Raw genomic sequence first — 72089 nt, forward strand, 5'->3', positions numbered from 1 at the left:
ATAGTTGAGATTCAATTGAATAGAAATGTAGTGCACATACAAATAATATACATTGCACATATAAATACCTTATCAACTTCATTCAAAAACTATTTAATATACATAGGCAAAATGAATGAAACTGCAAAACAGTGACAAACAAAAGTGTTGACAAAATATAAATGAATATAACAAGAAACACAATGGGGCTCATTTGATCATCGCTAGTGTGTACTAAAAAACAAGAAAGACATGAACAAACTATAATATCTTAGGGCCAAATGTGATAGCAAGAAAACTAAAACAAAAACATAATATAAACCCCAAATGTATTTCCTCACTCTATAATTGTGTTTCTGAATAAAATGTAAATCAAGTTAGCTGGATAATTTGCTAAAACCCATGGATGCAATCATTCTTATGTTTTTCTAACCGAGAAAGAAAGTAGGAAATGTTAGAGAGAAAGACAATGTGCAATTATGTATGAATGCTAACACCCTAAGGGACAAATTACCCACAATGACAGCAAAATGCAGCAGATTTCTCTTTTTTGCTGCTGCATAATTGACTTACAATTCTTCTATAAGGAAATATGGAAAAGCTTAGCATAGAACAGAATTTGAAAAATTCTCGGGGAATAGGGTTGCCAAGTCCAATTCAAGAAATATCTGGGGACTTTGGGGGTGGAGACAGGAGCAAGGTTGTGAGAAGCATAACTGAACTCCAAAGGGATTTTTGGCCATCACATTTAAAGGGACAGCACACCTTTTAAATGCCTTCCCTCCACTGGAAATAATGAAGGATCAGGGCACCTTCTTTGGGTGTTCATAGAATTGGACCTCCTGGCCCAATCTTTTTGAAACTTGGAGGGTATTTTGAGGAGAGGCACTGAATGCTATGCTGAAATTCTTGTGCCCCTACCTCAAAACAACAGCTCCCACAGAGTCCCAGATACCCACAGATCAATTTAATTAATCAATGCACCTAAGATGCGTGTCTCTCCCCCCCCCCCTCTCCGGCATGACTCACACAGCAGTAGCTCCTTGCCTCCTTCCTCTGTTGAGCCTTCACAGCTCTGCTTCCCTTTGGGCTCACCAGCCTCTCTCCAAGCTGGCCATCTCTGGAGCCTTCTGCTCCACTCCCCCTTCCTCCTTCAAGGCAGGAAGGGAGTCCAAGGAGGAAGAGTCCCAAGAGGAGCCCCTGAGAAGCAGGTTTCTCCGTAGCCCTTTAAAAACTTGATTGGCACTCAGTGGCTTTCAGTGCTGTGTCATCTTCCCCCCATCCAACTCTTTTCCCATGCTGGCCAGCTGGAGAAGGCAACACTAGACTGGCATGCTGGAGAAGGCAGCACAGGCAGGACTTGGCATGGCACAGCACATTATGGCTAAATTTAGACTTTAAAATATTTTTTTCCTTTAGCTGCATCTCTCCTGCCTTGGGTGGGTGGGGTCAGGAGTGGGGTTGGGGTGTGGCAGATTCAAGTCACTCCTCCTGCCCCATCTAGATATGGGCCTGCTGATCCCTATCCTGATTGACAACTTAAATGTATTTAATATTAGTATAGCACAAAACCCTTGCTAATATTATGGATAACAGCAAGGGGGAGTTAATATTTCCCCATTACCTATTAAAATAGTATAAGGATGCCGGCCTTCCCCCATTACATGCATGAAGTCATGAACCATTCTCATATCATAGCTCCAAATATTCATGTCGCACTAACATTGCCATGTACTTGTTGGCTTTCCACAAATGCCTTTATTGAGAGCATGACAACAATTCAATGAAACCTTTTCTAGCAATCACCTCTTTAGGAATTGCTGGAAACTCTATAGTAAAACATGGATGTTATGCTAGTCCTCTCTACAAATTGCCCCAAACTCTTAGACAGGACTGATGTCACTTCTATGTGTCACACTATTGTTGATGACTGCCCCTTTGTCCCTCTGCTCCTCTTCTCCAGTCTCCTGCTATGTGCTAGGTTGGACCTGGCAACCCTATGTCACACTGTTTGGAGGCTGACCCCAAACCCAGAATTTTCTAGATACTAAATCTCAATTTTGAAGCAGTGCTCATGGATTCATACTTTACTTCTGCCTTGGTATAAAAAGAGATTTTACAAGAAAACTACCAGGTGCTTCACTTTTACCTATTAGTTCCAATGAATTCTGCCAGGTCATGTACAGTCAGCCAATAACAGGGATATTGGACCTGAAGTGGCTACCCATTTGTCTGTTTGGCAGCGATGCCTTCATGTTAGAGCAGCTTCCAGTGTTAGAGGAAACTGTGACTTGCCACCCATTTTGTGCGGTTCCATTGTAACATTAAAAGAGTGAATTCATATCTTTCTTCCATATTAAGATCTTCCTCCAGACATTATGGCCAAGCTGCAAAGAACAGACTTCTGCATCTGCACCACCCTGCTTTATGTAATGTATAAGGCTTTTTTTAGCTTCCATTTAGACACTTTCCTCCTTGTTGCAGACTCATATTTATTTCCTTCAATTATAGCCTGCCTTTCTTGCTGAGTCTCAAGGCAGATCACAATATGCAATCAGACAGCAAAAACAATGCAGTAAGGCAGCATAAAATTTCCAGTGTACAATGCAATGGGACTAAGTTTACAAAATTAGAATGCAGACAAAAATAGTTTAAGACCATAAACAATGCAGAAAATGGATTGCAAAAGCAGTTAAGGCAGCAAAACAGTGCAATCTTATATCCTGGACCATTCCATTATGCTGCAGCCTCATTTCCTTCATCCAAATGGCCTCCTGAACAATGTTCCCTCTAAGCTGTGGAGTCTTGTGAGCAAAAACTCTACTTTGTGAGCTCCTGACATTAAAAGTTGTGAGCTTCTGCATTACATAGTTTGTTCTGGGGCCATTTTTCCTGAGCTAAGACTAAAATGTGTGAGCCAGAGGCTAAAAAACTGTGAGCTGGCTCACACAAACTCAACTTAGAGGGAACACTGTTCCTGTTTTGCACATTCTGTAGAATAATAGAACTCTTCCTCACTGCCTCAGCAAGGCCATTCCCCCAAGAGGGGACTGCAACATGGGGTGCCAATCATATGGAATGTGAATATGACTAAAACCCATTCTTGAAGGCAACAGTTGCTGTGGAAGTATCAGGAAACAGATAAAGGAAAAGCAGTGCAGGGTGCAAGATACCATAACCTCTCTGTTTTTGTTTTGCTCTTATCCTGTTTATCTTTTATTTGTCTTACCTTTGAATATATCCATTATTTCCTCATTCTGAGCAGAGTTGAAAAGAAATCCCTATTATTTACAAGTGAATGAGAATTTTCTTCAGAAAACAATTCTACATTACTAGAGAATAATGAATGTATATTTCCTTCTTTCCTTCAAGAAAACATAACAGAAGGTTAAAAGTAACAGTGTTCCTGGTCCTCATTCAATAATCATTTATGCTCTTAGAAATCATTTGCTTACTTATCTGATTTTAGCCAGTGCAGTTTCTTCCCCAGTTTCTTCTTCAGTGAGATACAGAATCTGATCTGATAGTAGCTCCATGACATGACATTTTAGCAGATTAACACTGGTGAACAAGCAATACTGGTAACTGATTGAGATCACAGATGTCTTTCTTATAGCTCTGTGCCTTATCAGATCCAATGGCCTTCTCAGTAATTCTTATGCTAAGCTACCTCCCTTGTTTTAATCTTTTTTAGTACATATATGTGAGGGGGTGGGGATTCCAGCAATATGTGCATTCCATGAACAGTGCGATATTAAATATCAGCATATATTGTACAAAAGATATGCATAACACTTGGCCTCTGGGATTTCTCACCTGAGTCTCTGAAAACATTGTACAACTATATAATAGGGACTTTGCCAGTACATTTATCACCATAAAAAAGATATGACAGTCATAATCTACCAACCCAAGAAATGTCATACTGATCAGTTTAATTTAATTTGTTGTAGACTGTAGCAGGAAACAGTAACTTTTCCATCTCTGTCGGAAAAGAAGCTTGACAGAGACAGGAAGATGTGGCAACTTATTTTGAAAGGCTGATGTGGAGAAAAGTATTTACAGAAATGCTAAACTTAATAACATTATGGTCAGATTTCCCAACTGGTGCTACCATGTCACATCTGTCACCAGGTCTTGAACATTACTTAGGACCAAGTCCAAGATTGCCTCCTACCCAGTAGGTTCTGTGACCATTTGCTCCATAGCACAGTCATTGACAGTATATAGAAACCCAATCTCTTTCTCCTGACTTGAACACATATTGAACCAATCAGTGTGTAGATTACCTTGGTTACCTTGGAGGTCCTGGAGGATGGGCCAAATCACACCCAGCTAGCAAGTGAATAGACCAACAGCTAGAGGAGACAGGACTAAGGATGCTGTGGAACCCCCTACCACCTCTTTTCTGAGGATCTTTTGGGCATACTGACAAAAAGAGGACAGTAGAGGACATGCCTATCCAAGACTCCAACTGGCAGAAGGTGGAGTCTGTTTTCTCTGCAGCCTTCCTTTGCTTGGACAAGTTCCAGTGACCTTTTCGTCTGCATTTGGCAGATGTCATTTGGCCTGGGACGCCCTTTGGGACGTGCTGCTGCTTTTCTTTCTTAAAAAAAAAAAAGGATACACCATAGTACATTGGCATTGAGGTTTCAGGAGAGGGTGTGGAATGTGCTTTTGAACCACCAGTCTATTTGTGTTATTTGTGTAGATTGTTAATACATGACAGAAAGCAAAAGAGAGCCAGTATAAAATCAAACAAAGCTAGCCTTCTAGTTTTATACCTATACTGCTATTAAAGCAACAACAAAAAAGCCACATTAAAATGTTTTTTAAATTGTTTAAAGTTAATGCAGTATTTAAGTGTGTAAAATTTGTTTTTGTTTAGTTTTGCTTTGTAGTATTTTTTGCATTATACATGACATTGTATGTATAAATGCAATGTAAATTCTTTATACCAAATATCTTTACTTAGTTAGCTCACATACCTTCCTGTAGTTGGGCTGTACAATGTGGCAAATAGTGTCCCATTTTGAAAGGCTGAATAATCTCCACAAGGATTTTAGAAGGGAAATCCTCCTATTTATTAGATTACTGTTAATAAAGCATTGCCAATTTTAGAAGATTTGCCTCAAATGGAATAAAATTCAACAATAAAGCTTGCATGAGTATTCCAATGTCATTTATTAAGATCATCTTATCACGAGAAATCTGGCTTATATGCTAATGTGCACACGGAAACATCTCAGTAGAAGAATTAGACAGTATTAGTGTCTTTTACCCCTAGATAACTCTCAGTGCAGTCCTGTGCAGAGTTAATCAACTCCAAGGATTTTAGTGGAGTGACCCCTAGCACAGGGGTTCAAACATGCTGCCCAGGGGGCAAAATCAGGCCCCCGGAGGGCTCCTATCAGGCCCCTGAGCAACTGGCTGTCATCTGCTTTCTTCTCCCTTTCTCTTGTTTCCTTCCGCATAACAGCTTGCTTTGCAAGATTTGCTCAATCGCACAGGAACTACAGAGCAAAACCTCTATTTTCTCAATTGGCTGAGGTCCCTCCCTTGGGAAGGAAGGGGAGGAGGGATAGCTTGCTTTGCCAGGCTCTCTTAATTGCACAGCAGAGCTACTGAGCCAAGCCTCTCTTCCTTCTAATGGCTGAGGCTCCTTCCCCTCCTCATCCCCTAGGGAAGGAAGAAAAGAGCCAGAGCTTCTTTTGTCCACTTCCCTGGATCCCATGGAGAACTACAAAGAAAGCACCTTTCCAACAATGCTAATGTTTTAAGCATGTTTTAAGGTTGTTGTTGTTTGTTTTTTAAAAAACCCTTTGATTGTGATTGTCTGTGTCCTTTATAAAGTTTATGTCTCTGTTACCTAATCTTAAATAGGTACACACATGGCCCAGCCTGACATGACCCAGTCTGGCCCAATATGGCCTGGCCTGACAAGGTCTCATTTATGTCAGATTCGGCCTTCATAACAAATTAATTCAACACCCCTGCCCTAGCATGATTCCTCCTGATTTGGCCTGTTCATGATTACTTCCACTTTATGTCTTGGGGTCTCTGCCTTTCCTGAGTTCCCAGCTTCCCACTTCCAGTTCCCTGGCTCTCTTTTACTGGTTCTGTACTCCCGATACTAGTTGCCATGCCAATCTAGACCATAATTCTGGCTACTTATAAACTTGGTTATTGCTCTCTTTAGTATTTGTTGTCCTAATTGAACTGCCTACCTAGTTTCAGACTTGGACTCTACCGATATATTTGCCACAGCAGTTCTTCCAAAGCCATTTGTATCCTGACAGGATCTGCTCTTCTGCTGTCTTTTGCTATGCTGACCAGTCCTGTACAAAATGTCTACTGAAATCAACAAGAAGGATCTCAAGGATTCCAACTCAAGGGAAATTAAATACCCTATAGTCTTTGTTTCTTATGAATGAGGCAGACTGCTTTATGATTAATTTCTTCAAAGCTGGTTTTTAAAATTACCTAGTGAATGAATTATGAGTTAGCATATTGTTTCTTATTGATCTACAGCTGTATGAAAATCTGCATTTCGTGTGGCAAAACTGGCAGATCCTTGAACCTTAGGCACCTGTAGTCCAGATACATGATTTAATACAGTGGCATTTGGCAGATGCCTATTCCATTACGTATAGTAAACTATGTTGAGCATTCATTAGAAAATGATGCTAGCATCTTGCTTCCCCCCCTTTCATTGTATGCTTTAATCTTCAGTGTTTAACAAGCAGTCCAGGTGTTTTGAAGCAGTCTGTGAGAATACCACGTTTTGGCATCAGCCCATATCCATAGGCTTATGGAACTGATTTTCTTCAAGAGTGTGTTATCTATAACCAAACGTGGTCAGTTGAAGGCATTGTGCACTCCCATATGATAGTACCTCAAATAACATGTCTTTTTAATATATAAATATGAATACTTATTTATTTGAATACTTATTTATTATCACTTTGAATTAACCTCAGTTGAAAATGTCTACTTCAAAGCGATTATTCTTTCTTTGTTCAACCTATATTATTTCACATTGATGGAATCTGAATGGCAGAAACTGGGATCTTTGCCAACCTTCCTTGTCTTCCCCTCTCCAACAGCAGTCAATGTGGCACAGTAGTTAGATGACTGGCCTAGAATCTGGGGCACCTGGTCCAATTAGCCATGGAGCTTACTGCATGACCTTGGGACCAGTTACTCTTTCTCAGCCTAACCTACCTCACAGTGTTGCTGTGTGGGTAAACAGGAAACAAAGAACACTATACATCTTTTTAACTCCTTAAAAAGCTAGGATGGGATAAAATGTGACAGACAGATTGGGGCAACAAAAGGACTTCTCAGGTCAACATTAGCTTCACGATAGTGAAGGCTGGTAAGCAGCCAAGTAACTGCTGCATTTCTTTTATATATTTGAAACCATACTGCTCCAACTTTAGATCAAGTTCCAGTACTTTAGTTACAGTTCCATTAACATCCAAGATCAGGATGGGCAGAGTTACAACTTATCTGTGGCGAAGATGGGGGGGGGGGGTCCCATCACTGATCAGTGAAGAAGGAAAATCTGAAGTAGCAGGCATGTTATGTGGTTTTCCACATGTGATGGCAGCAGGTGTATCTTGCTGTTTGCAAGTACATCTTTTGGTCTTCCTAGAGATGAAGAAAATTGAAAGTGGGTTCCTAGTCCTATTGTGAGATCACCAAAAGAATAATTTGAATTCACTAATATTTCTATGTAAAATGGGAAACTGGGAACAAGTTTGCAAAACACACCTGCACACATACACCTTCCTGGCAATGTTCCTTCTAAGTTGTAGAGTTTTGTGAGTAAAAATTCTACTTTGTGAGCTACCGGCATGAAAGTTGTGAGATACTGGCATTAAGGTTGTGAGCTACTGCATAAATTAGTGTGCTCCGGGGTCATCCTTCCTGAGATAAGACAAAAATGTGTGAGCTGGAGCTAAAATTCTGTGAGCTAGCTCATGCTAACTCAGCTTAGAGGGAACACTGCTTCCTGGATAAATTTTCTCCAGCTTCAGTTTGCACAGAGCTAGGAGGAGCATGGTAAATGTTGTCTTTGAACAGAGATACAAAATAAGCAAGGAAACTCAACAACACTGACTTGTTCTGATTGTAAGCTTTCTGAAGCTTAAAACCTTCCCCACTTTCACCAGAGGTTTGTATTTTTATTCCCAAGTAAAAATACAAAACCTCCCTGCTTTTAGTTTATCTTTAATACACTGTTATGTTTCAGCTGATAAAGACCATGTCATATACTCAAGCTCTGTTAGATAAAAAGAAATATGTTATTTGCTGGTTGAGCTTGTTTTGGGGAAATGGTTAATACATACATACATTTTATTTTCCATACATTTTATTTTCTTTAGTAGGGTTATATTCCACCCTTTCCCGTAAATGGGCTCAAGGCGGATCACAACATATGAAATAACAATAAAAACTTACAGATAAAAGTTAAAACACCATATTAAAATTAAACAGTAAAAACAATAAATAAAATGCACCTTTCCCATATATATGCACATATATACACACGTACATACATATGAGTGGGTTCTATGCATGGCAGTCTCGGAGTAAGTGATAACAAGCTCTTTAATAGGAATCACATAGTAAAAGGTTACAATACAAGACTGGTGCTGGGGCCCACAGGCCGAACTTATATACATCTCTGGGTTCCTGTGCAAGCACTTTATTGGGTCATTCAAACCGGCGGGGGCTTGTGATTGGTCCTGAGCTGTGGGGGTTTGAATCCTACAACCCTTTGTCCCCAAACTCAGTCCTTATGGCTCCAATGAGCCAGGCAGAAACACCAAAGTCTTCCCTTGAGTCCATATACACAACATCCCTCCCCCCTTAGTTTGCAAGCCCTTAGTGGACATAGTCTTTTAGATACACGGGTTTGTGGTGCTTTCGCGTTGACCGCCTGAGTACAGGGGTTGGTGGCGACACGGTTTCTTCTTCAGGCATTGCTGGCGGAGGCCCTGGTGCCGAGGGGGAATCCGCCAGCTGGATTGGGTCCTCCGAGGTTTCTGGAGCTGATGATGGTCTCGTTTGTTCCACTGGTTCTGGTACGGGTGTAGCCGCTGTCTCTTCTGCTTCCTCCAGCTCATGGGTTGTTTCGCCACAAGCAGGGCCGGGGAGGTTGCGTTCTTGTCATTTCGCCTGGGTGCCTCTCGCGTATGTATTTGATCAATGTGTCACCTTATTGTGAATCCCCCCTCTGAGGTGACTTTGTACATGACAGTCCCTAGTGCTCGGGATACTCGCACTGGTATCCATGCTGCCCCCCCCCAAGTTTTTGGCAAACACTAAGTCCCCTGTGTTGAACCCCTGAGGGGCCTGGACCACCTCAGGAACCTCTTGCAGGTCGAGCATGCGGTCCAGATGCATGTGATCCAGGAGGGTCGTCAGCCGCCGGCCCATGAGAAGCTCTGCTGGGCTGCGGCCAGTGACCATACTGGGGGTGGTATGTTGTGCTAAGAGGCACTCAGTGTGGCATGCTTCTCACTCCCCATATATGATTCGGCAGAGTGTTTCCTTCGTAGCTCGCACCATTCTTTCCGCTTGGCCATTTGTGGCTGGGTAAAAGGGGGCTGATTTGGCCAAGGTGAAGGCCATCCCATTATCTGATACTAATGTGTCAGGGAGGCCATGTGTGGCGAATACCCTGCATAGCGCCCCTAATGCCGCCCACGAAGAGGTGGAGACCACTGGCACCACCCCTAGCCATTTGAAGTAGAAGTTCACAATAAGGAAGAATATATGCCCCTGGAAGGGCCCCGCAAAGTCGAGGTGCAGGTGGGACCAGGGGTTGCGAATGGACTCCCACTGTTGGGCCTGAGTACGTACTGGGGGTGTGGGGCACCGCCGGAGGAGTCTCCTGGCATGGCTGACATCGGGCCACTCAGGATTCAATTGCGTCGTCAATTCCTGGCCACCATACATAGCTGCGGGCCAGCGCCTTCATGCATGCAATTCCCACATGCATACACAACACATACATACATATTTCCATAGCCTCTCTTTGAAAAACCATTGTTGGACTTCCAGGATGCGTCATCTTGGCTTCAGAGTTGCCTGCAGATTGTCTCCCTGCAGCAACTCTGAGTCTGGCCATTGGAGGGGTGTCACAGAAGTGATGCCTCCATAGCAAAAGCCTGGAGGGCTTTTTCTTTGGCATGGGACTTTTACGGGGGGGGAGGGGGCCAGTGGCAACTGCCCTCTGTGCTCTCCATGCATCCTGAAGCTCTGCGGCCATGAAAGTTGGCATATAAGCAGAAAAAGAACTCCGGACCGCTTTTATGCTTTCGCTTTCCTCAGTACATCTTTAAAGGAGCATTTTCCCACTTTTAAAGCGACAACTCTACTTAACAAGTAGGTGATTTTTCTAATTCTACTCCCCGATGGGTCACTCTGCATAACAACAAAAGACTAGCTCAAAAGATCAGCTCAAAAGGCCTTGAAACACTACGAGCAGTCTTAACTATTTAAACTGGATTGAATATAATCATCAAAGCTGACCCGGACTATAATTGGATATATATCAAGGAGATTACCAAGAACTTGCAATACGATCTGAACACAAAGGAGATATACAGTAAAGAGTTCTGTCTCTATTGCCTGACTGTATTTGAAAGAATGGTTTCTAAAACTTTAGTTGAAGTTGTTGTAGAACGGGATCTAATAGGAGCATGAAGCGAATGTACAATCTGATTTAAGAGACTGAGTTTTGGCACATGAAAAAGATATTTGCACAAATCTCAGCTTTCTGAAGGAAGATTTTATCTTATTTATGCAGCTCCTTAGAGATTATTTTATGCTGACAGCTAATGATCTGAAGAAAGAAGATCCGACAGCTAATGAAATGGTAAATCTGCAGGGGTCCAGTACTAAAGAGAGTGTATTGATGGCAGTGAAAGTAGAAGGGGAAACTGATATTTTGCGAAGCAAACAAAAGAAAAGTAAGATAGTCTCTTCTGATGCACTTTCAAAACTAGACCGGAAATTAAGCTGCAGTAAAATCAATCGGAGAGGGGAAAATGGCAATGAATTCTTCCCCCTGTAGTTGAGGAGGCAGGCCATGTTGAGAAGAGAAAAGCTGCACTCCAATCAACAAATCTGGATTTGGAAGGCCATTTGAAAAAAGGATTTTGGATTTTTTTCTTTTGCTTCAGTGAATGGCTGAACAAGGAACTCTGACTAAGAAATGAAATGTGATACCAAAAGATAAACTATGATTAAATGGGCTGCCATCAGATACAATTTGGGTGCAGAAATCAAAGGAACTTAAAAGTTTTTAATCTTTGGGAAGAAGGACTCTGGAATCTGGGTTCTTTTTTTTTTCTTTTCCTGATGAATAAACAAACAGGTAACCATTAATAATGAACAGATGTTAAACTTTAAAAGAATAAGGGAGATCTTGAAAAAGTAATGAGTGTAGTTAACTTAATTCTCTATATAGTAGATGTATTGATAGTTTGCCTATTTAGTGAGACTGCTTCTAATGATGTAAGAATAGGATCAAGGGTGAAAAGGCAGATAGCATAATTGCTGTGGAATTTGGTAGACTTGGTAATTTGGCAAACTTGCTTTTAATATGTTATCAGGAGAAATGGTTTAGACGGAGATAGATAAAATATTCAGTTGTATTTTATGTATTTTATGTAATTTGCTATGGACAAATAAATGATTTTATGTGCTTCTTTTAATAAGGATTTTGCTAAACCAATAACTTACTTTGTGCTTATTATAGCCATGAGTTAAATTAGATAAATTTGACGTTGAGACAGTCTTGAAAGAAAAAATCTTTTTTCTTAACTGGTTATATTTAATTGTGTTATGAACATATGAAGGTGCCTTATACTGAATCAGACACTTGGTCCATCAAAGTCAGTATTGTCTTCTCAGACTGGCAGCAGCTCTCCAGGGTCTCAAGCTGAGGTTTTTCACACCTATTTGCCTGGACCCTTTTTTGGAGATGCCAGGGATTGAACCTGGGACCTTCTGCTTCCCAAGCAGATGCTCTACCACTGAGCCACCATCCCTCCCCAGTAGAACTGTTTAAGTAGAACTGTTTAGATTTACATTACTTTACTAGTTTATTAAAAATTATTCTTTTTTTTATTCTGGTAAAAGAAGAAAGGAAGGTAATATTTAAGAAGATTTTTATACTTGTAGGTAGAATGATCTGAGCATTTTATTGGGAGGTGGAATTATAATTGATATATTTGTACTGGTTTCTGTTTCTGTTTTCCCCATTCTGTCAAGGCCCCTTTTCCCTCTTTCCCCCTCTTTTTATGTATCTTCTGCAATTCTTCTTTTTTGTAGTTTAAATCAATAAAACTTTTAAATATTATGAAAAAAACATTGTTATTTCCTCTATTTTGCTTCATGTAAAACCTGGGAATGTCCTTTAAAAAATCTTGATATACATCCATCTAGAGCCCCTTCTATTCTTTTCTCTGCTGTAACTAGCTATTCAGATACTAAAGGCTGCTGGATATATTTGAGCTACATTCCTCTAGTGAACTGATTCATTCTGTTTATTAATTTAATAGCACAGGATTGGTTACCATGCCTCCTGGGCATTTGGTAGGCCGCATCCTTTTTCCAGGTTGATGTTCAAAACTTCATAAATTGCAGATGGCAACAGGTGAATGTACCAGAGACTTGAAAAATTGCTACAAAAATTGCTGTCTGATTTGTTTCAGTTGGTTGGTTTGCTGCTTTTTAATAATTAAGATCCTTTGTTTTTCCACATAAGTTAATAAATATAACAACAAATATCCTATCACCCTACCACCCACCCTCCTCCAACCACCTTCTTCTCCAACATAGCTCATCAAGAAGAAGAGGGGAAGAAGAGATTGGATTTATACCCTGGTCTTCACTACTGGAAGGGGTCACACACAGGATTTTCTTTTCTGTCTTCTTTCTTCCTCAGCAGCCCCTTTATCTGTTTTGTTCTTATTTGTTTAAGGATGTCAGATCCAACTGTGCTCTCTCTCTCTCTCTCTCCTGGTCCAATCCAGGGAACTGAGGGAAGAAACAAAATCATCTTATAGTCTGCTTTTAAAATGGCAACACAAGAGGCTTTTGACAGTTCAAAATAAACAAAACAATTAACTTGGAGAAGAAAAGGTCAGGTGGAATCAGATATAGGATGTGAACAGATAATAAAACTGTATTCATACAAAAATTTGTATTCACACAAATATCAGATAATTTGTTCCCAAAAAGTAAGTATTTTTGCTATTCAAAGCTCAGTTAACACTTAGAGGAGAGAGACTTTCTTTTCAGTTTCTGCTTAAACACTCAAACATAGGTTTCTGAGTTTCACTGACACATAAAGCAGGAACATACAAACAAGTTCCAAAAATCCTTCTTTATACACAGACAGAGGATTACTCCTCTTTCCTAGAAGCTATTCCCCTTCTTAACTGGGCAGGAATCACTTCTCTTTACACTTCTCTTTCCCTTTTTGCTTGAATGGGGATCCTCCTTGATCCATTCATACACTTAGCCTCCTTCCCAGTCCAGTCAGTGCTTAACTGTCTCTTTTTCCGCTGTCAGTTCCCAACTGTCATTCTTTAACTGATGTTCTCAACAGAATTACATTCAAACAGACTGTCACTCAAAGGTTCTCAGACTCTATTAGGCGTTAACCCTTGACAGTCAGTCACAATGTCCTATGAGAGCTGCACTATAATTTGAAAGTTTAGAGTACCTCTGCTCAATTCGTGTTTTAATTACAGAATACATCTTGATAGGTCACTTTATTACAATCGAAGCTCAGTTGCATGTCAATATATACATCAAAAAGCATGTAAGAATTTTGGGAGATGAGGCAGCATCAGCCCAGATGACATATGCCTAAGGATAATGTATCTAACCTGAGGATCATGTGAGTATGTTGTAAGTCCTGCTGAATTCAAGAGGACTTACTTAGGGATAAATAACTTTGCATAGAATCTATCCTTTGCATTATCCCAAATATTGGAAAATGAGCTATGTGAAGTCCACACTTAACATTTTGAGGACTCTGAATTGGAATTCACACCATGCAAACTAAGAAATGTAATTTTATTTTTATCTTTGACTTAGTTCTAGATATGTCAGCCTCTGTGCTGGGCTCTTGGAACGATTTTCTTGTCCCTTTGAGAAATATAGAGATAAAATAGATTTGTCTTGGCAATTTTAGTGAACAGGAAGAATAAAAATTTGGGTGTGAAGTAAAAATAAAACAAAGAGTAGACAAATGATCATTCCCAAGTTATTTCAAGGCTGTCCCCAAAGCTCTGCAAATACAGCACTGCTAAATCACACATTTCAGAAACATTGCTGGATAACATGGGCAGATTCCAGTCTAATACAGCTGCACACCCTTCTATCACACAACAGCCAATTCCCAACAACGTCTGCAATATACTGACAGTAATGGAAAGCAAAATGATCTCTAAATAATGGTTTAAGATGGTTACTTGATAAAGGGCACCACAATAATTATGATCAATGGAGCATGGATTCAATATATATTGCCCATTTAGATGCACTAGATTAGCTTAACAGCTTTCTTTAATGTTCTGAGTATTGTGGGGGGGGGAGGGGGGAGGAAGAGCACATTCACTGTATTCTACTTGCATGATATTAATGAATACAGATTATAAAGGCGAAAAACGCAATGGAAAATAACAATACGATACAGGACTTTTCCAGGGTTCTTTTGTCAATGTGAATTATATCAGACTTAAAACAATGAAGAGCTACAGAAAGAACTGTAGCAGGCCTTACAGTATGCTTGAGTATATCCTAATTCTCCATTGCAAGTTAAGGAAAAACTGTGGAAGGTCAGCATAGTGTGGCTTTTAGAGAATCAAACTGAAAGCAGGGAGACCACTTTAAATCTCCATTCAGCCATAAAGCTCCTGAAGTGACCTTAAGCCAATCATTCCCTCACAGTCTAGCCTACCTCACAGGTGTGTTGGGAGGGTAAAATGGGGGAGCAGAGAATCATCTGTTCTACCTTGGTATCAATGGAACATTGATACAAATTCAATAAAATAAATAAACATTGGACAGAACTGTAATAGATACATAGGGCCATCTTCTTGAACATGAGCCTGCCCATCAGCTGGGATCATCATTGGAGGGCTTTCTCCAAGTGACCCCATCTTTGGATAGTAGGCAGATAGGGTCTTTTCTATTACTGCATTCTGACTATAGTACTTCCTCGGGAGGCATATCGGCCTTGTGCTATCATTGAATAAACAGTATTTTTTCCCCTGCTTATGTTATCCAACAGTGTTTCTAATATATTCTGTCCCCGATCACAGTAATTCTTATTGCTACTGTTCTATGTTCAATATTGTGTGTTCTGAGTATTGTGTGTGTGAGGGGGCAAGGGAGGAGAAAGAGCACATCCCAACTGGTCCATGCCTCTGCTGATGAACAAAATGGAAAATCATCTATTAAACATGAGTATTTGTGCTTTTTTCATCCACTCAGGATCAGCTCAGGACTCTGAGATTGACTTCAATGGATTTAAAAGGGTGTAACTTAGTTCAGGATTACACTGTTAAAATGTATGAATAGCCATGGTGGGTGAATCCACCAACAGTCGTTCAATCTCAGCATTCTGTCTGTCAATGACAAGATATTCAGGTCAATTCACTGGCACTAAATAATTGAATAATTCATTCACTCTCAGAGATTACAAGAGATAAATGGTCTCAGAATTTCATGTTGCACTTTTGAGAACTGACTAGTTCAATCCATTTGGTCCTGCATTTAAAAAAAAAAAATCCAATACAAGCTGCCATGGCCAGTAGTCACTGATAGCACAGTGACTTCAGTGATGATTTCTCTGGCTAATAGGTCCTGATGCATCTGCATCTATTATCATTTTGACTACCCTGGCAAGTAGAACTCCACTACTATAGGTGTTAACTAGCTTAGTAGAACTAGGAATATTGCCTATTGCAGATGTTATGAATGGTCTCTGTACTTGACTCAATTTGAATTATAATGCAGTGAGATACAGCTCCTACTGTTCCCACTTTGCTACAAAATGGCTTCCATATATCTCTTACCCGTCAGAACACAACCTAGTCATGCTGGAGTTTTATACATTCTGATTATGCTTTTCTTTCTTATCCATCTCTCTTTCTATGCCTATCTCTAGCTAACTTTCATCTCTATAGTATTCTAATTGCTCCAATGTCATTTGCACCCACTCCTGAGGCACCCTGCCAATCCGGCTTAGCCTTCCTGGACCTGGGAGGACTGGGGGGTGGGGGAGTGGCCTCCTTTGCATTCCCTGAGTCTGTGCTACAGACCCAGGGAATGTGAAAGCAGCCCGGCAGTGCCTGCACACTGCAGTCTTTGGAGCCTGCAAGACTCCGAAGAGCATGCTGTGCAGGTGCCACCTGCTTTTGCATTCCCCAAGGTTGATGAAGAAAGGATGTTAATGGGGAAACACCTTCCATAACTAAATATCAAAAGCCCTATATAGCCTGGGACCTGTTTACCTTAGGGGCTGCCTTTCCCCATATGTTTCTTAGAGGGTACTACATTCAGGAATGCAAAATCTTCTGCTGATCCCTGGGTTGAAGGAAACCAGGCTAAAAACAACTAGAGCCAGCGCTTTTTCGATAGCTGCACCCTATTGGTGGAACGAACTTCCAGAGGATGTTACAGCCTTGCAGGACCTCTCCCAGACTGCACTCTTTCATCTAGCATTTAATTGCAAGACATGGAATTGAATGGAGCAACTGTAGAAATAACGTACGGGAAACATGGATGTAATTCATGATCATGATGATACCTCTGGATACCGCCTAGTTATTTATTTGTATAATATAAGATAGCACCAATTGTGACATCTTTTATCTTTTTATGTTTTATACTATTATATGCTTATTGTTATGGGATATTTTATATTCCATATTGATGAATAGCATGGAGGAAAGGGTTGGTGTGTTGAGAAAAAGTCCAAGCTGCAGTGGGGTTCCAAACGGTGTCACAAAGGGACTGGGTGTTGTATCAGATTGTTCCATCTATCTCCAGTCCATTGGTAAGTCTTGGGCAAGCATATGTATTAGACTGACAGCACGTGCAGAATGGTAGTATAGTGTTAGATCTGGCAGTCTATTCCCGCCCCCCTCCAGTGATATGGTTGATGAAGGACAGAAAAGCTGACTCAAGGTTTCTTGCCAGCCCATAAGAACATGCAGAAGGTTTTTTGCCATGGCTCCAATGTTTTCCTCAAAAGTAGTATGAATAGAGCCCAAAATAAGTAGAGAAATTTCAGGAATAACATTGACTTGATGACCGTGATAGAGAAAAGACTCTCCAAGATTGAATCGGGTCTTTAATTTCCTTGTGTGTTCTTGCATAGTTGTATTTTTTTCAGTATAGTTAGATCTAATGGAATAGAGATGCCAAGATATTTCCAGGAATCCATCAATTGTTGAAAGCCAATGTTATGATGCATAGATATAAGCTGTTATTTTGAGAGTTGCACTGGATAAAGTTCCATTTTGGAGGGATTGACCTGTAGACCGGTCAGATTTCCAAAGTTTTGGTTGTGGTTTCTAGGTTTAAAATATGTAACAGATTGCAGGTTAAATACCATGGAAGGATTTTGCAAATGGAAAGGGTGGTGATTTTCATTAATTTTCTCCTTTTACTGTGACCTTTGACTCCCCTCTCATGCTACTTCTAGGGATTCCCTAGGAATAGCATTTCAGGGATCATTTTGAGAGGGAAAAGTGGAGGAAGGGTCCAATTCTGTCACACAAGGCCTTCCATGGGATTGTTTTGCAGACTGAGTTGTGATTTGGATTTGTTTATGATTTGGAGTAACATGGATACTAATTATTTAATTTAGAGAAATCAGAATTGAAGGAGAAGAGATACTGAAAAGTGCAATGGAAATCTATGTAGATATGGAAGGAAAATAGCAATGTTGTGTTTGCCTCCTGACATTTCATCAATAACTGTTTCAAATGAGGCAAAAAACCTACATAATAAAATTATTATTCAACCCAGTCTACTCTGGGTTGTATTGTATTCATTTTCTGATGTCCATTGTATTAACATATTATCCCAGTAGTGAAGGTACCATTTTTAACCTAAAAGGAATTTTATGACTGTATGGGTGCTAATGGATATATTATATGCATATTGGATAAAACTCATGATTGAATCATCTTTGTGGAGTCACCAGTTGTTACAGCAGCACAATTGGACTGACTCTTAAACAATATAGTAAAGTTAACATTGTAAGAAAAATTACAGACTGTGGCTCTGAAAATGTTTTTGGGGAAGTCAAACCCATAATAACAAACAAGTATGAAAATGCAGATGCCTTTAGAAATCTTTATAAAGGTTTCTTTATGGGCATAGAAACTATTTTTAATGCAACAAAAAAGTACTGTAGCAAATGGTATGACAGCATTCACTGATTAAAGGAATACAAAGTATTTAAATGCCCTACAGTGCTGTGCAGACTTGTAGGAAAAAGCCCTACTGCTATTGCTTGGCTTTTTTAAAATGTTGCATTTTTTGTGACAAGTACAAATCTGCTGAAAATATTCCCTTTTAAGCTCTAGTTCTGCTGTCTGGCAGAAGCAAAGTGTGTGTTGTGGTGGTGGGGGAATGATTTTCAAAATGATAGTAATATATGATATACAAATATTTTTGGTGAACTATATAATCAGTTAATTGGTTTATTAAATTATAAAATCTTTGTTTGCTTGAAAGAGCAATAAAACTAACTAAATGAATATTCACCCCTTTGAAGACTTCTTACATTAATTATGTTTATGCATCGCTTGCAGCAGTAATGTTAGACAAAGGGAGCTTTATCTTTATATGCCATAGCTACATTGTATTCTGGTACAAATGATGGTCCCGACTTTGTGTCTACATAATTACTGAAATCTTATCCCTTTTGTGTTTGCACATCATTTTCCGTTTTTTGGAATAGTTAAACTCCATTTTACTTTTTAATAACATTTTAGAAATCATTCTGATTCAGGTAAACAGAATTTGATTGCTTTGATGGATTGAAAATGGTTAGCTCAGCCAGAGCTTATTTGATTTGTTTCTTCAGGGATTACAAAGAATAGGATTTTATCTCCCAAACTGACAAAAGAGGCAATCTCTGCATTTTTTGCCTAGGAAATGGCAGTTACGTTAAGCCACAGTGCCTTCAACATGGGCAAAGTATTAGTCATGGGGTTGCTTTTTTTATTCATCTGAAAAGTTTTTATTCCATATTGTATAGGGTGTCAAGCTTCTTTGCTCTTACAAATTAATCGCTGTTGGGGGGAGGGGGGCAAGAAGAGATAAAATAAAATGCTGTCAAAAGCAGCAGTGGCCCAGTAGATTGGTGCACGATATTAAAAACAAACACAGTCTTCTCCTTACTCATAATGGTCACTGTAGGCAAATGCTCTTCAACTTAATGCTGTGGATTTAAAAACAAAACACTTGAAGTGCCATCAGACTGATTGCTTGTCCAAGTTCACCTTGAGGGTTCTCATGTGGTTTTCATGAGAGCTACAATCCATGACCCAGTCAGATTACAGGGCTTTCTTGGTGCCACTTTTCATTTTATCCTGTGTGACATGACATTTGTAAAGCAGAAGGAGTCAAGGAAATGTCAATATACAATATAGAGATGATACAAGACACCTCTAATAATATGTTTGCAAATCTTCTTACACCATCGGCCACATTTGCCCAGTCCTCTTCAGAGATGCTGCCTGCATTGTCTAATGTCTTATTCTCAATCCCTTTGTAATTTCCTATTATGCAGCACACCAACTGGAAAAGTTATTTCAGTGTTACTGTGATTTCATTCTGTCTCCATTTTCTTGTGAATACCTTCCAAAAAGTGACCATCAAAGTGAATGGATATATGCTATATCTGAAGCTGGAGGTGGCTGTTACTCTGATAAAACAATAGCAGAAGTTTACATCAAATTAATCTCAATTTCCATTTTTTACTTTTGAGATCCAGCATGATGGTCAACCTGTCAGACTAGAATCTGAGAGATCTAGGTTTGAATCCCCTGCCACAGAAGCTTGCTGGGTGGCCTTGGGCCAGTCACATACTCTCACCCTAACCTACCTTAAAGGGTTGTTGTGAAAATAAAATGAAGGTGAGGAAAACAATGTAAACTGCTTGGAGTCCCCATTGGGGAGAAAGGTATGATGTAAATGAAATCAATCAATACATTTTTTAAAATGTACATTTTGTCTACGCATGTCTGAAACAAAAGCTTGTACAGAAAGCTATGACTAAGTAATGGTAACCACTCTGATATCTGATGATTTTTGAAAGCTTATTCCAAATCTCATTGGACTGTAAAGTGCTACTGACACAAATCTAGTGTAGCTACTCTGTTATAATAATTTTCTGGTTCCTGGTTGGTTAAGATGTTCGTAGGAGAATAAGAACATCCCTTTGGAGATCACATAGCTGATTCAGTTATTCCAGGATCTTTTACCTCCTGAACCCTTGTTATAGAGGAAATGTAGAATGGCACAAAGCAGTTTGCTAGCAGTTCTGAGGGCCTAGGATTATAGCATTCTGACTCTGCTCAGGGGTAACTACATGATACAATGATACCGAGTCCATCTCTTTTTTGTGGACATGATCTGCGAGTTACTTGCTTAGAACTTAATTCCCAAGTATGCAGAAGCTAGCATTTGCCTTGTTGGGGAATCTCACATGTAGTATATGCATAGCCCTTCCATACATGTTAAGTGTTCTCAGTTAGATAAACAGCAGCTTCTTGGAGCTGTTTTCAGGTTGGGGAAATGGCATCAGGGAAGGCTTGGACTCCCTCCTTGGGTACCTCGGTCGTGATCCAAACTGGTCCTTGAGTACCTAGGAGTTAAGCCATTCTTCTGATTCTCCAAAATTGGTTTCATGAACTGAAGATTGTCTGTAGGGTTTTCAGGAGAGAAAATGCTCCCCTTTTACATTTTGATTTCAAAAAGAAAAAAGATTACAATACAATATAATGTTAAATCACGTTTTTTTTTCATTTTGAAACAATTTACTCTCAACAACAATGTAAATTATAATAATTACAATTTTATAAATACAAATTTTAAAGCTTGATGTTATTGTTTTTGTGATTGTAAATGGTAAGTTTTTAAAATTTTGAATGTGATTATTGTAAGCTTGTGTTGTAACCTGCCCTGAGCCTGTTTGTGGGGAAGGCAGGATAGAGATTAAATAAATAAATAATGATACTGCAGTTAATTAATGCTCGGTCTTGACTATTTACTAATTTTCATTATCCTATTTAATATAAAAGTGAGGCATCATAGTACAAGTTAATGTCGTATTTAATTCCTGCCTCCAAAATTTAAAACAAAATTTTCAGCTATCAGGAAAATATGCTTTTTAATACACCTATTGAGCAAGTTATGACAATTCTGACAGTTTCACAATACTCCGCACTTTTTGAATCCAAGATTTGATTGTGAGATGTTTCCTAGTTTTCCAGGTTTTGCTAATATCAATTTGCAACTCTAATCATCTCAAGAACCATCCTTATATTATCCTTTGGATAATATACATTAAGTAGTCCCAGTAATATCAGTTTGAGATCTAAGGACACGATAATCCCTGTAATATTATAAATTTCTGTAAGAAGTTTGGACCAGACATTATTCACCACTGGGCATTGCCAAAACATATGTCTGAGCCTCCCTCTCTCACATGTATATTGCTTGGTATGATACATCCTATTTAATTTATGTGCTGTTAAATACCAGTTACAGATGACCTTTCAAAAGTTCTCTCTCAGACTTACACATATTGCTGTAGCAGTAAAAGAAGAAGAAACAGTTTGCCATTCTTTTTTTGATAATGACTTCACCAATCACATGTTGCCATTTCTTTGCAAAATTACGTTTTGATATTTCTGAAACTGGAGATAAAGATGTATGGTTGAGATAAGTCCCTTCAGTAATTTCTTATTATAAACCATATCCTCAAACTTTGTCAGACATGACTTCATATTGTTTTCTAACTGGTTTGCAATAATAAAACTACATATTTTTAAAAATGGAAACATTTTGCTGTATATTTCCATATATGGGAGACAGTTCCCATTCAGGGTTATATCCAATAGCCTAGTACAATTTGTTTTAACCAAATCTGACTATGTTTGTGTGACTCTAAAGTATCCAATGAACTTTCTATGGCAATTTTACCTTTTAGAATGAATAAAACGTTTCTTAAGGCAGCGACTCACATTTTAAATGTCTTGGGAATTTTTCTGTGTTTCCAATTTTTCTGTGTTTCTTTTAAGTGAGAAAAAATTGTTTTATAAAGTCCATGGAGCCTGTAGAAATCCTGAATTGGTACCTGGAGGCAGTTTTTGAGTAGATGCAGGCTCATAAATACCAACAGACTCCCAACAAGAAGTGTTACTGGTGAATGGTGTAGCCAGGATGTTGGCTGGAGTAAATTGCCCATCTATAGTGGCTCCCAATTTATTTCTCAACACAATTCAAGGCCCTGGAGTTGACTTGGAGTGTGCATTCCAAAATTCCTGAATCAAAAATACACAGAACAATCACTGTTTCAGTTCATAACTGTGGTTTCTGCAACCATAAACACAAATCTGGGATTCTCTTTATGCATTAAAAAATGCACCTCTGGGGAAATCCATAGGTATTTTTTAAATGTTTGAGTGCTTACGATCATCATCATCAGAATGAATCTTGTTTTTCTTTCTTTCTTTTTTGCAAAATGCAAACTTCTGAAGATTGCAGTGATAAGGTGGGAAGGAGGCAGTTTTCTACAAAAGAAATCTTTCTTAGTTTGAAAACAGAAAACAAATCCCAACAAGGAAGAATACTAAATGCAAAGTTCTCAGCAGAACATTAAAAAGCATTATTGTCAGTCAGTTTATAAAAGTACCTTTTAAAAAAATGCATCCAGAAATACTTTTTAAATGCTGGTGACCAGTGACATGCTGTCTTGCCAAACAATCACCATTTTCCCCACCATAGGAAATAGTGGATAGAAACAGCAATCATTTTGTAGAAAAATAGGTGGTGGAGCTTATTCAGGGATTGTTATGCAGCTGCACCTACTATTCAATGGACAAGGAGGTGGGATTCTCAGAAGGAGGAGGTGGAACTCTCAGAAAGGTTCAGGAGCTATGCTCCTGTGAGCTCCCACTGAATCTAAGGCCTGGATAGAAATATGCTGAGGAGCTCCTACTTTAGATGTCTGAAATATCAAACCCTATTGTCCATTCTACTTGAAATTTATCAGGTCTTTAGATTAAAGGGAGGATTATGATCTGTGACAATTGATGCCATTATCTTTAAAAACAGTTTAACAGACCATCAAATTGTTTCTCCCATTGAAAATAAAATGATATCAGTCAAACAAGTTTGGGTTCAATAGAAAAGTATTGCATATATTTAAATTTTCCTCAACTTTTCTAGGTTTTTTTTCAGGGGGGGGGGAAGAAAAAATGCCTTAGCTTCAGAATTTCTTGATATTTTACATCTCTATTCATGCCTTTAAGATCCTGTTCTCATACTAAGGATCACTTCACAACTTCGATCCTTACTGTCTTACCTCCATTCCATGTTAATGTTCTGATCTGATGGAGATTCATAAACATGAAGCAGCCATCAAATTACATATATAGCTATATGCAGATGCCATCTACTCTCTGCATCACCTTCAGCAGTATGCACATTTGAATTCTGGCATGACTGAAGCTAGATTCTGGAATGACTGCCATGTCTTTTCTGTTGACTTGTCTGAAGATTTATGAACACTACCAGAAGAAACTGAGCTGAACAGTACTCCTTTCTGACTAGTCCAGTTCCTGTTTTCCATTGTAGACCATCATGTCACTTCACATATCCCCCAAATCCAGAAAAAGAGAGGCCACTGAGCAGAGCTGCTACTGTAGTGCCCAACCAATGAAAGTTAAACCTTGGGTTCCAGAGCTACCCAAGAAGAGCACCCAAGTCAGTAGCAGCCGCTTGGATTGTGGACTAGAGGAATTTAACAATGGCCAAGAAAATAGAGGGGGAATGAGCCTCTCAGGAAGCAGAACTAAGCCTACAGTGCTGCTGTCATACTCCACCACAGCTTCTCTGTGTTCTAAGGCACACTGCAAGCTGAAGGAAATAAGCAGAAAACACAACCCTGTTTGACTCAATAGTGAAACCCTGATGACAGTGAGGCAGCTCTGAGCAACAAGCAGCTGAACCTAAGGAGGTACTATGGTCCACTATGTCTCAGGCCAAGTACTGTTCCTCAGTGATGACTCCATATTTTTTGTTAATGTTCCCCAGAAATGAATTTGACCAGTGTCTTCTACAGTGAATCAAAGTGCATTTGTGTTCAATTCTAGATGGAGAACAATTTTGCCAGTTCCTGTTTTCCATTGTAGACCATCATGTCACTTCACATATCCCCCAAATCCTCTACAGCTGCATTCCAGGGAACAATGAGACGTGGGACAGGTCTGTTCTATTCTTTGAACTTTACCTCTGGTCCCTCAGTTTAAGGCTGTGATCACACTCACTAAATAATGCATTTCAAATTCACTTTCAGTGCACTTTCCAACTGGATTTTGCTAGCTCACACATTAAAATAGAGTTGGAAAGTGCATTGAAAGCAGTTCGAAAGTGCATTATTTAGTGTGTGTGATCTTGCCCAAATCTAAAATCTTCATCATCATGTGTTAAACACATGGTTCAAACAGTGGAACTTCTGAAATGTGTTTGTGAATGCTTGAATTTGTTCTCACTGCCTTTTTATGGTCTCCTTCCATTTCACAGAAAGAGATAAAGATGATTCCATGTCAAGGAGCAGCAAGATTGACCATGCAGTACTTTTTTGTTTTACAAGGTCAGGTGATCTCATTCATGAACACCAGACAATTCATAGACGTTTCCCCCTCCCAAACTGTCTCTGGTTAAACCTGAGATTTGAGTTGCAGAGTTCTTTGGCTTAATCCTGTATTTAATTAAGTGAAGGTCAGGATTGGGGTCAACTTGACTAGTGAACTTAATCCAAGACCCACAGGTTATACAATAGCTCTTTTAGGAAAGTATAATTGTAGATAGGAATCAAGAAAAGAAAAGACAATATAATTGAACAAGTTATATGATAAAGGTTGAGGTGGAAGGTAGCGGGGAAGAGTAATAGGGCTTTCTCAAATGCATTTTATAGAGCTAGCCACTAGATAGCAGAATGAACACAGGAGTCCTAATAGTTCTGTCAGGTGTGTGTGTGGGGGGGGAGATAAACAATGCCTCAACGGATGAAAATGCAATATGTATGACTGTATACAAATAGTCCATAGTGCAGAGAGAGATGTTTCAGCTACTGCTCAATATGTTATTTCCTACTGGTCTTATCATAACCTGAACTTTCCCCCCACAACAAGTGAAAGAGGAGGTTATTTCCTAACTGCAGAGGTTGAACCCAGACTTCTGTCATATCTCCTAATGAAGCACCAGACTGTCAACTTTTTCACACAGGAATGTCTGTTAAAGTAATTTAACAAAGTGTCTTGCCGTGTGTTGCAAATTTTGGACAGGCACAGCTGCATCTTTTTAAAACTTCCCCCTTTTCTCATTACCCACTGATGATTTAGCTTAGGAATGCCCAACCTTTAGCTCAGGAATGCTCACATTAAGACACAGAAACCACTGGATGAGGAACAGCCACATTTTACAAGGTCTACTGTCTATCTATAAAGGGAGATCTTATCCCCTTTACAGGACCTTGAGAGGCTGACAGTGCAACTCTAAGCAGAGTTATACGCTTTTATCTCCAAAATCCTCTGCATTCATTGAAGTCAGTGCACTTAGAAGTGTGGTAATTTTGCTTAGGACTGCACTAGATGAGTAACTGTGTTGGTCTGAAGCAGCAGAACAAGTTCAGAGGCACCTTTTAGACTGCATGTAGCATGGCTCTACATCAGTTCAGTACTTGTGTTTACTTCTACCAGAGGCATGGAGCTCAACTGGGTACTTGGGCAGCCCCTAATGTGGTTGATATCTCCTCACATGGTGGATGAAAAAGACTGTGGTCCTCAGGCCTTAGTTTTGGTGCCTCTGATTTACTTATACTGATTTACTTATACTGAATTACCATGAGCAGTGCACAGGCCACAGAATGGGGCAATTCTGCCTCCCCAATCCTGCAGGGTCCATTGTGCATGCATGTGTGTAAAGAGCCCTCAACTGACTTATGGTGACCCTGTAGGGTTATCAAGGCAAGAGGCATCCAAAAAGTGGTTTGCCATTGCCTCTCTCTGTATAGCAACTCCAGAAATCTTCTGTGGTCTCCCATCCAATACTAGCCAGGGCCAACAAATGCTTAGCTTCTGAGATGGAAACCGCCAAAAACCAGTTTCCGTTTGTGCCGCAAAAGCGCCAGGACTTTCCGGCTCTTCTGGGTGCTCCGCGGCAATTAGTGCGAAATCCGCGCAGATCCTGCGCGGTGAAGAGGGTCGTCGCTGCTGATTAAGGTGAGTGTGAAAACGACCAGAGTGACTTGCTGTCACCTTCCTTTCCTCTCCCTGATTGAGCCCCATTTGATTCTCTTTCTGGGGTAAGGAAGCCCTCACAAACTGCGTGGGGTGAAGTGGGTGGTCTAGAGAATGAGGTGGGCACCATTACATTGCTAAAACAGCACCTTTAAATCCAACACAAGTGTTAACAAACTGCCAATCATAGGCTAGGCTGAAATTTTCAGCTGAGTTGGTGTGCCATAATAGGAAACGTGAAGTTTTGTTTGGTCCCATGCGTTTTGACGGATAGCAAATAACTTTTCCCTGTATTCAAAATGGAACAAGAAGACGGAAGGAAGGAATTTAACAAGCTAAGAGTATGAAGTGGGAAATTCCTTCTTTATATATTACATCAGTCAAGAAATAGCTAGCAATCAGGAAGACGCTCTCCCCCCCGCCCCCCCCCCCCCCAATACTGCTCATTGCTCCCATATGGGATAATAACACTGACCTATCTTGTTTTAAGATGACCAAGATAAGGAATATAAAATATTTGGAACATGCTGTAGAAATGCTAGCCTTGCTTGTTATTCCTTGCCATACTGAGCACATATTTCCATGTTTTCACAGTATGAAGCTTCTCCTACCAACCAGTAGGATCTTCCCTGAGCATCCATCCTACAAAAAGTGGTGTACTTCTGTCCTCACAGGCATGTACTAAAGACATATAGCACAACAAGTAAGCTGAAACAAAGAGTTTTTAAAAATTACACATTAATTGACTTTAAAGATCATAATCTCAAGAGCAAGCTCAGGAAAACTTCCATGTTGTGTTGTTGTTTTTTTTGAAAGTGGTTTTAGCTAATACCAGAATAGTTTTGAGTAAGAGAGCAGAGCAGCACTTGAATTTCATGACTCATATGAATGTCTTCTCTGAGCCTGAGTACAGTGCTTTTCTTTCAGCAATAGCTAACCACAAATGACCTCCATAAACAGGGAACAGAAGGAAGAGCTTGGGGGCAAGGAAACTCATACCCAAAAGCAAGCAGGCCAACACAAAGGAAATGCTACAAAATACACTACTGTACTTGAAAAGTAACCTGATGAACAGGCTTAAACTGCTTGCGACATGTGAACTGATCAACAGATAACTGGTACCCAGTTTTGACCAGTGAACAGATAGTGAGCTAAAGCTGACTGAGCTGGAGCATGCCTGGAAGACAAATGTAACTGACATGGTGTTGTTCATTTGCATGTAGTTTTGCAGTCATGGTGTACAGAACCACAGAAGCATAGCAGAGAAGCTTTCCCAGGCTGGGAATGTGTAAATACGCACTATTAAAATAGGATAATGTGACTGGTATTGCTGCAGCATTGTTTTTTTCATTCTGTTAGTAGTCCTGATTTTAAACTTCCATTAATCTGTACGGCAATATAAAGGAACTACGCCTGCTCTAGTTTCTTACAAACTCCTTGATGCATCCACAGCAGCTTCATTAATATTACTAAAAATTAACAAGTCATAACCAAGAATGCTGTAAAAATCTGTATATCAGATTAGCAGAGAGCCTAGCTGAGTCCATATATTAGGTCTTTGGCATGATTATTACAGGTATCACTTGACCATATAAAAATGCTATCATGAATCAGACATCCTAAATAATTTCCTCTTGTCCCTTTCCTTAGCCCGTTGTCTAACTCTGTTGAGCCACTTAGAATAATAAGCCTATGAAATTGTCTGCTATTTGAGTTGATTGCATGAATTCTGTCCATGTAGGGGAGAACAGTCCTTCTCTGTGTTCTCTTTTCCTGATTGTCCCTTGTCATGATTTAGCAGAAATGTAATAACAGGCAGTAGAGTCATCCCTGAGCTTGTAACTAGTAGTCTCTTCTTTAGTTTAATTGTACCTGTTTCTTAATGTGTGGTGAAAAGTCAATTTGCAGCCAAATTATGGTGACTCCTCATGGGGTTTTCAAGGCAAGAGATAAACAGACATGATCTACCATTGCCTGCCTCTGTGAGGTCACCCTGGACTTCCTTGGTGATCTGCCATTCAAATACTAACCAGGGCCAACCCTGCTTAGCTTCCAAGATCAAATAGGTCACGACTGTTTCCTATGTGACTGCAGATTATGTCTAGTGGAAAAGCTGAGGCTAAAACTTCCATGTTATAGCAACAGCAGGATGCCACAGTTATCAACAGTACAGTGCTAGCAAAGTTATACCCTTCTAAGTCCATTAGAATCAATAATTTTAGAATTCAGTGTGCTTAGAAGGGTATGACTGGATTTAGGATTGCACTGTTGGTATCCATGAGATCCTGCTATTATTTCCTTTTTGTAACATTTGGGTAATTCTGCATAGGATTGTACTGCAAGAGCTGATGTCTATGCAAACACCTTCAATTTATGACTAGTCTAAAAACAAACTATAAGTGACAATGTTTTTCACATCATGATAATTGTTCATGTTGTCTCATTGGATTTCCTCTATTGGATTTTTTCTATATTAAAAAGGAGTTCATGTTGTCACTGGGTGGAGAGCTCAGCCATGATAGCTTAATTGCTATGTGAATGGGTCATGCCTGGGTCACCTGAATCCATCCTAACAAAAGAGAGTTTAAGAGTCTGACCATGGCCATTGAAATTCCTGGAAAGTAAATATTTGTATATGGAATACATTCGGAATGTGCCTGCCTTTGCTCATTTCCCTTTTTCATTTTGGAACAAAGAATAAGACACACATGGAATTCATTCTCCCCCATATCATTCAGAACCTGTGATGTGAAAAGATGCAGAAGGAAGGAAAGAAAGAAAGAAAGAAAGAAAGAAAGAAAGAAAGAAAGAAAGAAAGAAAGAAAGAAAGAAAGAAAGAAAGAAAGAAAAAGATTAGGCATTATTGGTTACACACAAATAATTCATACTTACTCAGTTCAAAATAAATAGCAGAGTTACATTTTGAATGTATACAGTCAAGAAGTTTATGTGTATATGTAGCAGTGTGCGGGATGAATACAAGAAATACATCTTTCCAAAAATGTCATGCAGGCCTTTCTGTCAGGGAACTGTGACCAACTGCAACTCCTTGTTAAGCATACAGTCAGTTGCAATGCCAAGCTGGCAGCTGTGTAGCGACTAGTGTGGTTTTAAGCTTAGTAAAATATACTGTAGACCATTAACAATTAGCATTAGAGAATAACTGGGAAGAAAAAAAATGAAAAGTATGCTCAGGAAGTAGAACTTCAGTGTGCTTTAACATAATCCATGGTAATAGCCAGAAGCAGAATGTATCAGGTAATAGTTCAGAGACAGTTGCCAGAGCAATTATGGAACTCAGTTCAAATGAGAGAGACCAGCTTGGGTCAACTCCATGTCAGCTTGAATGCAGTATACAAAGCAGCCATAGACAATCATCTCTCACTCAAATGAATTCAGCAGTGCATGAATGCTTTTCCACATGCTTGGTGATTATTTGTACAACAAATGTGCAGTTGAACTTGTCTTACTACTATTTGGGATCAAGACATCTTCTTTCAAGGTGGCAGGTCTGTTTTAGAGAGCTCACATTTCCCTAGCATGCAAATAGCACTGACATTGGGCTCGATCCTACAATCCATCAGTGGAAGGCACTAATGATCTCAGGCGTTTTCTAAGTTAATTGCAGGATTGGGTGACTTGTGCAGATTAACAGCCACATGGACCAGGGGACTGCAATGAGGAAGGAAAAATGGATGAAATTGTCCTTGGGGTTTATGTGTCAGTACAGCTGGTGCTTGTGGAGGAGGGAAGGTAGGCGATTTCACCCCTTCCCTTCCTCAATGCTTCTCCCTCATCTTCATGGTCACAAGGGGCCTCCTGATCCTGCGAATTAACTTCTCCACGAATGACTGCTGAGGGCATTAGGGCAATGTAAGAAAGATACCAATCTTTGCATGACCAGATCATGGGATCCAAGCTATTACTTTCAACTGAGCTCTCCAGGTGCCAGTTCTTATTGCTAGAAGCAAATTGGTTGAGATTTCATTTTTAATTATGCAATATGTTCCAGTTTTGGCTACTGGAGGGGAAGTTTTTATAAATTGTTTTTCTACTTCATCTGGCTGAGGGAGAATACTGAATAGCTCAGTGGTATTTTAAAAGTCACTTTCCCCAATAAATTCTGTGAGGTACAGGTACCCAGTTCATCCATTATGTTGTTTATGCTATATGCACTTGAAGTATAATGAAAGGAATACTGAACAATGTTCAAGTTTAAAGCCAAATGACATTAGGTTAACAATTTTCTCACAGAGTAGAGTCCTACTGTGACAACTTCCATACTTTAGTCAATTATGTGAGGAAAGGCAGTCTATGGGTATTTCAAAAACTAAATAAATAAATTGGGACTAAATAAATTGAGGGTATGGAACTAAGAACCCAGTGGTGCAGAATGGTAAAGCTGCTGTACTGCAGTCGGAGCCCTCTGCTCACAACCTGAGCTCGATCCAAGAGGAAGCTGATTCAGGTAGCCGGCTTCAGGTTGACTCAGCCTTCCATCCTTCCGAGGTCAGTAAAATGAGTACCCAGCTTGCTGGGGGAAAGTGTAGATGTCTGGGGAAGGCAATGGCAAACCACCCCGTAAAAAGTCTGCCGTGAAAACATTGTGAAAGCAATGTCACCCCAGAGTCAAAAATGACTGGTGTTTTGACAGGAGGCTATGTATACCTTTTACCTTTAGGGAAGTCTGGTCATGTTAAAATTTCCCCCAGTATGATTGGGTGATGACACTGAATTAACAGTTTTGACTAGTTCCTTGGAACAGTGGTATGCAGTGGCATTGTCCTGGAAATGCAGTATCCTGCAACTGATTTATTCAGACTTGTGCTTATGATACCTTCACAAATGAAAACTGAGGAGTAGCAATGGTAGACAATAGTGAATGCATTGTTCTGGAGCAACAGCAGCAATATTGGTGGCAGCAAGAGTGGGAGAAAGGAGGCTAGCTATTATCTCTTCTTGTTCTTATCTCAACTATTTGCAGATGTTGGACACTTTTCAGGCTGACGGTATATGGCTGCAGCTTGCTTGCAGGGCCACTGTGTCCTCTTAAAACAGGACTCTTAGTTCTGATGATCATTCCCTTTGCATGGCAAGATCATTATAGCTTTCTGCCTTAGTAGTTTGGGCTGACTGCAGTTGCTAATGTAAAGATTACGTTTGTCTGGGAAAAGCAGGAGGCCACCAGTTATACTACAATAGGGAAAGGTTTCACTCCACTCTTTAGGAAGGTATGGAGACTCATGCACAGAGTGAGCTTCTCCATTGTGCTAGTTTCTGGTGGAAATAAGGGCAGTGCTTTTGGAAGAGGGGCATATGTTCTGGTAGCTTGAACTAGCCAAGTATATTATAAAGGTGGAACAGGTCTAGAAGTTAATCATTTTGGGTTCTGACATTTGACTTTAATCAGAGAACAACTGTTAAATCCTTGTCTCATCAGAAGCGTTTCCTAAAGAGAAGATGAAGAATCCTCCCCTCTCTAGTCTACACCATTAGACATGACACACGATGAAAAAGTCTAAGAATATGGTAGTTAACTGTTTTTAATTTCTAAATTCGAGTTGAGTTACTTTACTTGCTGTTAATCTACAACAAACCAGTTAATCCAAAGGATCACAGAAGAAAATGCTAAAATTCTATAAACAACTACATTTGTTCTCTAAATTGACCATTTATGAGATCTGTTACAATTATAAAAACCGAATTAATTTTTTTTTTTTTAGACATTGCATCCAGATCGCTCACATCCAAGATTTGATATACTTTAGGAAGTTTAAAAGCACAGCCAAAAATCCTACCTCTGTATCATTTATTCATATAAATATAAAACAAATAAGCTAATATAAAACAAATAAGCACCACAATGTCCTTCCTACCATCATATGGCTTAATTTAATAATGAAATACACCAATGGAGTATTTATTCATTGACAATTCATGCAATTTTGCAACTGCACTGAAATATGTTCTGAGTTTGGCACATGTTGAAGTAAAAATTCAAGTATATCATCCTAGCTTTTCCTTGCCAGTTAACCTTCTGCCTCACCACTGGTGATGAACTCTTTGAAAACCTCCAAAGGCAGTTTAGACTACTAAGGGGCCAAAGGTTAAAAACATCAATAGTTACAGACAAAAGTACACGTGTTTATTGTATACAAACCTAGTGGATGGCCCTAATGAAGCCTCATAAAATCATTGAAGTGACAAATGCACATGAAAGATACATATATGACCTGACATGTTTTAGCCTGCAGAGGCCTTCTTCAGATGTCAAATACAACACAGCCTCAGTTACATTTATAAATCAATAAAAAATTAATATAGGACCCAAAATTAAATGTTTTATGGAAAGATATCAAATTAGGCTATAGTGACACATGTATAATCAATATTTGATGGGATTTTCTAAGTGGGTAGTATGATATAAATCAATAATATATATTTTCTTACTTTCTCCAAACGCATCAGGTCATATATGTACCTTTCATGTGCTTTTGTCATTTTGATGATTTTAAGAGGCTTCATTAGGGCCCTCCACTAGGCTTGTACATGTTTCAGTAATTAACACATGTACTTTTGTCTATACCTATTGATGTTTTTAACCTTTGACTCCAAACTTCCTCTGGAGGTTTTTGCTTGGTTGGTTTAGTTTCTCTTCCCCTCTCTTTGTGGATGAACTCTTTGAAATGAATGTAGTTTGACAGAATAGTAACATTTCCTTGTGTATTCAAAAACTGGACCTTGTGTATTCAAAAACTGGACAATAAGGTGAAATGATCACATTATGCTATTTCATAGTGCAATCCTGAACCCTCCATCATTAATCCACAAAACAGAACGTTTCCAAAGTTGTGTGAATTGGTCTTTCAAGTCACCGATACTGAGAATACTATCCTCCAGAGAAGACATATTTGTTGCACTGTAATCTCAGGAATGGAGTAAAGAAATTTGCTGTCATCATGCTGCAATATTACCTAGTTTATTCATGTGTAATGATAGCAGCCTTTTTCAGATGGCCTAGGGATATACAATGTATCTATGTAGGATGACTGTGTGACTACAGCAGCAAGCTCTATCTGACCTATATTGGAACATATGTATACAGCTGATATGTGTATACCTCTTGTCATGGGGCTGGGAATTCAGTATCTCCAAATGAATGGAGAAATCTGTATGTGTATAGGTTTGATGCATACTTCCAGTGAATGCAGGTTAGCTTGCTACCATGATCCTGCATTTCCTGCTATATCCGTTCACTGAATGTGCTTAGAACATCCGAAAGGGTACAGTATCACCTTTTTTTACCATGTTTAAGAAACAAATAGCACAGGGAAAGTATAATCAGTGTCTCTTAGGGTTGCCAAGTCCAATTCAAGAAATATCTGGGGACTTTGGGAGTGGAGCCAGGAGACATTGGGGCGGAGCTAGGAACAAGGGTGTGACAAGCATAATTGAACTCCAAGGGAGTTCTGGCCATCACATTTAAAGGGACTGCACACTTTTTAAAATGTCTTCCTTCCATAGGAAATAATGAAGGATAGGGGCACCTTCTTTTGGGGCTCATAGAATTGGACCCCATGGTCCAATCATTTTGAAACTTGGGAGATACTTTGGGGAGAGTCACTAGATACTATACTGAAAATTTGGTGCCTCTACCTCAAAAAACAGCTCCCCCAGAGCCCCTGAAACCTTTAGATCAATTTCCCATTATACCCTATGAGAATCGATCTCCACATAGAGAATAATGAAGTGCTCAGCAGACTCCCCCCCCCATTTCTGGCGACTCTGAAGGGGGATTGGCCTCTCTACTCACACGTTGCTGCCAGCTTCTTCAAAGTAACACAGACACAGCATTCCAAGAGGAAGCCTTTCAATCAGCAACTGAAGCCTCCGGAGGTAGAAACGCACATGGTCCTCTGGGGGCGGAGCTCCCCCCCCCCCGCCAGCCAGACTCCCCGAGGAGATGCCACCTGGAAACCGGAGAGGACACAAGGACTATGAGTCCCAGCATGCACCTCGTGAAGGGAGGCCGGACTGGAGCAAATAGCAGGCCAGCGGTGGGCGGGTCTTTGTGACCCAGAGGAGCCTGAAACCTACGAGGGAGGCAGGCAGGGAAAAAGACATGGCGCCGTTCCCCCCCCCCCCACTTCTGGATTTTTTTGAGAGCAGGGGAGAAGGCTGCTAATGCGGGGGTCCCCTGGCAGGGCAGGGGGGGGGATTGGGAAGCCTAGTGTCTCTGTCTCCTTTGTAGTGGGCTAGAGTCCAAGACTGTAGCACACTCCAAGGTTCCCTTTCTCCCTGGCATTGACCCAAAAGAGCTTCAGACATGGCCAGAGGAGAAAGGCTTATTTATGCCAGTCTCTCTGTCTCCAGCCTGCACCAGTCCTCTCCCTTTTGCAACTTTAGGATTGGCTGAGCCCTTCCTTCCTGGATCTTCCTTGATCCACTTTCTGAAGGGATTTCTAGAGAAGGGACGTTCCTGAGTTCTCCCTCACCCTTCAGCTCAGGAATTAGACCCAGTAGACTGACAGAAGCCAGGGTCAATGGCTCTTCACAATGGTGCTTCTGCCTCTCCTGCCTCACTCCTCTGGCTTTATCTAAAGGGCCATTCTTTCAGCTCATTTGGGTCTACAGAGCCTGAGGCTGCTTGCTCCATCCCCCATCCTTCTTGAAGGTAAGCCCTGGATTGTGCCTCACCAGGCCTGTCTGGAGCCTTGGTAATCTGTGAAATTGCTCCTATGGCTGGGGTGGCTTCCTGATGGCCACTCTCCTCCCTGCTGCCTCCTTTTGAGGCTTTGCAGTTGTCACCTCCTTCATCTGCATTTTTTCCAGGTCTTTCTTGGCTACCAGCATGAGAGGGGGCGACTTACTGGGAGCAGCAGGGAGACCCATCCTATGTACATTGACATATCTACATCACTGCCCACATGACCCAAAGGTGGGCTTTTGGGGGTTTTACCATAGAGTTTTTGCTCAAATACCACAGCATTGTCCTGACATCCTGGAACTGATGATGTCACTTTTGGGTCATGTGGGCAGTAATGTAGACTCAGCTGCATGTTAGATGGATTTCACTCTTTTTTTTTGGGGGGGGGTAAATTCCCCACTGCTAGCTAGCTGATTGGTGGTGGAGATGTGGGGCCGGGCAGCAGGGGACCCCCGACTCCACTGGGGGATGTAGCAACCCTAACATGGAGGCACACACACACAAACAGGGAGAAAAGGAAAGAAAAATGCATTATACTAATACAAGGAATATAAATAGAGGACTGGGTAAAAACTGCATCCCTAAATTTCAAACTCTCTGTTTTCACTAGGCATGCTATGAATTTTGACATGAACATGATCACTGGGCATACTTACCTTCCTTGATTACCATGATGTGATACAAGGCAAGCTCCTGACTGGATCACCTAAAGTAGGCAGTAGTTGTTGAAGTTCATGTCAAGCAAAGCTTGTATCAAGCAACTGTAGAACAAACTGTGCAGTAGCTGCTTATTCTAGAGGGCTTGTATGAAAAATCACTCAATTCAGTGGCCTAACAGATATTCTCCCTCTGTTAATTGACAAAGTATAGCTCTGTAATTTTACTTGAAACCAATTAACTTTATGATATTAATGACACCCAGGATATTGTCGAATGGTAAAAAAAAATTGTAATGGTGTGACAGCTGCCAATTTAAATCATTTTTAAAAGTTTACTGGAAAAATTATTTCTTATATTTCTATGCAGCTTTTCCTTGTAGCTCAAAGTGGTTTACAAAGTTGTTACCATATTGCAACACTTATTTGGGCTGCAGGGAAAAAAGAATACCAGACACTGTGAGAGATATTTTGTTCCACTAATCAAAGATGTAAGAGAGCATGCCAAGGGTCCTCAGGCCAGATCCTCTCACACTCAGTTCCTGGTTGTGTGAATTTCTTCGGCTTCATTATGATTATTACTCTAGCAGCACAGCTGGCATTCTTACACTGGAAGTTCTGTTAGCCCTTCTACTAGCAAACCATATTTTCAGCAGTTTAGTGGTAGCGCTCTCATCAGAAATTCACAGCGGGATGAAAAAATATCTCAGCCCAGGAGTTAATTACTTAAAAACATGTTCTCGAAAAAATCCATTTCTCCCCTTGGGGTTGTGAGTTAAAAAAGAGTATCGTTGTGTAAGATTTCTACCTCTGCTGCTATAACTGAAATATAGCTCTGTTACCAAGTTCAATAAAAAAAATGTAGGCAATTTTAATTCATAATGTGTATCTATTACTGTTGGTAGTTTGGAATGTTTTTAAATGATTAGGTTACAGTCTTTCCCAAACAGTTCAGGCCCCCCTCAGTATGAGTTTTGGAAGGGTTTCAGCAAACAAATGAAGGTAAGAGCCTGAAACTGAATTAGGCACAGGTAGAAGCTTCCAAGAACTTCATTGTACCTTATTAAATATATATGCAAAATTCACTAAATAGGCCAATATTGTACCACTTGTCAATCTTTTCAGACTGTTGATAACACAGAGACAGTACCTTTGAGCGAGCATTTAAAAAAATGTGAGTAGAGGGGAGTGTAAGCCTTGCTCCCCAACTTCTTCAATTTGTGAGTCCAATGTCAGCAGTGAGTCCAACAGAACTGCTAGGATATGGGTGCAGATTTGTACATTATTTATTTTAATAAATAGATAGGCTCCTCCATGTGATTGGATTGTTTTTTGTGTCTTTCTCTCATTGCATGGAAAAGTGAATGCACTTATGCTTGTAAGGCTCACTGAAGATGTGTACAGTGTAATGTGAGTATCAAATGTGATGACCACATGTGCACTACTTGGGTTCTAGGAGGCAAGGCATAATGCAGATATAACACAGGCACCAATCTCTATAATATCCAGGCCTCAGATTCAGCAAGAGCTCACAGGAGTGTAGCTCCTGAACCTTTCTTATGGTTCCCTCTTTTCCTCCCCACCTACCTTGTCCATTGAATAGTTGGTGTAGCTGCATAACAATCCCTGGATTAGGAGAGCAGGCATGCAGCCAGCCACCAGGGGCTTTGCCACACACCCCAGCAGTCCTCATTAACCCCTGGAGAAGCCCACACCACCCTTCCTCCATTTCTTATGTGATTTTGGGCAGTGGGCGGCTTGCTGGCCTTTTGACCCATACATGGATCTCTAGCCAGCCCAAGCAGACTTCGCTCACCCAGGGCTCTCTTTTCTTGCATTGGGTTGCTTTTGGCTGGGGGGGGGCGCATATGCTAATGAGTTATGCTAATGAGTTCTACCACCTATTTTTCTACAAAATGATCCCTGATAATATCCATTTACATTGAACAGAAATGCACTTTATGGAATTGCCAGAAACAAGGTACTCTGAGGTTATGCAGCATTTTGTGTCTCTATTATAGGGTTGCCAAGTCCAATTCAAGAAATATCTGGGAACTTTGGGGGTGGAGCCAGGAGACTTTGGAGGTGGAACCAGGAGACATTGGGGGTGGAGCCAAGATCAAGGCTGTGACAAGCATAATTGAACTCCAAAGAGAGTTCTGGCCCTCACATTTAAAGAGACGGCACACCTTTTTAATTCCTTCCTTCCATAGGAAATAATGGAAGGATAGGGGCACCTTCTTTTGAGGCTCATAGAATTGGACACCCTGGTCCAATCTTTTTGAAACTTGGAGGGTATTTTGGGAAGAGACACGAGATGCTATACCGAAAATTTGGTGCCTCTACCCCAAAGAACAGCCTCCCCAGAGCCCCAGATACCCGCAGATCAATTCTCCATGATTTTCTATGGGAATAAATTTCCATAGGGAATAACAGAGTCCCCAGAAGACATTTCCCTCCCCTCCACCCACTTTCTGATGACCCTGAAGCGGGGGGAGGGACTCCAAACTGGGGGATCCCCTGCCCCCACCTGGGGATTGGCAACCCTACTCTATTACCCATACTCAACCTACAAATCCCTAACTTAGCGGTCTGAGCTAGTGAGGATCAGCATGAAGACTTGTAAAGTTTCAGTGGCTTGCAGGTTACAGTTCCATGGAATCCTAAGGCTCAAAAGACCTCTAACTAAAAGTTCCTTAAATTAGCTGGGGAGGCAGCAGAATGTATTCATCTATTTATTTATTCAATGTATAGTTAACTTTTCTATTCAAAATATGCAAAGCAGCTTACAAGAACTAAAGGAGCACCAGAGTTTACTCAGTGCCAGTCAGAATAAGACAAGCTGAGCAACTATTTTGGAAAACTGGCCTTGTTATCTGAAACTCTTAATTATCATGTGCTTCTTCCTGCCAGTGCTACCCTATATAAATAGCAGATCTGTTTATCTGAACACCTGGTTTTCAGAATGACAACAGACCTTCCTTCCTTCATTCCATCTCCTATTTGGTGAAATTATCTCAGTTACTACTTGTTTGAAATTGTTATGTGATGACCAGTCTTCTGGATCTCCTTCAAAAGACAAGGAAAATCTTATTAAGGGCAATCCAATTAGTCTTTGGAAAATGTGATCATTATCTAATTATCAGTGACCTCTAACATAGCCCTGAGGCTGTAGCAAGAATTTTAGATATTAATCTCCAAAGACAAAAAGAACAAGCCTACAACACAGGACACTGTTGCTGGCCGCACACCATCAAACTGAGGTAAAGGGAAGAGTTTGTTTAGTGACAGAACATGAGCAGCCTAAACTTAAGCTCCAGATTCTGGAGCACCTCTCTGATGCTGGCTTTGTGTAGCTAGTCAGTATCCTATGCACCCCCCAGCAGAGGCAAAATATAGGTATATAGACAAGATATGCAGAGACTGAATCAATTGCATTGCAATCAAAACAACTTGGCCACCAATCAAAGAGCAGCATGCCAATGGAAGTCAAAGAGTTCATGCTGACACCTGCATATCTTCCTGACATCAGCCCACTGCTGCCCACAGACAGAACATAACAAGGGGGAGGGCAAAAGGAACATAGCTACCCATGTAAGGTGGCTTGTGAGGTGACCTGTTGAAGCCTTGGACAAGAACAATCCAGAGGGCTTCACAGTAGTAGGTGTGAATCCCTCCTGCAGTGATGTTTCTATTTGCCAGGCAAACTCACAGGACAGACTCTGCATATTACTTAGAGGCAACCCCAATAGAACACTCAATAGATCAGGCTGCTTAATGATCTAAGGGACAAGGCACTAAGGAACACCAGGCAAGGGGAATATAGATACCAGGATAGCAACAAAGGAACACATATTCACAGAAGGCATTCTCATTTCCCTTGTAGCTCAGTGAGGGAAGAAACCCATGCAATGGTCAGGTTTCCATTAGCAACAGGTCAGTCAACACCAAGACAGAAGCAAGAGGCTGAACTAGAACCCACACCTCACAAGTAGCCTTATTATCATTCACTTAACTGTGCATATAGATAATACACAGCATAGGACATTAGGAATCTCCTACTCCCATCAGCTATGGTATCAAAACTGGTCACTTCTGGAAAATGGCGGCGGTGGCGGCGGTGGCGGAAGCCTAGGTGCTAGAGCTCCCACCCATTATCATACTATCAACAACTAAACTGAAAACAATAACAACTGAAACTAACAACAGCAAACATCAAATATCAACCAGAACCTCCACTAGAATTTTTAACCCGCAAACAACGGAGGTAGTGGCTCCTGGTCCTGCAGAGAGACTGGAAATATTGCTGCCGGTCGGGCTGACGCCGAAGTGGAGGTGGGGCGCGGCCGCGGGCTGGCGTGTGGGCGAAGTCTGAGCAGTGCTGGGAAAGGAGTGCGGAGCTGGGTGGTGCAGAGAGAATGCCGCTGATGATGGGCGTGCCTGCGTGGTGTGGCCGAAGGCTGTTGCAGACAGAGGCCGAGGAACGGAGGCCGAGGAATGGTCGGAGTGTTGTGAGTGGACGAGGTGGCGGACTGCCCCCGTGGCGTTGGCCTCGGTGGGCACCCTCCAACTTTCGCCACTCGCCCTTCACCTTCCCACCCTGCAGACACTACCTGAGCGCGGCTGGGTTGGCAGCCGGGAACACCCCGACTGGAGAGCCCTGTACGGGGCTCAGGTGATACGGGGAGCCCCAGGGTGTGTGCCAAGCTGTGAAAGATCGGAAGTGGCGCTGAGCTATGAAAGATTGGAAGCGGCGCCAACAGGGGCTGTGCTCTTCCCTGGCCGAAGCTGCAGGGGCTCAACCGAGCAGCTGGGAGGACACGGGGGAGGCCTCACCCCTCCCTGGGTTGCCAAGCTGTGGGTGCTATCGGGCCCCAAGAAAGCCACACCCACACGAACTGCACCTGCACTTTAATAACAACCGTGAATATCTACAGGCACTGGCACTTAAGAACAGCACTTTATGAACAATATAATAACTTTTTTTTAATTTCTATATATCAATATAATAACTTTTTTTTATTTCTATATATCAATAAAAAAACTTTTTTTTATTTCTATATATATATCAACTACCTCCTTAACTTAGCATCTGGATTTCCATTCCACTGACTAAAAGATTTTGCTGACCATTAAGTGGAATTTATTATTAATTAATTAGATTTTTTTAGTCAATTGATTGGTAACTGAAACTATTATCATATATTTATATATTGGAATATATATTTATATTTTAGCTTATTAATTGGGAAGATTGATATGGGGGGATTATTTATTAATAATGCTGGGAATGAAATTATTAATTTTCGACTAATCAATTAGAGGGAGTATTAGGATGGGCTTTCAAATTAATTAATCTTGAGTAAATAAGTAGTGTGTCAGACAATTGGGGGACTGGAGTGGTTGGTGGGGTGTGAACCTAAATTGCAAGTTGAGATAATCTAGGTGGGAGGGTGAAGCTGTCCTAATATCGGCAAGATCATTCCAGGCATAGGCATGGATGCTTGTCCAGGGGATTCCAGTGCTCCTGGGGAGGGGGAGGTATGACGGTGGGAATAGACAGAAGTGTAAGGGAAGGGGATGGAGACAAAATGGTGCTCGGCCCCCTTTCAGTATTTCCCATCCCAACCGTGACAGGTAGTGGGGCCAAGAGGAAATGCCCGTCTCCGTCATTGGTGTTATGCAACGCCAGGTCCGTAAATAATAAGACCTTGATCCTTAGGGAGTTCCTGCTTCGGCAGGATTTATTTGATGGACCTGGCTTGCATGACCGAGACCTGGGTACGAGATGGGGATACGGTGGCTCTCTCCCGGGTTACTCGGTCTTTCACCAATCGCGGAATAGCGGGCAGGGGGGAGGAGTGGCGTTGTTCATACGGGGGGGGGGGGGTTACTCCTTCTGGGCTCTTCCGGCCCCAACGATCGACAGTATTGAATGTGCCGGTCTGGCGTGGGATGTCGGAGAGGGGTTGGCGATCTGGCTGGTGTACCATCCGCCTAACACCAGCTAGCGCCTTACCATCCCTGATGGAGGCAGGCTGGGTGTTGGAGTACCCAGGGCTTATGGTCCTGGGTGATTTCAACGTCCATGCTGATGACATGGCCTCCACTCAGGCGATGGGTCTAGTGTCTTCCATGGCGACACTGGGACTCTCTCAATTTGTTACGACCCCCACGCACCAGGCCGGGCACACGTTAGATCTGATCTTTGTGAACGATATCGCGGTAGAAGCGGTACCATGGTCGGATCACCTAGCCCACAAGGCCCGTATGGAGACACCACCCCAACCCTGTATGCGCGGAGAGCCTATTTTGGCTCGCCCCCGGAGCCTGATGGACCCAGAACGGTTCCAAATGGCCCTGAGAGATCCCTGGCCCCCTGGCGATTCCCTTGATGACCTGGCAGAGGCCTGGCAAAACTGGCTATCCAAGGCTATCAATGAGATCGCACCTCGATGCCCTCTGCGCCCTCATGTGAGGCTGGCTCCATGGTATACCTTGGAGCTACGTCAGCTGAAACAAGGGCTCAGACGACTAGAGAGGCAGTGGCGGCATACTCGGGACAAAGCGATGAGAACATCCTATAGAACGTTTATGAGGTCTTATGAGATGGCAGTCAAGGCCGCAAAGAAAGACTACTTTGCAGCCAAGATTGCATCTGCAAATTCGCACCCAGCACAATTGTTTAGAATAATTGGAAATCTTACTACACTGCCTCAAGGCAGACCAAATGTGAGGGAATTAGAGATAGGCTGTGAGGCTTTTGCTAAACATTTTGCAGATAAAATCACGTCGCTCCGCCAAGACCTGCCTATCACATTGGATACAGTACAGGAACTTGAGACTCCGTGCCTGTCTTCTGGTTCAGTTCTGGGTCACTTCGACCCACTCAGCCTGGAGGAAGTCGACGAAATTCTCTCTGTTGCACGCCCAACAACTTGTGATTTGGACTTTTGCCTCTCCTGGCTGATTAAACATTGCCAGAGGGAGCTCAGATGTCCTTTATGGGACATCATAAATAGATCCCTCTTGGAGGGGCACTTTCCAACACCCTTGAAAGAGGCTTTGGTCCGTCCCCTCCTGAAAAAACGCACAGCAGACCTGGCCAAATTGGCAAACTACCGACCGGTCTCTAATTTACCGTTTGTAGTAAAATTATTGAGAGGGCAGTGGCAATGCAGCTGCAGAGTTTTCTGGATGACGCTTCCATCCTAGACCCTTGTCAGTCCGGCTTCCGTCCAGGCCATGGGACAGAGACAGTGCTGGTAGCCTTGGTAGATGACCTCCAGCGGCATCTGGATCAAGGTGGCGTGGCGGTGCTGATGTTGTTAGATCTGTCGGTGGCGTTCGATATGGTCGACCATCAGCTACTGACCCGCTGCCTCGCTGACATAGAGGTTAGGGGGTTGGCCTTACAATGGCTTTCCTCCTTCCTCAAGGGATGGGGACAAAGGATGGCAATCGGGAGTGAGCTGTCCCAGAGGCGCACACTAGATTGTGGGGTGCCCCAGGGAGCAGTTCTCTCCTCGATGTTATTTAACATCTACATGTGCCCCCTTGCCCAGATTGCCTGGAGGTTTGGGCTTGGTTGTCATCAATATGCAGATGACACCCAGCTCTATCTGCTAATGGATGGCCGGCCTGACTGCATCCCAGGGAATCTGGACCAGGCATTGCAGGCCGTGGCAACTTGGCTTAGGCTGAGTGGGTTGAAGCTGAACCCAACGAAGACAGAGGTCCTTTGCGTGGGCCGCGGCGCTCTGGGGAGGGAAATACCTCTCCCGGTTTTTGACAGTGTACCGCTGAAAGCAGCGCACCAAGTCAAGAGCCTGGGAGTTCTACTGGAGCCTTCATTATCAATGGAGGCCCAGATAGCAGCCACTGCCAAGTCGGTGTTTTTTCATCTGAAGCAGGCAAGGCAGTTGGCCCCTTTCCTAGAGCATCGGGACCTAGCAACAGTGATTCATGCGACGGTCACCTCAAGATTGGACTACTGTAATGCCCTCTACATGGGGCTGCCTCTGTGTCGAACCTGGAAGCTGCAGCTGGTGCAGAACACGGCAGCTAGGCTGTTACTAGGACTCCCGAAGTGGGAGCACATACAGCCAGGGCTGCGCGAACTGCATTGGCTGCCAGTTACATACCGGGTTTGCTACAAAGTGCTGGTTATTACCTTTAAAGCCCTATATGGTCGAGGACCTGCCTACCTGAGGGACCGTCTTTCCCCATACGAGCCCCAGAGAGCACTGAGGTCAGCAGGGAAGAACAAGCTAACTATCCCAGGCCAAAGGAGGCGAAATTGCAGAACACCCGCACACAGGCCTTCTCTATTGTAGCTCCACACCTATGGAACCAGCTCCCGGAAGAGGTGTGGGCCCTGTGGAGCCTTGACCAATTCCACAGGGCCTGCAAGACCATCCTTTTTAGGATGGCCTTTGCGGACTGCTGATTAAAGGATTGCTGAATTGATGGATTCGCCTAAGTGACTTTCGCCTAAGTGATTTTCGCCATCATGTTAACTGACAGAATAGCACCAGAAATGCCTACTGTTATTGTTAATTTATTGTTACATGTAAATTAGAATGGTTTTTAAGACTAATGCTGATTTTAAAAGTTTTGTATAACTATTGTATGGATATGTTGTTAGCCGCCCTGAGCCTGCCTAGGCGGGGAGGGCGGGATATAAATAAAATATTATTATTATTATTATTATTATTATTATTATTATTATTATTATTATTATTATTATTATTATTATTATTATTATTATTATTATTATTATTATTATTATTATTATTACCACCTGAGCAGGGAGAACAATAGAGTGGAGGATGGGACAGTGGAATTGCATGATATAGCTAGCATATTCAGAGATCTTTGGGTCAAACCCTACATGGAGTTAGTTTCCAGCCAGTCTTGGAATTCCAGGTGCAGTTGGTTCTCCAACATCAAACAAAGTCACTTGGGATGGGCTGGACATACTGAATGGCTACCATACATAGCAATAAATTTGGCTGGCAATTCCCATACACCATGATCCTCTTGCAGTGAAGGCATTAATTGCATCCATTGACTGCAACTCACCACTTCAAGCTTTGTGTTTCATCTCTGCTCCGGCCTCCATCATGCAAGCTGCAGAGCTAATAAGACACCAGCAGTGGTGCAGCCTCTGGAGTCTTTTCTTCCCCTTGCTACACAACTGTGCAGATAGCAGAGGATATCCCACTTACCACACCCTATGTTTCTTCTATTGATGCCTTGTTCTCAGTTTCTATCCCTCTCAGCCCCACCCACCTCACAGGGTGTCTGTTGTGGGGGGGAGAAGATAAAGGAGATTGTAAGCCACTCTGAGACTTTGATTCAGAGAGAAGGGTGGGGTATAAATCTGCAGTCTTCTTATTATTCTGTTTCCTTCATTTCCTATTTTGAAATAGGAATCTGTGATGTGCCTGGTACAATGCTGTCACCCAGAAGTGACATTATCATGCTGGGCATGTACAAGATCCATCTCATCTGGTATCCTTTTCCCAACAACAGACAGTCAATAGTTTTCAGAAAGCCCACAAGCTTGAAGTCAACAGCCCCCTCCTGTCATTTCTCTCAGCACCGAGACTCCTCTGAAGAAGGTTCCATTTAGCTGTCATACTTGATAATTAACAACCTCTGTGACCTTGTCTAATCTTTGATAGTCATTTATACGAAAAGCTATCACTCCATATGGTAGCAGTAAACTCCTGAAGGAAATTATGTATTGTATGAAAAATTAGTTTCTTTTGTCTATCCTGGACCTACTGTCAAACAGTTTTGCAGAGTGACTCTGCGTATTATGAGATAAATTATCTTTTTCCTTTTGCTTTACCTTATTATGAAAGAAGTCTTCTTTATTCAGAAAGCTATATTTGGGTTATATTGTTACAAAATTAGGCTGGAGGGATGCAAATAAAGAGTTACAAACATCTCACATCTCACATGTAAGCCAAAGTAAATGAGGTATATTATTATTCCTTTTCCATGCTTTACCTTTTCCTTGTGAGGAAGATGTGTAATGGTTTTGGTTGGCCTTTTCTGCACTTTCCCCAGGTTTGTAATATTCATCAGATAAGGTGACTGCATTTTACCTGTACTGTGTTGTAACCCTGTGGGTTTCACCCTCTATTGGAATTTAGGGGGGGAAGTATTTTGTCCCTTAGGGGAGCTGTAAGAGAGGGGGAGGGGAGGAAAGGAGTCCCAAGGTGGGAAAATGGCGTTCTGAGAGGGGGCAGGAGACAGAAACCATCTAGGTCTGAGGGCAGAGAAGACACTGACCTGAGAAGGTATTCAAGAGAACTGCAGCCTTCTGAGATCTGCAGCATCACAAAAGCTTGAAGAACATTGGCACCACTATCACCACAGCCAGTAAAGGCACTGCAGGAAGAGTGGGAGAAACTTTGAGAAGACCTTAGAGAGAATCAGTAAAGGACTAATCATTTTTTGTTCCAACTCCCTGTTGTGTTATCTAGGTTTAAGTTTGTATATGGGTGTCCTGTTATCATTCTCCATCCCCCTTCATTGAATTAAACCCTACTTCTGTTTTAAGTTCTACTTCTGTTTGGTTATAGATGATTGGAGGGTCTGGGAGTTGTGTTTCAATTTTTCTTCTTTGTCCTACTGGTTGTAACCTCCTATTTAGAAGAGGAGGCCAGAGGGCTGGAGGCACTGCTACTTTCTCTCTTTTTATCATCCTCTCCGTTAACACACCAAGGTTTTCTTTGTTTATCTGTCAAAAACTGAGCATGAAAAACAAGACATTGTCTTAATAGCATCAGGAAATGTCTCATTACAGCAAACAGGATATGATTTACAAATGTTCTGGTCACTTTACCATCTCTCAAGAGTGAGCAACAATTCACTGGTATAGGAATAACATTGACTGAAAATAATACCTCATTTACTTTGGCTTACATGTGAGATGTTTGTAACTCTTTATTTGTATCCCTCCAGCCTAATTTTGTAACAATATAACCCAAATATAGCTTTCTGAATAAAGAAGACTTCTTTCATAATAATGCCCCACAAAATGAATATATTTGTTGGTTTCCTTTTCAATATTTTTGCAATCATGTGTGGTGTAAATGGAATTTGAAAGCTGGGATGGAGAGAAAGATCACAGACTTCTGGGAAACTCAAAAAATATTTCTCTGTAGCAAGTGCATGAAGAATAGCACTGCTTTCTCTTACTCCAGGATTCATTGGTGCTTTTGTCACATCCATGACCATTTCTCTAAAGTCCACCTGTTGGCATATATAATGTCCAATACACCTGACACTAGTGACTGTCATACTTGAAATGAAAATGAATCAAGAAAAGTCCAGAAACAATTTCTATGTTGAATTTTCACAGGGTTTGATTTTTGGTGCAAGAATTGCTGCTTTGGGAAGGGTAAAGGTTCCTCTGAAACTCAAACCACCTGAGAGCCAGTTTGGTGTAGTGGTTAAGTGTGTGGACTCTTATCTGGGAGAACTGGGTTTGATTCCCCACTCCTCCACTTGCGCCTACTGGAATGGCCTTGGGTCAGCCAAAGCTCTGGCAGAGGTTGTCCTTGAATGGGCAGCTGTTGTGAGTGCCCTCTCAGCCCCACCCACCTCACAGGGTGTCTGTTGTGGGGGAGGAAGATAAAGGAAATTGTGAGCCGCTCTGAGATCCAGAGTGGCGGGCAGGATATAAATCCAATATCTTCTTCTTCTCTCATGAGAAATCAGTTGATATACAAGACAATGCAGATTGCAGTCTTTTCTCCTGTCTTGCCCATTGCTATGCTAAAGTAGGTAGAAGAGGACTACACTGTACATCTGTCACCTCCTTTAAACTGGCAACAGTTACATTAAAGGAAGGGATCCCCAGTGGAATCTTTATTATGTCCTATTTCTTCACCAGTTTTGCCATGATTAGAAAAGGAATGCAGACTGTCTCTGTTCTCAAATGATTTTGGAGGAAAATCACTGGAAGAAGGAATCTTTTTTTTATAAAAGGTTGAAGGCTCCTGTTTCACCTCTGCAAGTGTCAGGGGTGAAGACCCTAGGAAACTAGAAACAGCAATGACTGATATTGGGCATGGGGTGGGGGAGAAGCTGGTTAGGAAGAAAATTTGGTCTGGTCCCTTGTGGTCCACTTAGTTTCAACTCTACTTACTGTCCAAAGCCCATTCTGCCAGTATATAAATAATTTCCATACAACTGAATAAATTAATTTAGGTAAATACCTTTGGGATTTCACAGAAGGTGGTGACACCTAATACATATGATAGCAAAGAAATAGTTAAATAGAAATGGGGCAGTTCATCACTAAAGAAAGTTATTTCACACTGCATAATAATATGTTGGACAATTGGAAAAATGATCAAGAATTATGCTTCACTGCCCCTTGAAGAATGGGGCAATGTTAAATTGGAAAGAAAATCAAAAGGAATTATTGGACACAATCTTCTAGCTAGAACTTGGACTATAACTATTAAATATAATTTCACAGCTTTTAATCATTCTTAACACAGAACCTGGATAACCCTCAGCTGTCTCATTTTGCCACTATTAGATTAATTCCTCCACAAAGTTTCATACATTGCAGAACAAAATTGGTAATATGAGTGGTGAAGACCAACTGCTTATTTTCACAGTTAGCTAAATGTGATATGATTCAATATAAGTGTAAACTAGTTGGTTTTCCCTTGTCCAGTCAATAGAAGAGTACGTGAATAGAAGACTATGTGAATTTCTGGCTATTCAGGAGAATAGAGGTTGAAAACATTCAGGTCTTTCCAAGAAACCAAAGATTGGGCTACAGCAACCAATATGTCCCCATAATACTAAGTTCCTGTCCAAAAACACCATCATCCCTACTGGACTGGACTGTTTAATGTTTACCCTACCAAACCAATTTCTTCCGAGTTCTTGGACAACCCCAACATTTCATACCACAGGTTAAAGACCAAAGTGATTGTCATAGAGTTCTTTCCTATCCAATCTGAGAGATCAGAATGAGGAACAGGAGATCATGCAGCTTATTTTGTTTACAATGAACAACTATTTCAGGCTTTATAAATCAATAACTAGTATGTTAGTTATAACAAACAATAAGTCAATACCAGTCCAGAATGTCAATACCAGTATGTTATTAATATGTAAAGCTAATTTCATGTAGAACTGCTTTGAAACATAACGGTAATGTGTTGCAACTGGCAAACAACATAAGAAGACATTCTGATTTATTTCCTAACTGTTGCATTTTCTGTGCAAAATAACTACAGTCATCTAATTTCAAGGTTAGAAGCAGTTCACTGGAAACTATGTTCCAATTTGGCATAGGGTAGGTGCTTAAGGTGGTGGTGCACCTAATAAATTTATGCAAGATGAAAACTAGCACATAGCTCTCTACTTCCTGTGCCTAATTTTTGCTTGCATTCAGCTTGTATTTATTTTCTACTTGCACTGTATAGAAACATTAAACAATGTGGTCCTGTGGTATGAAGTGGTACAATTCCAGTTTGGTTTCAGGCCTGGTTATGGCACTAAAACTGCTTTTGTTGCTTTGGTGGATGACATGTGTTGGGAGATGGACAGGTGGAATCTAAGCCATTAATATACAGATGACACACAGCTCTGTCTCATGCTTCCAGCATATCCGAGGGATGCTGTGGAAAGTATGAACAGGTGCCTGAAGGCAGCTTTGGAATGGATGACGGCTAACAAGCTGAAACTTAATCCTGACAAAATTAAGGCGCTACTGGAAGTGTAAAGGTATGACTCAGGAAATGGATTATCCCCTGTTGTGGATGAGGTTGCATTCGTGCTACTGGAGCAGGTTCATAGCTTGGGAGTACTCTTGGAGCAAAGTGGGGGCTTTAATCAGTCCTTTCTGAGCAAGAAAGATCTTGTCACTGTGATGCATGCACAAGTAACATACAGATTAGATTATTATGCACTCTACATACAACTGTCCTTGAAGAATGTCTGGATGCTACAGTTGGTATAGAAAGCTGTGGCCAGAGTGCTGACTGAAGTGGTAAGGACCATATCGCTCTAGTCTTGTTCCAGTTACTGTGGCTTTGAATTTGCTTCTGGGCTTAGTTCAAAGTATAACTTTAAAGCCCTGTATGGCCTGAGACCAGCATACTTTAAGGACCACCTTCTCCCATATGCATCTAACTGTTCATTCCAATCATCTTCAGAGGCCCTGCTTCAGTTGCCGCTGCCAACTGAACCTATATGGGTGGTGACCAATGTTCCCTCTAAGCTGCAGAGTCTTGTGAGCAAAAATTCTACTTTGTGAGCTACTGGCATTAAAGTTGTGAGCTGCTGCATAAATTATTGTGCTCTGGGGTCATCCTTCCTGAGCTAAGACAAAAATCTGTGAGCTGGAGGCTAAAAATCAGTGAGCTTAGAGGGAACACTGGTGGTGACCCAAGAAAACTTTGGAACTCCCTCTCCAGGTAGCTTTGTCTGTCTCCCTCTATTGGTGTCTTCTACCAACAGGTGAAGACTTTTTGTTTAATTTTGTATGCACCCAGTAACCAGTGTTCCCACTAAACTGTGCTAGCATGCTCTGGCACACAATTTTTTAAAACTTAGCACAGACATTTTTGGCTCAGTACAGGGTGACAAAAGCTGCTTTTGGAAGCGAGCAGGCATAGAGCCATGTGGCACTTCCCAGTGTGTGTGTGAAGTGGTGAGCAAGAGGGAAAGAAGTCTCTTTCCTGCCCAGCCACACACATGCCTTTTAATCTCAGCACTGCCTCTTTCATGTATTTCTGGAGGGAGGCTCAGGCACACACCCCTCCCCCTCTCTTGTGGTATCAGTCACAGAGGCTGATTATCTGACTAGTGGTCCATCTTCTGTGTGAGTTCTGAAAAGTACCTCTTCTTAGCCCTAGCAGCTGGCTGCATGGGGCTGGAAGTGCTGAGCACACTGTTGCCTGTGCTTTCCAGACAATTCTAAATACCCCACCTCTAACCCTTTATCACTTCAAGTCTTTGTCAGTGCATCTGCCAGAGCCCCAGCTTGAAGGGAATGCAGGTATTTGTTTCAAAGAGGTCGTGTGGACTTACTAACTCATTGTGTTTCGGATTCATTGTTTTACTTTGGTTGCATTTGTGTGTGTGTATTTCATAAAGCCATTTAGCATTTGTGTGTGTGTATTTCATAAATGCTACCAAAGTCTGAGAAGGGTCCATCCTCACCCTGCATTAGAATGAATAGCATAAATGAGTAGGTTGAAGGCAAGCAATGATCCCCTCAGCAGGATGAATTACACAAGGGAATTGAGCTGCTGTATTTTTTGGGGATGGGAATGACAAAACTCTTGTTTGAAAAAGACTGGAGTGGACGTCTTTATTTTTTAATTATTTTGAATAAAGCTGGATGTGATATCAACAGATTTAGGAAACTGGGTTGTGTGAGTGCCTAGAAACTTCCATGTTTTGTCTCTTGTATCAAATGAGTTTGACATTCCTATGTGCTATAAAAATTAGATCTCAGAATCTGGAGACAAAGGTCATTTCAATGAAACTGTACAAGATCTAATTTCATTTTACAGCTCTGCAGTAAATGTCGATGCCATTGATGCCATTTTCAGTTTTATTAGGCAAACTTGTGACTGCATGGATAAAAGATTTCCAAAGAATGAGTTACAGGATTGGTGTGTATTTGACAAAAACTGTTTATCAAGCCCCTTCAGTCTGGACGATTTTTCTTTTTTGGAATTAAGAGCTTTCTAGATTACCTAAATGTGACTGCATTTTGTTTCATAAAGATGAACAATCATATGATAAAAAACCTCATAAAGAGTATTCAGATTTGAAATTAATCATTGCAGAAAAAATAAAAGCTGGAGCAATGAAAACCTTTCAAGACATACAAACATTTACATTTACATGACAGCAAGAACGAAATCTTCCCCTAGATGTTTGTGGAACGTTTCAAGCCTCAAGTGCTGATTGTGAGAGAGGTTTTGACTTGTGAGAGAGGTTTTAGCTTGATGAATGCCATTAAAACTGAGATTAGAAATCAGCTAGATACAGATCACCTGGAGAACTTAATAAGAATTAAACTGCATATGTCTAATGGGAATAATATTTATATTGACAGTGTTTACAATTTCTGGAAAACAGAAAAAGGAAGAAGAAAGAAGTTAGATTAAAAACATTTTCTGTAATGAAACTTGACTTCATTTTCACATATAATGTTTAAATCAGTCTTAAAATATAGTATAAAATAATTCATTTTGAGATTTTTACAAGGTTATGGTAATAATCTTCTAAAAAACCTAATTTACATGATAGTCAAATGTAGGCTTACTCACTACCAGGGCTTTTTTTGTAGCAGGAACTCCTTTGCAAATTAGGCTACATACCCCGATGTAGTCAATTCTCCTGCAGCTTAAAGTAGGCCCTGCACTAAGAGCCCTGTAAACTCTTGGAGGATTGGCTACATCAGGGGTGTGTGGCCTAATATGCAAAGAATTTCTTACTAAAAAAAAATGCTATTAGCTCTTTTGGCTCACGAAGTAGAATTTTTTGCTTACAACACTCCGCAGCTTAGAGGGAACATTGCCAAAAATAGTTATTAGTTTCCTCTGTGTTTTTGGTGCTGTATGTTTATGCATTTTTATTAAATCATCTAAATGTCTAATAACCACATGGGACAAATCTGCATATACTTGCATTCATGGATAGAGTCCACATAGAGAGAAGTGACAATTTATCCAAACTGAGGGGACATTCCAAGTTTGCAGAAAAATCTTAAAAGGTAAATAAAATGCATTGGGGATTTAATTTTAGCTTGGAGAAACGTCGACTGCGGGGTCACATGATAGAGGTTTACAAGATTATGCATGGGATGGAGAAGGTAGAGAAAGAAGTACTTTTCTCCCTTTCTCACAATTCAAGAACTCGTGGGCATTCAATGAAATTGCTGAGCAGTCAGGTTAGAACGGATAAAAGGAGGTACTTCTTCACCCAAAGGGTGATTAACATGTGGAATTCACTGCCACAGGAGGCATAGCCAGCTTCAAGAAGGGGTTAGATAAAAATATGGAGCAGAGGTCCATCAGTGGCTACTAGTCACAGTGTGTATATATATAAATTATTGGCCACTGTGTGATACAGTGTTGGACTGCATGGGCCGTTGGCCTGATCCAGCATGGCTTCTCTTATGTTCTTATGTTCATAATTCAATCCCCCAAACTAATAACACTGTCTTCTTGTGCAGAGCTCCTATACTCCCATTCGGGGTGTGCACAAAAATATATATTTTAATTGTTCAGGTATATTGAAACCCCCCCCCCCAAAAAAAAATGATGTTTTTCATCAATAGTGGCATGTTATTCAGATTTAGTAAATATTTGGGATTCCTGAATTTTTTCAGCTCTGTTATACTCTATGGGGACCATTATAGTCAATGGTCCATATCGAGTATAATGGAGAATTGATCCAGGGGTATCTGAGGCTCGGAAGGGGCTGTTTTTTGAAGTAGAGGCATCAAATTTTCAGCATACTTGCTGGTGCCTGTTTTCACCCCCCCCCCCAAAAAAAATGGAAAAGGGCACTTGAAGGGATCATGGTCCCTTTAAATGCCTTCTCTAAGCCGCAACTCCATGAGTGAACTCCAAAGGCATTTAAAGGACTCACAGCCCCTTTAAACACTTTCTCCAAGTGGCAAGTTCACTGGAAGGCATTTAAAGGGACAGCAATCCCTTTAAACACTTTTTAATTTTGACTATTTGGCAGTCTCAAAAAAATCCCAAATATTTTTGGGATTTTAGGACCAGCCATTTCAGATAACCAAAAAATAGCCAATCTATAGCTGGCCATAAGAATATCCAGAAAGTATTTATTTATTTACCTTAAATTTTTATCCCGAGCTCTCCACAAGCAGACTCAGGGCAGCTAATAATCAAGTTAAATATTTACATTTACAATTTAAAAACCAATAAAATACAATTACAATTAAAACATTCTAAAAAACATTCTATGGTGCTGTCTTTAATATAGGCGGATTCTTTTCCTGATGGTGATCAGATAATAATCATAGCTCTTTAGAGATGTGGGGTGGCAGTCTTCTCCTGGGTCAGATGTTAAATGCCTGTCAGAACAGTTCTGTCTTGCAGGCCTTGCGGAAGGTAGAAAGATCACATAGGTCGTTTTCGCACTCACCTTAATCAGCAGCGACGACCCTCTTCATCGCGCAGGATCTGCGCGGATTTCGCACTAATTGCCGCGGAGCACCCAGAAGAGCCGGAAAGTCCCGGCGCTTTTGCGGCGCAAATGGAAACCGCCAAAAACCAGTTTCCATTTGCGCCGCAAAAGCGCCGGGACTTTCCGGCTCTTCTGGGTGCTCCGCGGCAATTAGTGCGAAATCCGCGCAGATCCTGCGCGGTGAAGAGGGTCGTCGCTGCTGATTAAGGTGAGTGCGAAAATGACCCTAAAGTAGTGATAAGCAGGGCTTTGGTTGTAGAAAAAGACCAGCAGGAACTCATTTGCATATTAGGCCACACCCCCTGACATCACCATTGTTTCACACGGGCTTTTTTGCAGAAAAGGTCCAGCAGGAACTAATTTGCATATTAGGCCACACCCCCTGACACCAAGCCAGCCAGAACTATGTTCCTGCTCAAAAAAAACCCTGGTGATAAGGTATTTTTCAGATATTTTTGGACTGTGATTTAGCTGAAGCCTATATACCGGTATACTGTACGAAATAGAATCAAATAGAAATTGTTTGTAAGCTGCCAGAAATTCCACTCATTTGACACTATTGATAGGAAGAACTACAATCAGCGGCAAATGTGCTTTCTCATGCTTCCTTGCTTCATGCCAAATGGCTTCTTTGATGTGGCCAAATCTGATTGGCTACATGGAAGTGTCACAAAGTTCGCAAGGAAGAAAGGACACATTTATTTCACTCTGTGTAATATCTTTTTTTTTTGCTGCTTAGTTACAGCTGACCTATGGCAATCCCCTAGAGTTTTCAAAGTAAGAGACAGTCCAAGGTGTTTTGCCATTTCCTGTCTCTGCATAGCAACCCTGGTATCCTTGGTAGTCTCCCACACAAATTCTAACCAGGTTTGACCCTGTTTAGCTCCCAAGAGATTGGGTTAGCCTGGGCTATCCAGGTCATGGCATAAAGCCATATATCCCACTCTGAATGATGAGAAAAGCATTTGATTTCCTCCTTCTGACTACATGCGTAAACAAAAAGTAGTGAAAATGGTGATTAGGTGCATGACCACTGGGGCTGCAAATACTGAACAGCATATGTTGAAAGGACATCTGAGTATCTCCCAAAGCTCCATTCTTACAATGAAAATGTTTGCTAATGAAAATTCAGGAGACGGCTCTAACAAAACAGCATTTTTTGCCTTTTTGTACCTGTCTGCAGACCATTCCTCCTTCCATTAACTAACTTGTTAATAAAACCAAAATACCTTGAATTGGGCCCTTTCCCCAATAAATTATCCAAAATGTGTCATTCAAATAAATGGCTTGGAATGGTAGTTGCCAGTGGTAATATAAAGAATGAACCTATGGAAACTGAGAACTGGTTATGGTAGATATACTGTCAAAGGCATGATTTATAATCTAGAAATGTATGCTACAAGAGAGGCCCAGCGACCCAGCCTGTATCATCTGAAGCAATCAAATCCCACAAATATAAGGCAATTTAGCATTACCATTTCCAAGTGTTCCCCACAATAAGAACTCTTGTGTGCTGAAGTTTAATATTCAGAGCAGAAACCACAAACTCTAACAGCCGCTCCTGGTCAAGATAGCTAATAACAGTTCCCAGGCAATGGCACTTTTGTAATAGTTTTGCTCAAAGCAGCTGGGGATTTACTTGTATGTCAGCTTCTACATCTGAAAGCCAGAAAACGATAGTGGGCCAGACATCCATTTGCTGTATATATTGATATAATTTCATCTGAATTTATGGTGTGGGAATTATTGCACTGGCCAGAAATGTAACCTTACCTTCATCTCACACAATGTACTACAGATATTATGTTTTTGAGAGAGAGGGAAAAAATACCGACTTGTTGAATCAGATTACTTCAAGTGCATTCCTAATGGATTTCAATATTCTTACAGACAAATCAATTCTATTTACATTGTATCTATTAAATATACAGAGATGAATGAATATTCGATCCAGTCTGTACTTCCCTTTTTCCACAACCCCATGATCTATTCTATCCATGTATCTTACTTTCTAGATCTTTGCTTTCAGGTAGCTAGGTCACAAGAATTCATTTCCCAATAGTTTTGCACTGTATTTTCAATGCAGAAAATATTATATCACAAACTGAAACAGTGTGCTATGGCAGCAATCTACAGATGAGTTATGGGGTCATTTCACACAATACATTTTTCTCCAGGTAAACATTCACAGGGAAAAATGGAATACATAAACTGGTACATGATTAAGATAAACAACAGATGTTCCTTTATTTTAGTTCCTCACTGGACTATCTCTCTTCAAACACTTACAAGACATCACACTATTACTCTGTATGAGAGTTTCTGCATGAAAACCATCTTGTTAGGTCCAATCACTTACCACAGTGACTTCCATACTTCTCTCTGGTACTTTCAGAAGAATCCTTATACATATAAGAACTATCTGTGTATGAGGAAGCAAGTATCTATGGTACAGAGAGAAGGCTAAAATATGTAGAAGTTAATTCACATTTTGATTTAAGATACTCTGTTAAACTATATTTCAAATGTGAAATGCAAGTAACTGAAAAATATCTGAAAACTGGCATACAAAATATTTGCACAAATCCTTAATATATCTCCAAAATAAAACTGTAAATGATACTAATGTAATTTATATAATGCTGGGGTAACATATATTTATTGTGTTGAATGCAATGGCACCCATTTGCTGTTTGTTCCAACAATGCAGAAAGAGATCCTAAGCAGCTGTACTCAGAATAATTACTCAGGTCTATTCAATCCGGTTTATTCCATGTGAAGAGCTCTTAGGATAGCACTGACAATCTTTCTACATTAGAGGAATACTTAGCAGAAGGATATCATTGGATCTGTTCCATAATTTAAATTGTATTTGATTTATTTATAATTTTAAGTGACTTTGAAGTTACAAGAAAAAGGCCTATTTGTCATTTATTTAAGTTATGTTAGATTTATATAAATACGTTCACATGTAAAATTTTTTTGAAGTGTATCAATTAGAATTACATTTATCAAGTCCAGAGCTTTTTTGTAGCAAGCAAGTGGTAACACAGTACAGAACAAAGCAAGTCAAAACAACTGTGTTCTCACAAATAAAGAAATTACAAAGAAAACTTCTTATGTTATTTTTGTTACTTATATAAATCTCATTATACAAAGTAGAAATGATACTAAAGTCCACAGTAGCAAAAAAAATTCCCAAAGGGGTGATGATTCCACTAAGAATGTCTTCACAGAGTAAGTCCAAGCAAGGACTTCACAGAGTAAGTCCAAGCAAGGACTTCACAGAGTAAGTCCAAGCAATTTTCAACTCGTCCAACAGTTCATATGTAGAATCCACTTCTCTTAAAAGGTCTGGTTCAAAGGATTGAAGTTCTTCCTTACATGTGTGTTGACAAAGCCCACATTTCACATAAGATTGCTTTTTCCAGAGCCAATTTAATTCTGTACACAAACAATTGATTGTAAGCAAAATGTTTTACAGCATTCTCTGGAATTATGAATCTTTCCCCCCCTCCAGGATGAAAAAAAAACAGCAGCAAACACAAATAAAAAATAAAATATGGTGATTGTAAACTGATAATTGTGTAGTGGTAAAGGTAGAGAACAACAAAAAGTTACCAAAAGAGGGTATATTTGTGTGGAGTAGAATCCATGGCTTTTTTTGAGCAGAAACACACAGGAATGCAGTTCTGGCTGGCTTGGCATCAGAGGTGTGGCCTAATATGCAAATGAGTTCCTGCTGGGGGTTTTCTACTCGAAAAGCCCTGGTAGAATCCATTTGACACATAAGTTAAAATGCAGTTGAAACAGAAAACTTTGCAGGCACAACCAGCTACACAATGAGAACAAACAGAAGAATAATAAGAACATAAGAACATAAGAGAAGCCATGTTAGATCAGGCCAATGGCCCATCCAGTCCAACATTCTGTGTCACACAGCGGCCAAATATATATATATATATATATATATATATATATATATATATATACACACACACACACACACACACACACACACACACTGTGGCTAATAGCCACTGATGGACCTCTGCTCCATATTTTTATCTAACCCCTTCTTGAAGGTGGCTATGCTTGTGGACGCCACCACCTCCTGTGGCAGTGAATTCCACATGTTAATCACCCTTTGGGTGAAAAAGTACTTCCTTTTATCCGTTTTAACCTGTCTGCTCAGCAATTTCATCGAATGCCCACGAGTTCTTGTATTGTGAGAAAGGGAGAAAAGTACTTCTTTCTCTACTTTCTCCATCCCATGCATTATCTTGTAAACTTCTATCATGTCACCCCTCAGTCGACGTTTCTCCAAGCTAAAGAGCCCTAAGCGTTTCAACCTTTCTTCATAGGGAAGGTGTTCCAGCCCTTTAATCATTTTAGTTGCCCTTTTCTGAACTTTCTCCAATGCTATAATATCCTTTTTGAGGTGCGGCAACCAGAACTGCACACAGTACTCCAAATGAGACCGCACCATCGATTTATACAGAGGCATTATGATACTGGCTGATTTGTTTTCAATTCCCTTCCTAATAATTCCCAGCATGGCGTTGGCCTTTTTTATTGCAAACGCACACTGTCTTGACATTTTCAGTGAATTATCTACCATGACCCCAAGATCTCTCTCTTGGTCTGTCTCTGCCAGTTCACACCCCATCAACTTGTATTTGTAGCTGGGATTCTTGGCCCCAATGTGCATTACTTTGCACTTGGCCACATTGAACCGCATCTGCCACGTTGACGCCCACTCACCCAGCCTCAACAGATCCCTTTGGAGTTCCTCACAATCCTCTCTGGTTCTCACCACCCTGAACAATTTAGTGTCATCTGCAAATTTGGCCACTTCACTGCTCACTCCCAACTCTAAATCATTTATGAACAAGTTAAAGAGGATGGGACCCAGTAGAATACAATAGAATGAAGGTGGACAGATGGCTAGATGGTTGTGAAATGCCATGCATCACAGCCACTTTGAGGCCAGTTATGTAGAGTCTACCAAGTTTTACACTCTTGAACAACAGGTACACACATTCTCACCTGCCCTCAAAAGTTAAGCAGCAGCATGTTTAGAGCTCCATCAGCTGTACTCAAGTCTTCACTAACAGACCATTGCTATAAGGACAAAAGTTCTGGTGCATTTAGCTTCTCATTTTGGTTTGGGTTGTGGGTTGTATCCAAAAAGACTTTTTAATTAGCAAATCACACTTTCATTCACTAAACAAAAACCCTTTAGAAACTTTGCAAGACAACCAGCTCTTCTAAATTTCTCTAGAAGAGAATTCCAAATAATTGGAGACATCATGGGGAAAAAAAACTTCTCATCTACTTTAACTTAGGTTGATGGAAAGATTGAACTGTTAGGAGCCCTTATTTCCTGGATGGTAGATGGTGAGTTGATTCATATGCTCTTTAAGTGTGATTATACTAGTATATGCAGTTATTTCTGTTCTCTGTAAATACGTTTAGTTGCGATGCGCACTTATATTTTGTATTCACAGCTGAAAAACAGTTTCCAAAGCTGGTTGGGACTGTTAAAGATATCTGGGAATCTGTCTGGGAATCTTAACTTTTATCAAATTATGCAAGCAAGTATACTAGAATAGCATTTGCATTTGTGTCCCTAGTTTAATAATAATTGTGTCTATAGCATTTGCATTTGTGTCCCTTGTTTAATAATAATTGCGTCTATGTCATATGAGAAGAAGTCTAAATAAAATTATGCAAAGCTCACTTTTATTTATTTGATATTTAGGCACAAAAGAAAGACTTGGAATCCAAACTAAGTGAGAAAATAATTATATTACATTTCTTTTTTAAACAAACCACAAAATTGTGTGTGTGTGCGCATGCGCGTGCTTGTGGGCCTGGATTGTTTTTAAATAAATAATGTTTCCATTTATTTGGTGCCAGATTAGCTTTGTATGAACCACCTAGATTAAAGTTAAATCACAACTCAAAAATTATTCATGAGATTTTGTACAGTGTAATGACTGATTTCTGGCATCAATTGATTGTAGTCAATCATTTAGCTTGATTTCCATTCCTGAACTACATTATGTCAGATCACAGCCAATGAGTTCCTAAGATGTTTTTGGGAAACAGAGGACATGAAACAAGGTTTGCAGAGTGTGGTCTTACTTCTGAGATACTGGTTCCTTCTAATGTCTTGGTAGAAGTGGAAGTGCAAGAATCCTGCTGGAATCTATAGGAACAGACTACTAAATGTCCTTTTTCACTCTGTTGAATGAATGGGTAGTTTTATTGCAAATCTTTATTTTAAAAAGACTAATGAAATTACCCTTCACCTATCTTTAAGGATTAGCATTACTGCTCAAAACAAACTGCATGACTGCTAACCTCTTAATGTCCCTTAAAATATGTTGCAAATGAAATGTATAAGTAATACATGAAACCCCACTTTTTAAACAATATCAAGTAAGTGTTTTGGTTTTAGTATGCTAAATTTGTGCATACTAAAAACAATGACAAGAAAATAGTTCATGTTCCAGCTGTCCAAGGCTTAAGCTGATTAGAAAGCTGTGTCACATTTTGCAATCTGGGAGTGAATTAGTCTCCACGTTTTTTGTCTTTTAACTCACAGCCAAGAGAAAAAGCTTTCTAACAACATTTTTGAACTCATTAAAAGCTAAACAGTTCATATATTCAAATATTCGTTTCCCTCCTTTAAACTTACAGTATGTCCTCCATTATTAAAACCAAGGTATTTCTGATTTTAAAACAATTTTATTCAGTAACATATGGTAACAATCAATTCTTCACATTATTAATTACTTCTCTTTATCTATCCCATATATTATTTTTCCAATCCCCCCTCCCCCCATTACTTGACACCCGCCGGTGTTGTATACTTAAAATACTAATATTTAAAGGTACCACTAATAAAACAAAAATTTCTATTTTTCTTTCTTTTAAGACTTAATCATTATCAAAAATTGTCCAATGTCCTTTTATTTTCCACTCTTTTTCTATATAACTTCTAAACTTCTTCCACTCCAACTTAAAAGTTTCTAAATTACAGTCTTTTAAAATTCTTGCCAATTTGTCCATTTCACTCCATGTTATAACTTTTAAGATCCAGTCCCATTTCTCTGGTATTCTCTCTTGCTTCCACAACTGCACATACAATGTCCTAGCAGCTGAGAGCAAGTACCAAATTATAGTTCTATCATCTTTTGGAAATTTTTCCATATGTAATCCCAACAGAAAAGTCTCTGCAACTTTCTTGATTTTGTATCCCAAGATCCTAGATATTTCTTGTTGAATCATCTGCCAATATTTTTTTGCTCTTTCACAAGTCCACCACATATGGTAAAAAGAACCTTCATGTTTTTTACACTTCCAACATCTATCTGGCAACTTATTGTTCATCTTTGCCAACTTTATAGGAGTTATATACCATCTATACATCATTTTAAAACCAAGGTATTTCTGACTGAACAAACTGTTTTCCCAAGAAGCTTCATGCTATCGTCATCTGTCAACCCTGAATCTGATAAGCCATTGGGCTGATAAAGTTGTTATAGTTATATTGATAGCAATGGCAAATGACATGCCCATCAATCCATTTAGTTATCTGAACAAAGTAAGATCTCTCATGACTGCTTGATTGTATATAGCTGTTGTACCATACGGATAATCACCAATACATCCAAACAGCCATTCAACATTGAGTCATACTTGAAAACAACTCTTGTCACTGAGGAAATGTTCTAATGCTAGGTAATTTATGCATCAGCCATATCATGAGAAACCATCAACCTGTCAACAAAAGGCATTGTATGTCTTACATCAAGTCCATGTGTAATCTTGTTCTCTTCTGGGCTCTGGTTGAGAGAATCTCACTCTCCTTTCCCCATGTCCCCCTTTAAAAGACATCTGGTAAATGGGTTAATGTACATGTTCTCATACCTATAGCATCCCCAACCTGGCAGACAGCTGGTGTTTTCCATTATTTCTTCTGTAGTCTGCGGTCCACATAGGTGTGATAACTGCCCAAATCTACCAGTCAAAACTTACTATGCAGTGACAAATGTACCTTTTGTATATGGTCAGTATTCTGTGTGGACACAATCCAGCAAAACCTAAGCTACACAAAAAGCATTGGGAAAAGACCATCTATTATTGTAATTATTCCAGGGAACAAAAAGTTAAAATAAAGTAACAGTTAATAGCAGGTACCAAGTAAATTTCCAACTAATTTAAACCCCATGTATTAAATTCTCATTGAGACTGAGTGACAGTTCCTTTTGCTGGATTGAATCATCTGTCCTAAATTAACCAATCCCCTTTTTTGTCATTTATGAGTAGAATAATCGCCCTTGTCATTATCACCAACATAAAGAGCAGCAGTGGGGAGAGGAAAAGTGTAATCTAATTATCTGTAGGTTCAACACCCCTGTGCCAAATTTCAGCATGGTTTTTTTCACTATACTATCAACTCCTGCATATTTATGATAGAATTACTGATCGCTTCTTGAAACAACCATGAAAGATAGTTAAACATATTTGAAATGAAGCTGTATATAACTAAGAATAATTCTGGTACACTGAACAATAACAGTATTTTAAAATTTTCTTGTCACATTCTTTTTTGTGGAGTTACATTTATATCTGCACCAGAATAGATGGATGGGGCATGTGAATTCTACCTTCAAACGATTTTTTTCCTCTTCAAGAAAAAAAAAGAGACAAGAACCAGAAACTTCAATCAATGTCTCATACCCGAAAACTATGACACTGTCAAACTGCTGTCATTAAAGCTAACTAACCATATTAAACGAATATTAAAATATAGGTTTCTTTGCATAACATAATGAGCAAAAGTGCTTTTAAGTTTCTCCCTCTGCTTTGAGGTGTAGGTGGCATTTTCATTCCAAAACTTTGAAGTCAGAACAAAATGTACAGGTAGAGGGTACTAGATCAAATAATAATCAACTTCAAAAAGCATTTTGGCTGTTAGATATCCCAGGGCTAATTTCCTCTAGACATTTTAAATGTAAATGTCTAAACTCATTTAAAAATTGTAAATTGGTCTAGGTTCAATCAAAACCCATCCTGACATAGAGCAGAGAGAGTGGGCTAATTGTCATTTGTTTGTCAAATGAATTCCATTTGGAAAGCAATGAAACCTCCAAGCTAATTCTTTTAAGGTGAGCTGGTAGTTGTATTATCAGTTAAATGCAGTAAAATGGATAATCACATGATGATAATGAAAACTGAGCCTATGTTAACATTCGGTCTTAGTCTGCCACAGGGCTTATAGTGATGGAACTTAAGTACTGTAATGTTCCATTGGGCACAATGGCACCAAGTCTGCTCTTTAGCCTTACAGACACTTTCTTTGCATTTTAAAAAACTTTATCAAAGCACCATGGCAATGCAGAAAATGTCAAAGTGAAATGCACTGTAGGCAAATTGTGATTTCATTAAGTTTAAATTTATTGCTTTTGACTGATGTATTACCATGCTTGTTAAGAACCAGTAATTTGGAATATCTGCCTGCCTGGTAAAATAGCTTTGTCTCCTTGCATAACACTTTATATGCACTTTGAAAGACCACAGTAATTCAAAGAAAGTGGGGGACTATTTTATTTTTCTAAAGAAATAATTTTAAATATTCAACAGTTGCAGGCCTTGTGGACTGATAGTCTTGTGCACTGATCCTGAGTGTTTTGTTAGTTTCCTTAGTAGTTAATGGCAGCATTAATATGTGTTATTTTTGCTACTCTTGGATAACTACATTTAGTTAATTGACAATGAAAATTTAGGAAGAACTTAATGCTTCTACTTGGTTTGCTGCTTCACTGAGCGTGTATATTGGATGTAAATAAAAGCGGTTATAAATGGAGTTGATCCAAATGCTCACATTCATTTTGGGCACATGTAGGCAGGTTGCATATTCTGACTGTGATTGAGGGCTTCAAACAGGCCTGGAAAAAAATGTCCTGTCCCTTTAATAGAGGCTTAGTATGTGGAAATAGGAAGTCAAAGCTTTTCATGGCATGGGAGTACATAACATCATATGGTAAATAACACCCAATTAATCTTCTATTAAAGAGACAGGACATTTATTCTCCAGGCAGTTGACAACCCTACTGTGAGGTCTTCAAATAAAGATTTCAAGAGAACTGATCAAACAATATGGTCATGCAAAAAGGTCAAAATGACTGAATGACCAAATAACATCTAACATATCTATATAATTCCAACTGGTTAACTCCATGCTCTTTTTATCATTATCCATTCCTTGTTTTTTCAAGAAACTCAGGGTGGTGCACGTAGGTTTCCCCCAGTATCCCCCTCCCTGCACTATGGGTTTTTTCTTCCTCCTGGAGCCCCAGTATCTTCATCTTTCCTTGTTTTCTTCTCTCCTTTTTACCTACCCTCCAACCTTTTATCTGCTCCCCATTTTCAGCTATATATGTATTATTTACTTACTTCATTTATACTCCATGTTTCCTCATAGGAAGAGCCCAAAACATCATTTTCCTCTCTTCCATTTTATCCTTACAACAATCCTGTGTAGGTTAGGCTGAGCATATATGACAGGCCCAAGTCACCCAGTAAACTTCCAGGTAGGGTGGGGATTCAAACTCAAGTCTCCCACAACCTGGTATGAAGCTCAAACCATTATACCACACTGACTTTCATGGAATGGTTGCTGTTGAACAGTAGCAAGCAGCTATGCCTAAGTGAGTCATGCAAGCTGGGGGGTAGCAAGTTGACTGATGGTTGATCATGGCCAAGAGCTTGCTGAATCCTCCTTCAAAGGCCAAAACAGTTCAGGGAAGGGCCCTGACACTCCGCCTGTCTTTTATTGATGAAAACCAAGGCTTGAAGCCTGGTAACACTCTTCTGGCTCTCTAGCAATGGCCACAACAGCCCCTGAGAGAACATTTTCAGATATCTTTGCAAACTTGGAGTTTTTCAAGTTTGCAGAAAGATCTTTCTTGTCTGTTCATGGCCCAAGATTCTAGATTTAAGTATCCTTAGACAGGCCCGTAGCCAGAAAATTTTGGGTGGAGGGGCTCGTGAGATAAAAAATTTGGTGGGGGGGGGCCGTGGGGCTTGGCTGCTGAGAGTCAGTCAAACACTATCGGCTTACTTCACAGGATTGTTGTGATGATAAAATAGAGAAGAATTATCTAAACCACGTTGAGTCCCCACTGGGGAGGATGCTGGAGTATAAATGAAGCAAATAATTATATATGCAGGAAAGGCAGGATCAAAACACTTATACCAACTACCTAGGTTTTTGAGGCAAGAGATGTTCAGAGGTGGTAGTTGCGCATCCAAATTCTAACCAAAGCTAAACCTGCTTAGCTTCCTTCTTTTTAAAAAGAAAACTTTATTGAAGATTTTTGATTATATAAAAACAACAAAGCAGAAAAAGAAAAACTACAGAAGAAGGACAATTAGAGAGACGCATCTTACAGATTCCAGACTTTCAAAAAATGTCTCAGCAACAAAACCAAGTACAATCACTTGATGCTACATTTACAAAAAATATAATCGCTAACTCATAACCAATTCACGAAGTATCCTAATTTTATAAAATTTAAACTTATCTTTACTCATCCGAAGAGTACCTTAGTGGCCCAATTCTTTTTCATAGACTGCCATCAATGTTTATGGAGAGAGTCAAGATGCACCAGGGAAAAAAGGGGGGGGGGATGTGATCTGAAATGGTGCAGGAAGAAAACAATATCTTCCTTTTTTCACGACATAATCTTTGCAGCCAAGGACACCCTCTTTTCTACACCAACTTCATTTTCAGATTTCATCCACCACCACCACGGATAGCTTTTAAAGTCAGGCAGAGAGAAACTGGAGAGAGAGAGAGAGAGACCCCAAAAAATTATTTTGGATGTTTGGGGGAGGGACTGACCTTACCCGGCCCACAAGCAGCTAGGAATGGAAAGCGGATCCCAAACATGGGACTTGTCTTTCCTCCTGGAAGGGTGCAATTCTGACTCAGCGCTACCCAGAAGTTGGACATTCTGGTGGAACTGGGGATCTGTCTCCCAGGGCCCCCTCCTCTCCAGACAAGTGGTGCTCCCCTTCCTGCTCCAGGGCACAAAAGAGCTGCAGCAGCCGACTTGGGCAGATGCTGCTGCTGAACTCTGTTTCTGGGTGGATGGACTCTATGCAGCCTAATCACTTCACTGGACCCACCCCCCTCAGTGGCCACTGAAGAAGGGTGACTGCGGAGGAGGAAGGGAGGAAGCAGCAGCCTCATGTTCTGCTGGGTTTGGGGGGGAGATTGATTCATATAATCAGTTGCTTTTCTCCTGGGGGGGGGCAGAACCTGCTTTGCGCCGCTCCAGTGCTAACAGCGACTATGAGGATGAGGCCAGACTGGGCTGCAGCTGTACTGGGAAAGTGGCAGTGGGCTCCAGAGTGTGGCAGGCCGCCAGAATGAGGGAGGCAGCAGCACATGGCTGCTGCTGAGCCCGCAGGATATTGGTGAGACAAAATGAGGGTGGGTTTCAAAGGAAAGGCCATTCCGTCCTTGCTGCTCTCTTCTTCTCCCAATGGAGGGGCCCTATAGAGGGAAGGGGGGTTTCAATAGAGGGGCCATGTCCCCCCAGGCCCCTCCATGGCTACGGGCCTGTCCTTAGATGAGGCCATATTGAGAATTATATATATTGATAAAGATCTCTCCAAGAGGTGAATGAACACCAGCTCTCTTCTCCGCTACTTTGTATCATCTAGATTGACAGATAAGGAATTGGATCCAGCGATCTGCAAACAGAACAACTGTAGCTCCTTCTCATATTTCGCCACCCTGAGTAGCCCCATTTGGAATAATAACCATATTGATCAGAAGGCTACAGTTGGGGGGGGGGTATTAAACTTCCCTCTCCTCCTCCTTCCATCAGTGGGCCTGTGCTGACAATAGAAGCAGAAAAAGTGATTTCCATCCCCTTCCTCCTCCCCACTGCAGACTACTAGCTCATGTGTCAGTCCACATAGGTCTCACAGCCCTGGGAAATTCCTGGGTCAGAAAGGATTCCTGAAGGGAGGTGAAAGTGGGACAAATCCACACTATTAGTGCCTTCCACTGATGGATCACAGGATCCAACCCACTAATTGGTTGTGAAAACATCTGGAGTGATCAGATGCAGCAAAGGACAGGGTCCCTGTACCTTTCACAACTCTGCAGAATAAAGTTAAGTGTTGGCAGGAAAGAGGGCAGCATCACCTTCAGAAATGTCCTTTTATAAGGAATATATTAGGTAGTTCTTCTTTCATTGTATCTTAGAACTTAACAACTATCTATATTAAGAGCAGAAAAATAATTCTGACCAACAGATAAAGCAATTTAAAGGTGATTGATTTCCCCTAATCTCTGGTCAGTGCTTCTGGCTGCTTCCTATGCAGTATTTACACTTTGTAGTACTCATTGCTTCAATTTCAGTGAAACAATGAGTACTACAAAGTGTAAATACTGCATAGGAAAAAGCCATAACTAGGCATGCAAGTGTAGGCCACCAGTGGGGACAGGCATGGGTTGGCAGTTCCAGTCTGGAAAACTACTGGAGATTTGGGGATGGATCCTGTGGAGGACAGGGAACTCAGTGGGTGCAATGTCATGGAGTTTACCCTCTACAGCATCCATTTTCTGCAGTGGAACTAATCTCTGAAGTCCAGAGATGAGTTGTAATTTTGGGGGGATCCCCATGTTCCTGCTAAACTGTGGAGTCCCGTGAGCAAAAATTCTACTTCGTGAGCTACTGGCATTAAAGGTGTGAGCTACTGCACAAATTAGTTTGCTCTAGGGGCATTTTTCCTGAGCTAAGACAAAAATCTGTGAGCTGGAGGCTAAAAAACTGTGAGCTAGTTCACACTAACTCAGCTTACAGGGAACACTGTAGTCCTATCAGGAAGCTGGCATCATTAAAGCATTCTTAGAACTTCACTAAGCATGTTCAGAACTTCACTCAGGCATCACTAAAGCATGCTCACAATACTGTAGTCCTATCTGGAAGCTGGCATACTAAAACATGCTCAGAACTTCATTATGAACATGATCCATAGGCAAACATATATTGCTTGAACCCAGATTAGTTGGGTTCATGAGCAGACACAGAGGCCTATTATGCAGGGGTGTTGTCCCTCACTATCACTGTGCATGTCCACCAGGTTTTCTTTGTTGTTCTGCACTGATTTTCTTCCCTTCAACACTCAGTTTGCTTTCTGGTCATTGTTTCCTGGAATTTCTGAGAGTGCTTTTGTACTGATTTTCCCCATGTTTTGCTTCCAAGCCAAAGGTAATTAAAAAATGTGCAGATTCCTTCAGATTCCCTTTGTACTGTTTTGCCACCTCTTAAAAACCACTCCACTGCCCACATTGAAGTTGTTCTGCCAACTCTGCACCTTCCATCATCCTCCCCCCCTTTATCTCCATTAACTACTTTTTCCATTGTTGTTTTAAATTTTTATTTATTTAATATAGTGGGTTCAATGCATGGAAGAGGTGAGGTGGTAGTGATAATCAGCTCTTTATTAGGTACAGCATAGTATAGGGCTGCACTATAAGACTGGAGAACTGGGCCCACAGGGCCCTTATATATATTTCAAGGTTCCTGCACTAGCATGCCATTGGATCATTCAAACCAGCCATAGGCCTGTGATTGGAGCAGGGCAACAGGTATTTGGATCCTGCTTCCCATTGTTCCCGAGTCCCGAAGCTCAGTCCTTATGACTCCAATGAGCCAGGCAGGAACACACACAAATAGTTTCACTTTGGTCCGCATACATAATTTATTTATTTATTTATTTAGGATTTATATCCCGCCCTTCCCACAAGTGCTCAAATAACAATTTATTTATTTATTTTCTCAAATTTATAGCCCTCCCTCCTTTGTTTTTACAAGTGGCATGAGTCTAGCAATATGAGACTATTGCTATCACTGAATTAAAAAAAAAACATTTAAATGATGAGGGAAAATTTAAGAGCAGAAAAATAATTCTGACCAACAGACATGAGGTTTAGTTCCCTGCTGGTATTGACTTCAAAGGGGGATCAGAAAGGAGGCAAATGACAGGATCCCCAGTTCAAAAAAAGAAGGGGGGAAAGGATTTCAGCACTGCATGCAAACAAAATAAAGGGGGATAATCAGCATGGGATGATATTGACATGAGATGTAAAGAGTGCGAGACACTGAGATGGAAAGCCTAAAGCTTTGAAAACACTTCCCTCTTTAATACTTTAGTGAACAAAGTTTTTTTGGGGGGAGGGGGGACAGTCTCTGGAAGCCTAACATTAAAATGGTAGCTGAGCCACATGGACCTTCTGTGAGTTGCCAAACTTAAGAATAACTTGAGATCAATCCATTTGGAGGAAATAATGCAAATGGCCAGGAGAGACTTTAAAAAATTGCCAAGATTTGCAACCAGTGTGCAGGATCAAATTAGAGAATCACAGAAGAAAACCACACAAATTTGCAAGAAAGGGCAGAAAATTACCATTACTGTGCAGCTGCAGTAGGAGACTGATGAAAATAGAAGAAAAAATTCATTTTGGTGACACATGACTAAAAAAAAGCTCTCCAGAGCTTCTGCCAGAGGACTCCTTCCCCCATACAAATTGCAGCCCTGTGCAAAGTGTGGTGGAGTTGCAGCCAACTTTGCATAAGTTTGTGTGTGTATGCACACACATGTTGCCAATGATCAAAGCTTGCAGCGCAAGTGTCAGTGGGTTCTACCATGCATCCTGTACATTCGAAGTGTTTCCCCATATTATGAGATAGTGTGACACTTTCCCTTTTTTCACAGTGGCCGATAACACACCAGAGAATTGCCTCATGCTTGGCAATATGGAAAACAGGACTTAATAGCTGCTTATCAACTTTTTAAAAAGTCAGTTTCAACCATGGTTTTTTTCCACTTTGCCTGGGTTCCTTTCTGTTCACTTTAATTCAACAAACTAATACTTAATTCTGAAATGTAAGTGCAAAACCTGAACCATGAGGATTCATATGGAAGGAATAAGAAGAACATAAGAGAAGCCATGTTGGATCAGCCCAATGGCCCATCCAGTCCAACACTCTGTGTCACACCATGGCCAAAAAAACCAAGTGCCTTCAGGAGGTCCTCCAGTGGGACCAGGACACTAGAAGCCCTCCCACTGTGCCCCCCTATAAGCACCAAGAATACAGAGCATCACTGCTCCAGACAGAGAGTTCCAATGATAAGCTGTGGCTAATAGCCACTGATGGACCTCTGCTCCATATGCTTATCCAATCCCCTCTTGAAGCTGTCTATTTACTGGATACTACTGTGCAGCTGCGATGGGGCAAAAAACCCCCACAAACCCTCTGGACACCATCCTCCATTTATCACAACTAATGTTCCCACCCTGATTAGAAAAGTGCATTTTAAAAATTGTAGTTGCAGAATTGATACATCAGAGGGGGAAATAGTGCATAAGGAGGGCACAGAATCCAGTCAAGCTTAAAGGCCTACTGCTTGGAAAATCTGGAGTAAGATGTGCATGCATAACGAGCCTAAGTAAAATCTTAAACTTGCTGTTTTTGGTTTTCTACATGTTCCTTTAAAAATGGGAGGTTTCAGCAGTGGCTGACAGGTGGCGGGGGTGTGTGCTGATTATGCAAACAGGCATATATGAATTCATTTGGACAGATTCGGATAGCTTGCAAAACAACTGTCTTCCTGTTCATGACCTGTAAGTAAGTTGTGAGCCAAATTGGTTGGTGTTCAAGCATTCCTGGCCAGAACATGGAGTAAGAGTGCAGTTTCAAAATAGTTTTTAGCAAGGTCCTTGGAATTATACATAGACTAAGAGCCTTTGCTGCAGCCATCATCATAGTTAAATCAGCTTGGATTTGTTACTAAACAAAGCACAAACTGATTTAGCTACTGGTATGGGAAATATTTAAAATAGGATAATTGGAGATTTGTGTTGTGGAAATCTATATAAGCCCTATTTACACGGAGCTATATTAAAAAGATTCTGTGTGGAGAGATTGAGCCTGGGTTTACATAGCTGCAAGGTTTAGATAATTCAAGTATGAATTTTTGGCTTTAAAAAAAAATTCCGTTTCATGATCTCATTTGAATACTGTGGCAGCTACAACAAATCAATAACACTGGAATCTTGTTTTAAAGTGCTGAACAAAAGTTAGTGTCATGCTGTGAACCACTAGCTGGAGCTAAAGACCTGTAGAGCAAAATTTTGAAATATAAAATAAATCCCAAGGCTTACATTGCCTGAAGACAGAGGCTTAAATCTAGGCTGTTTAAAGCAGGCCTTGAAATAGATTTGGACAATAACTTTTTGGATATGGACTTTTCTGATATTTCTTGGTTGAGGGACAGGGACTGTCCAAGATGATGGAAACATCTGCAGGCTGGTGTCCATGATTAATCAAAATAGAATAAACACAAAATAGACTACATAACTGAAGGAAGAGCTACAAACTAGCACTGGTTGACAGAGGCATGTATAAAAGAAGAAAAGGAGTGCAGGGAAATGCATAGCTGGTAGATAATCAATGGCATTTACAATACTGTTATTAATCTAGTAGCTAATGCTTCTTCCTTATAAATAAACTGTTAATTATGAAGATTAATTGTAACCATAAAAGCAATGGCAATTTGTATTGCAGTTCATTGCCAGAGCATGGATTTCTATAGGTGTAGTGCTACTAAACAAAGTAGATCCTCCTGCACCTTTAATAAAGAGTGTCAGAAACTGGAATACAAGGGCTGTTACTGCAGCAGTGCTCAGCCATATGATTGTTGAGTGGTTAGAAGCATCCAGCAAAGGCTAAAGATGTTATCGTTATCTACATCTGTACTGAGCATTGCTAGCCATTCATCAGCCTGTTGCATGCTGCAGGTGCAATCCAAGTGTCTGGGCTTCCTGAGGGCCTCTTG

Source organism: Heteronotia binoei, chromosome 6 (assembly GCF_032191835.1).
Source record: "Heteronotia binoei isolate CCM8104 ecotype False Entrance Well chromosome 6, APGP_CSIRO_Hbin_v1, whole genome shotgun sequence".
Taxonomy (NCBI): domain Eukaryota; kingdom Metazoa; phylum Chordata; class Lepidosauria; order Squamata; family Gekkonidae; genus Heteronotia; species Heteronotia binoei.